The sequence below is a fragment of the Hemicordylus capensis genome, chromosome 4 (genome assembly GCF_027244095.1).
Source record: "Hemicordylus capensis ecotype Gifberg chromosome 4, rHemCap1.1.pri, whole genome shotgun sequence".
Classification (NCBI taxonomy): domain Eukaryota; kingdom Metazoa; phylum Chordata; class Lepidosauria; order Squamata; family Cordylidae; genus Hemicordylus; species Hemicordylus capensis.
In genome coordinates this window covers 187,430,475-187,501,945 of record NC_069660.1, presented here as the reverse complement: position 1 = coordinate 187,501,945, position 71,471 = coordinate 187,430,475, and the positions used below count along the sequence as shown (strand labels likewise).

Genomic DNA, 71,471 nt, shown 5'->3' with positions numbered 1-71,471 from the left:
ATCCAAAGTCTACAAAACCCAGCCATACCCAGAAAGCTACACAGTTGACGACGATTGGAGGGCTCTGGCAATCGACAAACAGTCTCTTTTCTTTCAGGCAAGAGTGCCCGTTTCCCTTCTGAGATTTCTACTCCCATATATCGAACAATAGGTTGAGCAATCTGTGCCTTTACTCAGGAAACCTTATAGCCAGCTGCAGCCAAATGATTTAACAGACTGGCTGTCAGCAACACGTTCTGGTGCTGCCCTTTTGTGGCCAAAAATATCATCAATAAATTGCAAAAGAGCATATGGAGGCTCTCTCAGCTCAATTGGGGGGTCCCAGTGCCCCAATTCCTCTTCTTCTTTGTCCCCTAGGGGCGGGTCCTTGTCCAAACTGATTTGGGCATTCTCTCTGCCAATGCCGTTCCCCCACACTTAAAGCACTGTCCTGCTCCTGGCTGGGGGATAGGGGTTCTCCTATTCCCTTGTCCCCTATTAAATCCTCTTCCTCGAAATCCTCCACGTTCATTCACATACATAACCTTCACCTTCTGCTTTACCCCTGCCGTCTCCTCTCTCTGTGTATGGGTAGTATATGCCACATTCATCAGTTGCCCCATTGGCAACTGCAACCCGCCTTCCAACTTCTGCAACTTCCGTCTAATGTCAGGGACACTCTGACTTACAAAAGCCATCTTCAGAACATATTCCCCTTCTGGAGTCTCCAAGTCCAAAATGGTGTATTGTTGGAACCCCTTCTCTAATCTATCCAAAAATTCCCCAGGGTTCTCCGTGGGTCCTTGCATGATCTGGTGTACCCGTGCCATATTGATGGCCCTTGGCACACACGTCTTCAAAGCTTCTAACACTATCTCCTAATGTTTCCTCAGAAGTTCTCGTCCACCATGTGCCCTAGTATCCCAATCAGGATTAGCCTCGGGCCAAATCTCCCGGGCCTATTCTTCTTTCCCCTTCCTTGCTTTCTTCGCTAACTCCCAGACCTTTTCTTCCAGCAAACGACGCTCTTCCGTTGTGAGCAAACTACAGCCCATCTGGCGAATATCAGACCAGGTAGGCCTATGAGTTTCAAAAACTGATTCCCACAGGCCAGACATCTTACTAGGGCCCTCTCTCAGTGAGGGAGTATTCTGTCTCCAATTTAAGAGATCAGCCGAGGTAAAGGGAACATAGACCAATGTCTTTTCTCCATTCTTCAACAAAGCTTCACGGAGGGGGGCCACAAGGGCTGGGCTCGAACCTTCCCCATTAGTTTGTTCCTCTTCCCAAAAGAGGACAGTTTCTTCCTCCTCTAAACTTGCCTTGGGAATGTCCAAGTGCTTGGGACTAGCTGCTCCTGCTGATAGTGGCAACCAAGCAGCTCCGACGCCCGCTCCCCCTGTTGGCAACTGCAACCTATCCCTTCCCCCTTCTTCTAAACGCAACCGAGTGTCAAGGATCAACTTGGATCAAGGATCAAGCTGGCCATCTAATTTGGTTTTCTTCCTAAGGGGATCACCCCCTATCAACACCTGCCAGTTTCTCAAAACACATTCCAGTGGTGTACAACCTTTGGAAGCCTTGCTTTGGCTTCCCCCCATTGTCCCTTCAACCTTGGGGACTTAAACCCCAAGCCTCACTCACACTGTCTCTGTTGCCTGGGCTTTTTCCGGCTGCACCCCTCGTGGGGTAACGGAACCGCGTACTCGGCCCTCCGCACTCACGCGTCTGTGTGGACTTCTCTTTCACACCAGGGTCACCAATCTATGGACCCACCTGTCACTCACAGGGACTTTAACCCCCAATGGACAATCAGAAATTGCTACTCACCAAGGAAACGTTTCACTTTTCCGGGACTCGAACCCGTCCTGCCGGCCGGACTGCACCCGGTGATCTGCCTCTCTGTACTCCTCACACTTGTGGTGGCCACTCGGGGGCTGCTCCACCTATGAAAAAGGACCCGGGAAACTTCCCGGCAGCCGGCTTGCCTCTTCACCCAGCGAGAGCCCCGGAGGGGTCACACCACCCAGTGGGGTCCCTGACTACACCCCAAATCCAAGTCACGGCACCACTGAAGTATTGGGGTACCCTTGATCCCAATAGGGGAGTTTTGTTGCTGGGCAGATGGAGCCCAATAATCAGCCCAGACGAGAGGACTTAAGATCACAGTTTTATTTGCCCTTAAGTAGCAAAGGTGCTGCTTGGCTCATGCTCAGCAGGACAAAGACTCAATACAGAGAGCAATACATTTATACTCTAAATTATTCTTCAGAAAACAGCTGCATAGAAGAGGCAGATAGTTGTCGTCACCCGTAGTTGGCCAAGGTTCCTGCCTTTAGGGAATAGGTTACAAGATATGTGTGCAAGCAGTCGGCCAGTCTGTTCCAGCCTTATCTAGCTTCTTCAGTACTTGCGGTTACTTTGCTAAACATGACTTTTGCTAACAAGGGAAAATTACTAGCAGGGGTGAACAGCAGTGAAAACTACTAACAGGGCTTTTCTGCAAAGCAGATCCTTAAGACTAGTTAAGCAAAATGGCATAGCTTATGTCAAGCTGTGTACTTCTATATCTAATTTGCCATACAGCAATGCTTCAGGAGAAAACAAATATTTGACCTGGGTTTTTTGGTTTAGGGTTTTGTTTGTTTTTTAAAAAACTGCCTGTTAGTGGTGTTAGAGACCTAACCATGCTAGTTTCCATTAACATGGCAGTGTTAAAAAGTAGGCTTAACCATTTGAACTATGCTGTGTTCATGGTCAAATGATTGCTTCACCATAAACACACAACTTGGCCCAGATATGACCACCTCACTTTACTGGCATGCCAATTTGGTGGTGGTAATGGGCTGTGCAGAACCATGCAGTAAGGTAAAATAAGAGAAGCTGATGTGCTGGAGATGTATTCGGATTGTGATGTTTCTTTCTGATAGGCTAGGAATCCCTAACCTTGGCATTGCTGACAAATACCAGATAATCCTTCAGAACTATGGCCATGACATTGAGATGGTCTCTAAGCTCTACTCCAAGCAAAAGAATGATCCCCCAATGGCTCGTAATCTTCCACCCATGGCTGGTAAGATCTTGTGGGCACGGCAGTTGTTCCACAGAATCCAGGAACCCATGAACCTTTTCCAGCAGCATTCTACAGTACTGAAAACAGCAGAAGCCAAGCCCATAATCCGCAACTATAACAGGGTGGCCAAAGTCCTTCTAGAGTTTGAAGTTATCTACCACAGAGGATGGCTTCAGCAGGTAATGTGGCATGCTGGCTGCTTTTCAAATAAAAACATTTTCATACTGGACTTACCATGCGGAATGTCTAACTACTAATGCTAACCAAAAGTAATAGCTCTAAATTTTATTTTTCTTATATGGCTTACAAATAAAACTGTAGATGGAGCTACTGCTATGGAAATAAGACTAAGAACTGGTCTCCAGACATTGTATTTTGTCACAAGCTCTGTTAACGAATAGTTAATGGATGGAATTGTTAATGACTGGCATAGTTTCTATGAACAAGCATGGGATATTCCAAAGACTCACAGAAAACTTAATTCTGAATAGGTCCAACTAGTTAGAAGAGCCCTGGGTTCCATCACATGTGATCAGATGGCAATGTCCCTCTTTGTTTATAAAAATAGTTTGGAAAAGGCCAATAGAGCTAATATTGTTTTTGAGACTATAATGTCTGAAACATTCTTTGTCTACAGGTTGAATTAACCAAAGCAGGACTTCAGGCATCTTTATTGGTGAAAGCTCCAGAAACTGGAGAAATATTTGTGAATTTTGACCCAGAGATCCTCATGTTAATAAGGGAAACAGAATGCATGTCGCACATGGGATTGGAAATTCCACCATTTGCCATTGCCCTTCAACAAAAACGCAGCTCCTACCAACAAAACTTCAATAAACTGCAGGTATTTTTGAACTGCTTAGATATCCTCATTAGATCTATGGGGAAACTCTGACCCTTTACAATCTAGTTCCTTCATAATTCCAAATTAAATGTGAGAGAGATTCTACCACCTTGTTTGTTGTGCTGTTACAGGTAACTGTCATGAAAGCAAAGCTGACTAAGAATCTCCTGGACCTTTAGTTTGACTGTTAGTTTAACAAGAAAGGGAATAATTATCTATGGTATATAGTATTGCCTGCTGAAATCATCCATACATTGCTAATCTTGATCAACTCCCCGCCGCCCCACTAAGTAAAACTTGGAGATCCATAAAATGCAAGCCTTGTTCACATGTTAGCTTCACTTTGCATGCCATCTGAGCACAGTGTTGTTGCTAGGGACACCTCTGGGTTATCCTTTCCCACTAGCTCCTAGGCAGGACAGATTTGATTTGCCAATAGAGATTTGGCCACGCCTCCTTGGGGCTAGGGGGATAACCCCACCCAGTTCTTTCTGTCCTCGCTCAGCTCCAGGCAGACGTTTTTCTCTTCAGCTCCGCACTTCTCCTTAACTTTTGGTGTCCTGTTGTGAGTCTTTACCACATTGTCTCTGTCCTCCGTCCACCTTCATCAATATATATATATATTAAAAAAAGAACCGTTACTGTCTTCCTCATTGGTCCCGTCCCCCCCTTCCCTTTCCGCTCCCTCTTGTATGGAGTTTGAGCGTAGGGGAAGGGTTGTTTGGGTGCCACGCGGACCCTGCCAAGAGCTGTTTGGTCCCGGCACCTCAAGGCCGTTTTGCTTGCGCCGATCTAGACGAGACCTCTCGCCAGTCTAGCAGGCTCCCCAGCCACCATCGGCAGCCCGCCTGATCTCCCCGTTGATAACCGCAGCGGCGGCAGCTTTTATTGTCCAAACAGCCGCAGTTTCCAACACGGCCACGCTGCTCGCGACGGCAACGGCTGCCTCAGAGCCGCTCACACCGCTCGCCTCTCGGCTTGCCCCCGTTCTCCCGCCTTTGGGCCGCGAGACATGAGCTTTGGCAGCCAGACGCGCCGCAAAGACCTCAGACTTGGAATCCCAAAAATACCCGCTTTTTTCGAAAGTGCCTTGCGCTAATCCACCGCCTACATCAGAGGAAATAAGGCAAATCTCTCTGTTGCAAGAGCGCGAATGTGCGGAGGAGAGGGCAAAAATGGCGTGAAAGGAGGGGACGGTGGCCATTTTAGAGTCATCCAACCAACATTCGGCAGAGTTCGAATCACCTTTCAGGGAGGTATCAGGGGACTCTCTGGACGCTGTGAACATGACTCTCGGGCAAGCTACCATGTCGGGGGTCAGTGCCCCTGTGGCCCCTAAGCCTACCATAGCCATGCCAAAGACTGTGCCACCGGAATGGCAGGCGTGGTTTAAAAATGCCATTGTAGAGACAGTATACCAGCTCAGGCCTGCTAAAAAGGAAAAGAAAAATATATATGAAAAGGAGAAGGACCATTTCGTCCTCTGAAACTTCCTCCTCCAGTGGGGAAGATAGCCCCTCGCCTAAAAAGGCAAAAGAAAAGAAAAAGCACCTTAAAAGTAAAAAGGTGTTAAAGCCTGCACCCTCTTCTCCTCACTCCTCAGAGCTCTCTGAGTACAACTCTGGGGACCCTACCCCATTGATCCCAAACCCACAAAACCAAGGGCCCCTGATGCCTCGGACTCGGATGCGGGGGATAGCCCTTCCAATCTGGGGGGTCTCCCACAGGATCCAGAACACCCAGACAAGGAGGAAGGAGAGTGGTCTGGAAGGGAGGACAATGAGGCCGTGTCGGTCTCACAGAGACTCTTTGTGGCTGAGGACTATAATCCATTAATGTCTCGGATTATTAAAACAATAGGGCTCCAACAGAGCACCCCTCCTGATACTGCCAGCTTTGACAAAGGGGAGGTAGTTTTCCCAAGGGCGAAACCTAAGGACATTTGATTACCCTTTCCTAGCTTATTCACAGAGTAGTTAAGCAGGAATGGCTACTTCCAGCGGCTAATAGGAAACCTATGTCAGTGACTAACCGCCTCTATTCCTACCAGCAGGAACCTTCCAACCTGCTCAGGACGCCCTGCGCCGACGCTCCCATCGCCCAGCTGGTCTCCAATTCCCTGGTCCCGCGGGATGGTGAGGTAACATTAAAGGACCCAGCCGATTAAAAGGCTGAGCTTGTCTTTAAAAGAGCGCATGATAACTCCTCATTGTCTACCCAAGCGGCCACCGCAGCCTCTATGGCCGCAAGAGCTTCTCTTTTATGGCTGGACAATCTCCTTAATGACACGCCCTCTGACCCAGTTAAGCTGAGACAACAACTGGTCAAGGTGCAAAAGGCTCAGGCCTTTATAGCGGATGCTACATTGGACTCCGTCAGGTTCTCCTCAAGAGTAGCTGCCACATCAGTGCTGGGGCATCGCCACCTGTGGCTAAAGAACTGGTCAGTTGACAATACAGCAAAGAGTAACCTGACCGCCGTCCCTTACGACGCAACCAAATTATTCGGGGAGGCTGCCCTTAAGGACGTCCTAGTGGAATCTTACGACAAGCGCAAAACCATGCCACTGTCCGGCCGCAAGCCCGACCGTGCTTTTAAAAGGGGATTTTCTCAGCCTCAGCCTTTTCAAGGCTCTTGGCCCTTCAGGGGCCGGGATAGGGACACTAGGCAGTAGAGTGGTTCCTGGGGACGCCAACGTTCCTCTTACAGGGGAAGGCCATACTTCAAGCCACAGGCCACTGCAACCAAGCAAAAGACAAGTGAATGACGCCCGCTCGGGATTCCTAGGGGGCCGCCTGGGGGACTTCCTCTCCGTTTGGGAGTCCTCCATTACAGACAATTGGGTCCTTCAAATCATTCGGACAGGGTACAGAATAGAATTGGACGCCCCCCCTCCCCAGAGGTTTCTTCTGACCCAAAGATCTCAATCCTGGCAAAAACATGCAGAGATGTCCCAGACGATCCATCACCTGCTGGAAATTGGAGCGATAGAACCTGTTCCATCTGCCCAGGAGCGGGGAGGCGTCTATTCTATTCTGTTTACCGTCCCCAAAAAAGACAGGTCCAGGCGGGCGGTCCTAGACCTAAAATATGTGAACAAATGGGTAAAGCGGGAGCATTTCCGCATAGAGACATTGCGGTCAATCACGGAGGCCCTACACCATCTGGGCCTCCTAGTGTCTATCGACCTCAAGGAGGCCTATTTGCATATCCCGATCCACCAGGAGAGCAGAAGGCTGTTACGCTTCAAGTACGCAGGCCTTCATTTTCAATCGCTGCTCTTCCGTTTGGCCTCTCGTCCGCTCCCAGGGTGTTCACCAAAGTCCTGGCCCCCCTGGTGGCGCGCCTTCGACTACAGGGGGTCAGGTTATTTGCGTATCTCGACAATTTGCTCGTCCAATCGCATACCCAACCAGAGGCCCGGCGGGACCTCTCACTGACACTCTCAGAGCTAGAATTCCACGGTTTCGTAGTCAACCGAGAAAAGAGTCAACTCATCCCAAGCCATCAGTTACGTCACCTGGGCGTAGTGATCGACACAAAAAGAGATCAACTTTTTCTTCTGCAAGACCGTTTCCAGTCAATCACGGAGGAAATACAGGGCATTCTGCTGTCTCCGTCCCCTCTGCTGTTGTCTCTAGCAAGGCTCCTAGGCCTGATGGTCGCCACGATAGAGGTCTTTGCATGGGCCCGTCTGCACTACCCTGCAGTGGTTCCTCCTCCCTCACCAGGTTGCACGGCGGAGGAAGTTGAAGTTGAAGCTGTCGCCCACTCTCAGGGGATCGTTTCGTTGGTGGTTATCTTCGGTGAACCTGCTCTAGGGAAAGGAGTTTCTGGACCCCCCCCCCCAGAATCATAGTGACCACGGACGCCAGCGACAGGGGCTGGGGCACCCACTGCCTCAATCTGACGGCCCAGGGACTGTGGACAGTGGCAGAAAAGAGGCACAGCATCACCTGGAGGGAGCTCCATGCCATTCGACTGGCTCTGCTAGCCTTCCATTCAGCAGTTCACAAATGTCACGTGTTAATAAAAAGAGACAACACGACTGCGAAGGCGCACGTAAACAGGCAAGGGGGGACCCGTTCAAAATCGTTGCATCTGGAGGCAGTCCAGCTACTCTCTTGGGCAGAGAAGGAGCTCAGTTTATTGACAGCCCATCATGTGAAAGGAGATCTGAATGTGTTGGCAGACTGGCTCAGCAGAGAAGACGTCCAGCCAGGGGAGTGGTCACTACATCCGACTATCTTCCAAGCAATAGTAAGGAGAATGGGAACCCCAGTGGTCGATCTCTTCACCTCTCCGTCGAACGCTCAACTGCCTCGGTTCATGTCCAGGTTCCCATGCAGGAGGGCTGTAGCCTCAGACGCCCTATCAACCGAATGGCCAAAGGGTCTGCTGTACGCCTACCCCCCCCCCGACCCCTTTGTTAGCCAGGGTCTTGAGGAGGATACGGCTACTGCGAGCCCAAGCCATACTAATAGCTCTGTTCTGGACACGACGGCCCTGGTTCTCAGAGCTCCTACATCTATCCACAGAGGCTCCCTGGGAACTCCCAGTCCTTCCCGACCTGCTGTCACAGGGTCCAGTGCTACATCCTGACCCGGGCTGGCTAAGGCTTGCCGCATGGAGACTGAGCGGCGAACCTTAAGACAATTTGGCTATGCGTCTAAAGTCGTCACCACCATGTTGGCGTCCCGTAGACTCTCTACTAATCGTATATACCAATGTATGTGGAGGGCTTTTCTTGGTTGGTCAGCCCGTCATTCAGTACCTAGGGGTAGCGCCAAATTGCAGCACCTCCTCCTTTTTCTACAGGAGGGCTTAGAAAAAGGTCTACGACCAAACACCATAAAACACCAAGCAGCTTCCCTAGTAGGCCTGATATCAGGAAACAAGCTGGATACTTGACAAACGTACCCACACCTCAAACGTTTTTTGAGGGGGGCGACGCTATTGTCCCCACCAACTGTTCACTGCTTTCCGTCATGGGACCTGCACATTGTCCTAAAGGCACTTCAAAAAACGCCATTTGAACCAATTGCAAACATTCCGCTCAAGATGCTGTCATTCAAGCTGGCCTTTCTAGTAGCAATAACATCGGCAAGGCGGGTTTCAGAGCTGAGGGCTCTGTCCGTTCACAAATCATTCTGTATCTTCTCCAAGGAAGCTATCAGGCTGATTCCAGATCCCTTTATTAGACCAAAGGTTGCTTCAGTTTTTCACCAATCCCAGGATGTTTTCCTCCCTTCGTTCTGCCCCCATCCAGTGCATGAACGGGAGAAGTTGTGGCACAACCTAGATGTCCGTCGGTGTCTAAAGAAATATATTAAGCGCACAGCCTCGCTTCGGACCACGGACAAGATGTTTTTTTCCTTTCACCCTAGGTCCTTGGGTTCCCCCGTAACGTCGCCCACAATCGCCCGCTGGATACGGGCGTGCATCGTATTAGCATACGAGATGCAGCATCTTAGACCGCCATCGAACATCTTGGCACTCTCAACAAGAGCTGCAGCCACCTCAGCTGCTTTCTCGTCTAATGCGCCAGCTCAGGACATCTGTAGGGCCGCCACTTGGTCTACGCCCTCAACGTTTACCAGGCATTATAAAATCGAGACTCATGCTACCATCCAGGCCGCGTTCGGCAGAAGGGTGCTTCAGCGGGTCCTCCCTCAGGAGTAGGCCAGAGCGCTCCCGCCCTGTTTGGCCAAGCTGTGTTATGTCCCAGAGGTGTCCCTGGCAACAACAACTGAGAACGGAGCATTGGTTTTACTTACCGTGAAGGCTTCTTCTAGTTGGTGTTGCCAGGGACACCTCGACCCACCCAGTTTGGTGCTCCTGGCCTCATCCTGATTGAGGTGGTGTATCTTCTGGCTTCCCAAGCTAAACAATAACTTTTCGGAACAGTCATCACTACCGCTACAAGGCTAAATCTGGTGGACCCTCCGAGCACCTAGTTTTCAATTTTCCTGTTTCTGGTACTTGCTGTGTCCATGGGTTTTTACCTGTTTTTTCTCTTACCTTCTTTGGTGTGTATAGATATCTCGGACAAAAGAACTGGGCGGGGTTGTCCCCCTAGCCCCAAGGAGGCGTGGCCAAATCTCTATTGGCAAATCAAATCTGTCCTGCCTAGGAGCTAGTGGGAAAGGATAACCCAGAGATGTCTCTGGCAACACCAACTAGAAGAAGCCTTCACGGTAAGTGAAACCAATGCTCTGATCTCTTATTATAAGCTGAAGGATCATTTGATGTCAAAAGGGGAAGGAAAACGTAACCTTTAATATGTTCTTGCATAAAAACTCCTGCACCTATTCATCTGAAATTTGGCAGGCTTCATGCTTTCAGAAGAGAGTGCCATTCCTTCAGTTTTCATATGATTCTGCCAAGAAATAAAAAAGTTTTAGGCTTTTTAATGATTCTCATTATAGTCCAAAACATTGTCTCCTAATAGAAGTGATGCTTGGATAAAATCAAAGCACAGTGTACAGCTGAGGTACCAAATCAAATAACACTCCCCTCTGAATTTCCAAGGCAGCTTCCAAACTGAATATTTGCCCTTTGCACAGCTCTAATGATTACCAGTAATCCTGTATCTTCCAGAGCTGAGTTTTGCTATTGGAAGGAGTTTTGAAACTATGCTCTGGTTCAGATTAATGAATGAAGTAAGGGCCAAAGGAGGTATCCAGCTCTTACATGAAACAGCAAAGATGGCATAAGAAGAAACCCATTTTTTCCAGGTGCCAGTTGCAAATGGACACCTGGAATTTCACATCCTTTACCCATACCACTATATATTAAATACACATTACACTGTTCAGAGTTTGATTGACAGTACATTGCCTTTGATGCTTTCTTGGAGTAACCCTTCCTTTATATGTATGCATAGTTGTTATGTAGAGCCCCTGGTGGCGCAGAAAGCCATGTTGTTATGTAGAGCCCCTGGTGGCGCAGAGCCCCTGGTGGTGCAGTGGTAAAACTGCCGCCCTGTAACCAGAAGGTTACAAGTTCAATCCTGACCAGGGGCTCAAGGTTGACTCAGCCTTCCATCCTTCCGAGGTCGGTAAAATGAGTACCCAGAATCTTGGGGGCAATATGCTAAATCATTGTAAACCGCTTAGAGAGCTCCGGCTATAGAGCGGTATATAAATGTAAGTGCTATTGCTATTGCTATTGCTATGTATCCCATCATGAGCATATGGTGATGATTATGCTGAACCGGTGGTAAAAGCTCTGCATAGCCAAGTCAATATTTGTATAGGTTTTATACACATTTGTCTTCGCTTTCCCAGCTCTACCTCATCCCCTTGCCCTTCCTTGCCTTGGTGAACTATTGGATTCTTAAGGTTTTAGGTGGAATAAAAAATGAGAAATTATCTTGGTTTCAAAACTAATAAAATACAAGATCAAGCCTTCTTCCAGTCAGCTCAACTAATCTGACTGCAAAACATATTTATGTGTTTTGATCCTGTTGTAATTGTGATGACACTGTATGTTAAATTGCAGAATGAATACCGGACTGGAGAAGCTGAAAGAGGCTTCTGAATCAGTGGCTGCTTTGAGCAAAGAGCTGGAAGTCAAGGAAAAAGAGCTCCAGGTTGCCAATCAAAAAGCAGATATGGTAAGGACAGTTTTTCTTTCAGGAAAGTCCTGAAAACAGAATCTAATGATTGATTATTGCTGAATTATTGATCTATGATCAACTTTGATGACTCATGAACAAAAAATTTAACCTTTTACACAGAAGATATTCTAGCAGAATGGATATACTTTTAATTTACTTTCCATTTGCCCATTGGTGTTTGATTTCCTTTAATAGGTGTTAAAATAAGTCACAGTAAAAGCACAGGCTGCTGAAAAGGTGAAGGCAGAAGTACAGAAAGTGAAGGACAAAGCCCAGGTTATTGTAGACAGTATCTCGGCCGACAAAGCTATTGCTGAAGAAAAACTGGAGTCTGCCAGACCCGCCTTAGAAGAGGCGGAGGCTGCTCTGCAGGTTAGCACTAGGCATGTGGGGAGTGTAATCTTCGTCTCTACTCAGATACTTCACCTAGTCCCCAGGAATGTCATATTTAATGCTAGATTGTCCTGCTTGTACGAGGAGTTAGCGAGCTGATAGTTGAGGTACTAATTCTGTTCTCCCCACCCCACTTCAATAACCTAGACTATCAAGCCTGCAGATATTGCCACTGTCCGGACTCTGGGTCGCCCACCTCATCTTATCATGCGTATCATGGACTGTGTGCTGCTGCTGTTCGAGAGGAGGGTCAATGTGGTCAAAATGGATGTACTGTAGAGAAAAATTGCACCATTCCATCATGGCTGGAGTCCTTGAAACTGATGACAGCAGGGAACTTCTTACAGAACCTGCAGGTGTGTCAAAAACTGAGGATGTAGACCTGATGGGTAGGAATAAAATGGAATCGATAACACTCAGTAAACTTGTTGGAAATAAAATACTATATACAGTAGAAATAGGCAGCTAGAGGCAACATTCTGTCTCCCACAAAGGCTTTTCCATCTGGCCCCAACAAAGCTCCTGATTCCAAAGACATCCTCCTCATACACACATGCACCTCAGGCACTTTCTCCCAAGTTGAGATACAAGCACAGGGCTCTTCAGTGCTTTCCCCTTCAGAGTGAATAGCAAGAGAAACTTGGGCGGAGCCTTAAATTATGTAACTTGGGTTCCTGTGCACAAACCAGAGATACAGAAGTTGAAGTGAGCAGCTTAAGTGCCTAAAGGAAGGTCTGTGCCAAAGCCTTGTGGCAGTTTGCACTGAAGAAGAGAGGATTAAAGATCTCTTAGCTCATATGTGTACTTGTATGTGACTGAATCAGTGGGATAGAACCTATTTTGCTGGCCTTTCAGGTTTTTCTCAGTTTAAAAAATGGGTCCCTGTTAAAAATGGGTTGCTGGGGTATATATGTATGAGTTTAGTTCTAAAGTGCCTGCATGGGAGGTGGTACTGAGTTCACAAATAAAAATGCTGGAGCCCTGGACACAGGACCATTTAATGTGAGGTACTGTGATAAATGATTATCTTGGGATTTATTCAGAGGCAATTGCAAGGGGAAGCTCTCTTCCTTTTTCCTCTTTCCCCACCTTTTAATATATGTAATCCTATATTCTTGAACAGTAAATGACTGAGGATTTTGTTCCTGAATAAACTTTTTGCAGTAGTACTCATAAACCAGGTCTAATTAAAATGCATAAGGATAAATTGTACCCCAGTTTGAGGCTTGGTCACAGGTTATTAAATTGGAAGATCAATGCAGACAGTGGCAGTAGAAATTAAATGACTAAGCTCTTATCAGCACAAAAAATAATAGTACAGAATTTGTGGTTTTGTTTTGATGTAAAAGAAGATGTAAAATCTGCATCACAAAGCAGGGTGTAAAATTTGAGAAGCGGTACAGCAATAGAAAGTGTAATGCAGGTACAATAAATGAGAACAACACTTAGGATGATTCCGGAAGCCAATTAGACATTTGGCTGAAATGTGAAATAGAGTAGTTGCAACAAAAGTTAGACTAGCTAAAAGAGAGGAGCAGATAAGGAACCAAGTCAGGTTCAGGTAAGGGATTTATATTGGGCAAGAGAAACCAGGACCTTGGATGAACAAGGGACATCTAACACTCCTGGGTTTAGAGTATTTATATGAATAGCCAAATTACTACCTATTTTTGTAATAAATGTAATCAAAGCTAACTTTGAATTATTCCAAACAGTATGCCATACCCAATGTGGAGTCACTTAAGATTTGAATACCCATTGCTGTTCTCTTTTGTGTGCTTGACATCACGTAATAGTTAATAGGAAGGCAACACATTTATTTAATGTTGGGTTGTCAATGGAACTAAGCTGGCTTCTTCATGGTATTTCTAGCAATTTCCAAAAGATACAATTAATGAAGAAGTAGTGGAGTAGTTGAGCCCTTACTTTGAAAAGGGAGACTACAACACTGAGACAGCTAAAAGAGTTTGTGGAAATGTGGCTGGCCTTTGCTTGTGGACTAAAGCAATGGCTTCCTTCTTTGCTATCAACAAGGAAGTTCTACCTTTAAAGGTAAGCCCAAATGAAAATGGCGTGACTGAAACCAGAGTTAAATCAGATCAGCTAGTATGTATAGTAGTATTCCACCCAATGGAAGAAGAATAGGCTGGATCTACACATGCAACAAAACAAGGTGTAGATTTCTTGTGGTGGTGGAATGGACTGTAACACTTCAGGCTGGGGAGGGGGTACATTTTTGAATATTCCTCTGGGCAAAAAACAACCACCCCTACATGAAGCAGAAAACTAGCATAGCAAAGCAGAGAGATAGCTGAGCTAGAATCTTTCTCCTTGATGTCTTTATTCCCTTACTTGCAGGGAGGGCTTTAAAACAAAATACAGATGAGCATTAACAATTTGCTCCTTGCCGTCTACTATGTGTGCATAGATCTGGCATTAGCATTTCTATGGAAAACCATTTCTAGCCGAATCAGCTTTATTATTATCTTATTAATAATTCATTTGTCAATATTTCTTTTTAATCATGTGCTGTCAATTAGTTCCATTGTTTTGGCAGAGGGTTAGCCTTTTGCCCAAATACAGTTTTCTTCAAAAGGCAGCTTTGTCAGTGATGCAATTCTGCTTAGCATTTTGTTAACCTATTCTGTGTGAACTGGTTGTTTATAGGCTAATTTGGCAGTCCAGGAGAACCGTCTGACGACTGCCAATTTGGATCTAAAGAAAGCTCAAGCCGAACTGGATGCCAAGCAAGCTAGATATTGTACAGGCCGAGTACGAGAAGGCCATGAGGGAGAAACAGGTACATAGAGTATTCTGCCAGAGAGAGATTCCATAAGGCGAGGGAAGTAGATCTGAGGGTAGAGCACCTACCTTCCATGCAGAAGGTCCCACGGTCAGTCCTCACCATCTCTAGATACAGGGATCTCAGCAGCTGCTGACTTGGAGAGCTTGGAGAAGTGCTGCCAATTAGAGGAGGTGTCAGAAAGGCTGAATCATGGGCAGTGGGACCTGGTGCAGAGAGCCATGGCTGGGAGTGCCAGGAGCTGTGAGTTGGAGAGGCCGATGACCTGGGGCTGTAGGACAAGGCAGTGGTCCAGAATCACGCACATGCAAGGAGGTCAAGCCAGGGAGTCCACCAGGAGGCAGAATCAGGATACAAGGTCCAGGAATGAGCAGGAGGGTCAAGTCAGAAGGTCGGTCAAATCAGGGGATCAAGAGGGGAGTAAAAGTCAGGAGCCACACCGGAGGCCAGATCAGGAACAGGGAGTTAGAGAGTTGGACAAGGAAGAGTCCTAACAGGCCAGGCGTCATGCCGAGTAGTCAGGAGAGTCAAGAAGGAGATGCATACCAGAGCAAGTGAACCTTGGTACTGAGGCAAGGCTACTCCAGCCGGGAAGTCCCTTCATACTTCTTGTGCCAGAGTACTGGCCAATGGGGTGGGGCCTGCTCCAAGTTGTAAAACGCGGGGAGCCTGAGGATACCCTTGTCCTTCCCGTTGCACAATTCTTTGCCCCAGCTGAGGGGTTTGTCCGCAGGCTCGATTTCCCCCAGCCTGCTGCCGGCAATCGCGGCAGAGGCAGAGGCACTAGGGCTGTGGCGGGTCCCTCCTCGGCGGCACCAGTTGCTGCTGGGGCACCACCAGTGGTGGTGGAGGAGACTGTTGGTGTGGGAGAGCAGGCAGAGGGCGGTGAGGATCTTACGGCTGGCAGCGATGCAGCCAGGTTCTTCCTCCCTCTTGGGGCCCTTCCCCCTATCCTTTCGCCGCTCAGTGGGTCCCCCCCTCATGAAGCCCACCACTCCGAGGAATGGTCTGCCGAGGTGATGGAGGAGAGGCCTGCCTCTCCTCTGCCAGTGGAGCCGGGCCCTTCCTCTCGCATGGAGGGCGGAAGGGGCGGGTTGGGTGGCAACAGTGGGCAGACAGCGGCGGCCGCCCCCCCCGGACTGCAGCCACCCAGCCAAAAGAGGCCTAAGAGAGTGCCCAGGGCGCAGGAGGCCAAGGGTAGCGGTGTCTGGGAGCATTTTGAGGTCCCTGAAAATGCCCCAAACCATGCCCGCTGTGTCCACTGCAGGGTGCAGGTCAGCCGTGGCAAGGATGCAAGGCACCTGGGTACAACACCCATGTGGAGGCACATGGCGCGTCACCACCCAGGTCTCCTTGGCCAGGCTGGCAGTGCTGTGGATAGATAGATAGATATCTATCTTAGAGCTTGCTGGCTTTACCTTTCACCCACTGACACACATTCTATTCTTTCCAATTCAATTAGATATTATTTAATGCCTTAGAAAATCTTAATTAAAAAAAAAAAACATCACTCCTATCAATCCGGGGATGCTTGGGAGGGACTGAGGTCATTTTTTCCATGGCCCCAGACCCACTTTGGGGGTGCTGCCATCCCACAGAGGCGGGTCCGGGGCTGCCCCAAATCCCCATTCTATCCAATGGGAATCCCCCCCCCAAATTCACCAATAATACTAGGAGCAACCAATTGCCTTGGGATTTTTGGGGTGGAGGACACCCATGGATGCCTACCACCCAGCCCAGCTTTTTGCCCCTAACTGCTCCACATAGAGAGTTATGGGCAAAACTTGAAAATAATTTAAAAATTTGTAAAAAATTATAGGGAGGTCCAATCGATTTGAGGTTTGAGTGGTAGGTGACACCCAAGGTTGCCTTGCATCCTACCTACTTTTTGAGGTTCGAACCAGTTCGAACTGATTCAGTGCGAATTCGAACTGAACAAGGGGGTGGTTCAGACAAAACCAAAACTGAACCACCCCCTCCTGGTTTGAACCCGGTTCGAATTCAAACTGAACCGGGTGAACCGGTTTTGTGCACATCCCTAGTGTACTACATACTTGAGTTTCTCTTTCACAACAACCCTGTGAAGTAGGTTAGGCTGAGAGAGAAGTGACTGGCCCAGAGTCACCCAGCAAGTATCATGGCTGAATGGAGATTTGAACTCGGGTCTCCCCAGTCCTAGTCCAGCACTCTAACCACTACACCACGCTGTATCTTAGGAACGAGATATCCAATTTAATCAGCTTTCCCCATACTTTCATTCATTCCTTTTATCTGTATATTATTTGTCCTATTGCAATCTTGGACGTCAGCCAAGTCAGTCTTGATTTCAGCAATATCTTTAAAAACTTTGCTTATGTCAGATGGATTTGGCATAGCCATATCATAAGCCTTGCTAGCAGTTTGAGCAATGTCTGAAATTTGTTGAGACAATTCCTTAAATTGATTGTTAATTTGTTCAGACATACCTGCCAAGTCATTCCTTATCATTGCAATGGGTTTGTCCCATTCAGTTTTCAATTCCTGTTTGAGTTGTTTTATCAAACCTTCAGTTAAATCAGCCTCCACATCTCATCCAGGATTTGAGGAGGTTTTAAAACAATACTCCTGTACTTCTTCCGCATCCTCCATATCTTCCTCCTCATTACTGGGCTGAAGCATCGCTCCAACTGTCTTTGCTTCATCCAAATAAGCTCTAATTCCCTTTCCTTTTCGCTGTACACCTTTCCCAGACATTCTAATACTATAAATTCTTGGCTTCAAACACAGCTCCGGTTCCCCAAGAGCTCCTATGGCTCTCTCAGCCCTGTCTTGGAGATGACAGGGAGGGAACATGGAGCCTTCTACTCTTCCCAGAGTGGCTCCATCCCCCTAGAGGGAACATCTTACAGTGCTCACACATCAAGTTAGCTAAGTGGACAAGTCATGCTTGCTACCACAAGACTAGCTCTCCTCTCTTCCCTATAGCATAGTGGTTAGAGTGTTTATCTAGGACCGGGAAGACCCGAGTTCAAATCCCCATTCAGCCACAAAACTCACTGGGTGACTCTGGGCCAGTCATGTATCTCTCAGCCTAACCTACCTCACAGGGTTGTTGTGTGGATAAACATAACCATATACACCGCTCTGAGCTCCTCGGAGGAAAAAGCGGGCTATAAATGTTAAATAAATAAATAATAAATAAGGCTCCCTTTGAACCTCTCAGATTGCTTTCTCTAAAGTTTCTTTTGTTGAAGGTTGTTTCTTGTTGCCATTAGCTCCGCGTGTTGGATTTCAGAGCTGAGCGTGCTGTTTACACATATGAAACCGTGTCTGATTTTCCCTGATTACATTCTCCTATGGACAGATCCTACCTTTGTGCCTAAAGTTAACTAATTGTTTCACAGATCACAGAAGCTCATGCTGCCATCTTTTTGCCCTAACCCCAATTAACCTAAGAAGAAGGAGTGGCATACTCTGGACGTGCACAGGGTAATTAAGATTTGCCTACGTTGTACGAAGAGTTTTAGGACCAGATTTTTACTCTTGTCGCATTCCAGGACAGCTCCCTGGGGCACAAGGTCTAAGTCCACTCCGTCCGTCCTCCCTTTTAAAAATGCTTTTATTAGTATTAGAAACAGAAAAGCTTACATCTCTGAGAGTCCAACAAAACCATACAAACAGATCTTATCCATCATCAACAACAAAAAAGATCCCCATACATAAGAAGGAAACAATAGTAGTAATTGTATGTGTATATATAGGAAAGTCTAAACCTGAATCTAACCTTCAGTAAAGGATCTTAAACCTCTCAAGGAAAACTCTCCGTGAACCGATTAATCGTCCAACAATTATGTAATTTAAAGAGGCGAGAACCCATTCTACCATGACAAAAAAGATATAGATAATATAAGTAATTCAAGCACAGTGTTCTACAATAGGTATTCCCATCTCCACCACTTGCTGGTCCACGTAAAAACAGATCACTAAAATCAATAAATGTAAATTTCCGCACTCCAACTTCATCTGATTTGAAACCTATATAATTGAAAAATTTTAAAAAATGTTAAAAATTATTTAGAAGCTTTCAAAATCTCGAGTCTAACCTAACAAAAAATGAATTTGGAATGTTCTATAGTGCTGAATAGTAATTTTTTTTTAAGGTTATAAAAAGTCAGAAATATTCTAATCTTAGCCATTCCAGGTTCCTCAGTAACAAATAAATTCCATGCAGAATACTAAATGATATAAGTAATGAGTACAAATTCCATTAATAATGCTGTTTATTAAGCTGATGGATGAATAAAATCCAAGCCAGACAAGAAAAATCCAAAAATCTAGAAAAATGCCAGGAATATTCAGGTCTTTAAGATCCTTATTCTAATAAGGGGATTTGGAGCTGGGTGTTACCAGTACGCTGATGACACCCAGCTCTACATCTTCATGTGAGCTTATTCAGGAGCTGGCATATCCTCCCTAAATGCCTGCCTGGAAGAAGTAATGGGCTGGACGAGGGAGAATAAACTGAAGCTGAATCCAGATAAGACGGAGGGAGGTACTTACTGTGTGGGGTCAGAACTCTAGAGACGATTTTGATCTACCTGTTCTAGATAGGGTCACACTTCCCCAAAAGGAACAGGTTTGCAGTCTGGGAGTACTTCTGGATTCACACCTCTCCCTGGTTTCTCAGGTTGAGGTGGTGGCTGGGGGTGCTTTCTATCAGCTCCTGCTGATATGCCAGCGGTGCCCGTTTCTCGAGATCAATGACCTCAAAACAGTGGTACATCTGATAGTAATCTGCAGACTTGACTTCTGTAATGCTCTCTACGTGGGGCTGCCTTTGTACGTAGTCCGGAAACTTCAGCTGGTTCAGAATGCGGCAGCCAGGTTGGTCTCTGGGTCATCTCAGAGAGACCACATTACTCCTTTATTGATGGAGTTACACTGGCTGCCAATAGGTTACCGGACAAAATACAAAATGCTAGTTATAAATGGCTTAGGCCCTGGGTATTTAAGAGAGCCTCTTTTTCACTACGAGCCCCACCGCCCATTGAGGTCATCTGAGGAGGTCCGTCTCCAGTTACCACCAACTCGTTTGGTGGCTACACAGAGATGGACCTTCTCGGTCGTTACTCCAAGATTGTGGAATGTGCTCCCTGCTGAGATACGATCCTCCCCATCTCTGGCAATTTTCAAAAAACACTTGAAAACCCATCTCTTCGCCCAAGCTTTCTCAGCTTTCTAAATTTTTAGGTTTTAATTTCTGGTTTATTTTTAAATTGTTAAACTGTTTTTAGTTTTTGTATATGTTTTAACTTGTTTTATGCTATTGTTAACTGCCCAGAGATGAAAGTTCGGGGCAGTGTACAAATTTGATAAATAAATAAATAGATATGATGGATTATAATAACTATATATTAAACTATATGTTAAATGAGTTAATGCGAAACTGTTACTGGGAAAAGTACAAAAATTTTGAAAGTCCAAATATATCTCCTTTATTTTCAATCAATCCTTTAATATTGAAAACAGAGAATCAATTTGGGTCTGCAGTAATAATCAGATATGAACATATCTTTCAGAACAAAAAATGCTTAACTTTTAATTGATTGTCTCAAAGCTTGAATGGGGAAACAGTGGACTGGTTCCATTATACCAGATTAAGATGGTGTGTATGTATACTATAAAATCAACAACAGACACCTGAGAACTGAATACAGAATTTTTGAAAGTTTGTTTGAAACAGCTACATCAACTTAAGGAATGTTGACTAAGCCTTTTCATTTGTTGCTAGACCATGAACTACAACATAGTGGCTCCTTCAAAACTAGATGGGTGAGCTTATTAGGGATAGATACATCGCTTTAAAAATTTTTATTGGTTTTTACAATATCTTAACAATCCCATTTCATCTAATAAAGTAAATATTGACTTCCCACTCACCAATCTGTGCGATTCATTAACTATACAAATCAACCATTGCTATAATAATTCAAAGCATATATCCTACACATTACAAACTCGATTTTACTCTACCCGACCTGCTATTAGATCGATATATAGGGATAGATATATCAGAACAAGAATGGAATGGAATTTTCAGTGGCCAAGTTTTATATTGATGTTGCATGATACCTAAAAGACTTAAGAAGATATACAAGAGCACTGTGAGGTATTGGAAGTTTGGAGGTCTATATGCAGACATTTACCATCTGTTATGGAGTTGCCCTTTGGTTCAGAATTTTTGGAAGAAGGAGATACTAGATAATTTAGAAATAATAATTAAAAAAATTGAAACATGGCCTAACGTAGTTCTGTTGGAATGTTTGTAAATCCCCCCAACATTGGGCCTTTTGACTGCTGCTAAAATAACTGCAAGACATTGGAAGGGCTCTGATTCTCTTCATTACTGAATGGTAAGAAAAGGTTGGGGAAGTGGTTAAAATGATTAAAGTAACAGAATTTATAAGACTGAAATAAGGGAGGCAAATAAAATAATCTTTCTGTACTGTGGGATCCACTTTTGGATTTTTGAAATATAAAATTTGATATAGATTGTAATATTTATACTAAGTGGGTATTATAAATGTGGTAAGATTTTTACGGCGATGCAGACATGATTTGGGGGGGATTTCGTATCATGTTTCTACATTTTGTACTGAACATTTTAAATTGAAATTTTTTGAAACAGCCATTTAAATACATAATAATAATAATCTCTATATATAATTTTCCTGCAGCGGATCTATGATATAGAAATGCAAACTGATTGATCTTTAATCTCTAAAGAAGTTTTCCTAGGTCTACAAATGTATAACACTAAACCTGCGAATTACCTGGGTAAGATTACCATTACTAAGTATCGCAGGATGTTTACACTAGCCAGATTTAATGTGCTACCTTCAGCTGAACTAGAAGGTAAATTTAGAGGGATCCCAAAAGAACAGAGACTATGCCCTTGTGGCTCTGGAGAACAGGAGGCTATCTTTCACATTTTACTCCGCTGTCTCTTCTATAGGGACTTACGAACTTGTTATATTTCCTCATTACTGACTGATTTCCCAGGTCATACAGATGCATTTTACGTCAACTATCTGCTCTCAGATCAGAAGGAGGAAGTAACATTTAAAGTTGCTAAGTTCTGTGAGGCAGCTAAGAAGGCTAGACAACAGATGGTAGACCAGATTATGTAAACGGGAAACTGCTGATTAGGATGAGTCCATGCTCCTGATTTTATTATGTATATATTACTATTATATTATGTGTATTATTATGTATGTAAATTTTGGTCTATGACCGTAAATAAACATGATTGATTGATTGATAATTTTCCTGGGTGCACGTTTAGAATGTGTGTCCCGGAGCCCAGCTGATTGGCTGGGCGGTGGAGGCGCCTGATAGGCTGGAGGCCGGGCAGTGCCAAATGGCAGCACAGCCGCAGGCAGCAGTGAGGCAGCGGAGAGGCCGGGCCACAGCAAACAGGAGGAGAGGCCAGGTCTGGCCCGCAGTGAGCCAGAATTGGTGGACCTGGGCTGGGTCAAGGCAGAGCCACTGGACCAGGCTGCGCCAAGGCAGCGGACAGGCCGGGCCGTGGCAAAAAGAAGGAAAGGCTGGGCCGGGAGCGGGGTGAGGAAGAGCTGCTGGACGCAGCTGCAGCGAGGCCAGGCCGCGGCAAAAAGGAGAGACACTGGGGCAGAAGATGGGGGGAGGGCTGAAGAGAGACTGGGGCAGGAGAGGTGGGGGGAGGGCAGGGGAGAGACTAGGCCAGTAGGTGGGGGGAGGGCAGGAGAGACACTGGGGCAGAAGGTGGGGGGATGGCAGGAGAGACACTGGGGCAGAAAGTGGGGTGTTGGGAACCAGGCCTGATTTGTATACTAAATATGCTCATTAGCTAGCATACAAAATTAATGTGGCTGTGTAAGCTGGGAGTTGTAGTTCAGCAACACCTGGAGGGTCACAGGTTGGGGAAGCCTGACCTAGTGGAGAGACTAGCCCTGGAGAGAGCTTAAGGCCTGAGTGAAGCCAGCCAAGGTCTCTGCAGCTGCTGGACAGATTCTGTGATTGGTAAAAGATACGAGGCTGCCTTATACAAAGTCAGACCATTGTTTCCTCTCACTCAGTCTTGTCTGCACTGGCTGCCAGCAACTTACCAAGGCTTCAGACAGGGATCCTTTCCAGACCTGCCTGGAGGTGCCAAGATTGAACATGGGGTTTTCTGCATGCAAAGCAAGTGTATCTTGCCATTGAGCTGCAGCCCTGAATGCCATTGGCAGTGAGGCACTGAATTGTCCCTACCCAGAGGTTGTAGTGTCTAAGCTTCTTTATCCAGAGCAAGATCAGAGTCGTGCTAACATTCACACATGTGTGGGCTTTTATCCCTTCCACCCCCAGTTCTTTGGGTTCTCAGCAGTTTTGTGTTCTGCGGCATGTGTGTGTGTGTGCACGCACACACACACGTGCTTTGATTTTCGACTACAATTGACCACTAAGTTGAATAATACGAGTTCTTTTACCCAGATGTGGATATATTTTATGGTATGGCATTAATCAAACTTTAAAAAACAACACCCCAAACTATCTCAGCCCACTACACACTTCCGCATCCCCACTGCCTTCTTTAATTTTGCAGAGGAAATCTGGTCTCCCTCTCTCTTTCTAGATTTTCATGATAAACCTGAAATGTTGAAAAGACAGGCGGGATTGAATGTTGCGAACCTTGCACGAGCAGGAAATTGCTGTCAAGCTGGTAGTAGCAGTGGATGGAAAGTGATTCTTGATCTGCCTCCTATGACTGTGGAAGGCTTAAACATCGTCTGGCACAATGCCTGAACCTCAACAACAGAACTATTTTTGATATTGTGAATTTGATGGATGACAGAGGATGAAGGATATATTTGAGGCAGTCTCTGTCACACTATCTGCCTGGAAATGCTAGTGGACTATGCAAAACTAGGCATGTGCAAAACTGGTCTGGTGGTCCGCGGTCCGGCAGTTTGGTCCGGAGGTTCGAGGGTTCGGGATCGAACCGAAACCACCCCTGGTTCCGTCCAGATCGGAACCGAACTGTTGGACAGGTCCACAAATTTGGTCCATGATATTTTTTAAAAAAAATTAAATTAAGGATAAACACCTGTAGCCCCTTCGGGGGGCTTGCTGTAGGCCATGGGGGGGGGGTGTCGGTCCGCGAGGGTTCACCCTCCCTCTGCTGGCCTCCCTCATCACTGCCGCGGTCGGGTAAATGTATTTTTGGCCCTTTGGGGCCTCCGTAAAGGTGAGCGGTGGCAATTTTGACCACCACCATGCATGTGCAAATGCCCTCTGTGAGGCCATAGGCCATGCCAGGCCTCGCAGAGGGCATTTGCGAATTTGCACCGGTGACCAAAATGGCCACTGCTCACTTTTCCGGAGGCCCGAAAGGGCAAAAATACTACATTTACCCGGCCGCGGTGGTGATGAGGGAGGCCGGCAGGGGGAGGATGAACCCTCGTGGACACCCCCCCCCCGGCGGCCTACAGCAAGCCCCCCAAAGGGGCTACAGGTTTGTTGTTGTTTTTTAAAAAAAATTAGCGGACCCCGACCGGACTGGGGGTGGGTTAGATGGGGGCCGGACCAAACTGGCCCGGTTCTGTTGGAGGTCGGTCCGGTCTCAAACCCAACCGGGCCCGACGGTTCCGTGCACACCTATGCAAAACACTGCAAGGCCTTTTTGAGCCTGACACACCAATCCACAGAGGAAGCTTCCTGCTACCTTTCTGCTTAATTCTTCAGCTCTGGTCTTGCTGCCTTCCATTCTACCTCCACTGAGGACAGGTATTCAGCCACTTCGCTGCATTGGGCATGACTGGATTGTTGTTCAGTTGTTCTAAATGCAGCAGAATTAACTGTCCTTATACGAGGATTCCTGATTCTGGTCAACATGACAGCCTGCTTTGGATTTCCCTCCTTCCAGTCAGTGGAAACACCAGATCAGTGACTAATACAGATACCCAGAGCTGCTGAGGACATCTGAATGCATGAAGCCGCTTTCTTCTGAACATTAGAAAGCTACCTTATACAAGCCAGACCATTGGTCCATCCATATCTATCTGTATATATAATTCTCTAAGGCGTACCCATGGCTAATCCCATTTGTGGCAGCTCTCGCGAGAGTTCACAAGCAGAAGCCTATGAGAGCAGAAGCACCATGGTGATTGGGCAGTGGGGATTCTATATGCAGATAGAGTGCAGGAGCCTGTGATGGTTAAGGTCAGTTGGAAAATATAGACAGATAGATAGATAGATAGATAGATAGATAGATAGATAGATAGATGGCAGGGGTCTGCAAAGATTGGGGTCATGAGGGAGGAAAGAGCCCCTTCAGGAGATGGAGGCTGCCACTGTGTGAATTAGATGAGGAAACAAGATGAACAAGATCTGTTAACTCAAGGAGGGAGAGGGAGGAAGAGAAGAAAGACAGAAGAGTGAGTGGAGGAGAGAGAGAGAGAAAAAGAGAGGAGGGGAAGAGAGAAAGAAGGAAGGGCGAGCAATGGGCCTGAGCCTGTCAGCGGCCTGTGGGGAACGAGCAGCCATGGTGGTGGTGACAGCAAGGAAGGGCCCAGTCAACCACTGCTGCTGTTTGGGGCTACCGAGGCAATTGGCGGAGGAGGCAGGCAGGCAAGGGACGGGCCCGGGCCTGTCAGCAGCCTGAGGGGAATGAGCGGTCATGGCAGTGGCAGCAGTGAGGAAGGGCCCAGTCAACCACTTCTGCTGCTGCTCCTGTTTGGAGGAGCAGTAGCGGGCCTTGGATGCAAGTGAGAAGGTCTCTGGGAATAGGGGGCTGCAGCTTGCCAATAGGCGCCACAATGCTTCAGCCATGACCAAGAAGGTTGAGGGGGATGAAGTAAAGGGACGGAGGAGTGACCAAGAGAGGTGAGGGGGATGGAAGCAATGGGATGCAGGAGGAGGAGCAGGAGTGCGACTCAGGAGAGGGTGGAGAGATACCAGGGATTGAACCAGAGGCCTTCTGCATGCAAAACATGTACTCTGCTACGTCTTAGTTTTACATAATCTAAACTTGTGTGTGTAAGAGCAGAATGTGCCTTCAACTTATTTGGGGATAAGGCATGTCTCAGAACTTTGGGAAATATTAATTTAAGGTGAAACTGGTTGGTGCAAAATGAGTCATGTTGACTTTCTCAGATGGTTCACATCTTGCTCTAGAGAAGAACTTGTGTACTCGAACAGATCAGAACCTCGTTATGTTCTTATGAGTTGTAGTCAACAACATCTGGAAACCCCTGTTAGCGGGAACACTGCTTATAGGTATAATTCACTAGAAGAGTGGAGCACTGTTATGCTTTTGTGCAGCCCTTTAAAATGGGATTTGCATTAAAGAGCTTTATTGGTGTATTCAGTGTCTGGTCAGCTTCCCTTAACAGATATGCTGCAGTTTCAATATATATGCCATGGAAAATATTCTGAAGATAGTTAAATGTTTCTAAAGCTTTCTATGGCTGCACAAGCGATCATTGTATTCAAGAGGATACTGATGGCAGGTCTCTGTGCTGCTGTCTCAGAGGGAAGTAGCAACTACCTTCTGATGTGCTCTTGGGTGGCCTCAAGGCTTCTGTTGAAAACTGAGCTTCTCAGGGTTCTGTGTAGGGGGTGTGTGAGTAAATCCAAGGCTACGTGGGGCAAATTTGTCTTGTTCGATTTCAATGGCTGAAGAGGAAGGAATGACTTGCAGCAAAATGGTGGGTCACACAGATCACTAAGGGAAATTTCATGAAGAGCCCTGGCATGAGGGAAGCAAACCTAGAGTAGTGATCTGGATAAGATTTGGCAATATGCAGACACTGGCATTCTCTTACAAGTATTCTGCAAATGCTGTTGAATTTTGCTTCAGTGGGCAGATTCTGTGAGTTTCAGATAGCCCTCTATCCCTTGTGTTACAAGGCAAAGTGCAATGAACTTGTGTCACCTCCTACTATTTCTGGGTCCATACATATGCTGGAATGAACTGGTAGAATGGACTGTACCTCTTTCGTCTGTGAGTGGAAGTATTTCTTTTGAGTGTCTCCCCATGTTTCCAGGGGGGTGGGTTGCTGGGGAAGCATGCTGCAAGCAGAAAGCTAGAACATTAAGGCAAAAGGCCCTAATTTGTCAGCTGCGCTAGTTTTCTATTCTAGAGAGTTCTTGACATTGGGCAGCAATTCATCACCTCATTTCCCTCCATGTATAAACTAGGCCAAGATACTGAGATGTGCATCTGTCACTGAAGTATGCATCTGTCACTGGTTTTTTGTTTGTTTGTTTGTTTGTTTCCAGGGCACTAAATACGAGCCAGCTGAAAGCCCTCAACACTGACATGCTTCCTGGCTACCAGGATCCTTACTCCTCAAGGGTTTTGACCAGAGGGGAGATTGGATGCTTTCTTAGCCACTACTATATCTGGAAGGAGGTGAGGTTTGTCACTGACCTATTGTACAAGGGGGTTCTTTAGTTTCCCTTTTCTTTCTTCTGCAAGGCCTTGAAAGAGACCTTGAAAGAGTAGCATTTCTAGTAGCGGCCGAAAAGTTGAGCATTGTGCTTTGTGAATCACTTCCCCGGAAGATGAGTTCCACTCGAAATGTGTTGGGACCTCTCTTTTAATAAACTGCCAGTGTGCCGTTCCTGTTTTCTTCCTTTTAGCCTTTAAACCAGACAAGGAGGGAGCTAGTCAGATATCAGTGGGGAAGGTAGTTCGAAGTTGTTGCGCTGTCACCAAGAAGATCTCCCAAACTACTCCTGAATGTCTTGCAGCAACTGGTAGGTGTCATTAGTAAAGTCTATTCCAGTGACTTATCTTACTGTTTCTTTAAGGTGGTAGACAGAGAGATGGAGAAGACCCTCGTCATTGAAGATGACGTGTGCTTTGAGCATCCGTTCAAGAGGAAGCTCACAAAGTTGATGGAAGATATTGAGAGAGCCCAGCTTGACTGGGACCTCATGTAATTAGCAGTCCACCTCATGTTGCCTGCTGAAGGTCTCCCTTCTGTGGAGCTTAGGAGTGGTCTACAGGCATGCTTGCAAGAGCTGGCACTGGCAGCCCAAATACTGAGGTAGGAGAAAGAGTAACTGGAAGGCCTAGGAATTGCCCAGCATGGCATTACAGTGGAGAAATTGAGTAGGCCTTTGGGGGTCTCATTGAGATGCACTCTGAATGGATTGTGCTTGACTTAATGTGATTTGCAAAGGAGCAATGCATCTTGGGAACACTGGCCAACTTGGTTTGCATACCTGTGCAGAAGATCACAATTAAATGTGGTAATTGGATTCTACTGCCTGGATTGAAAAAGGGATGAGATCAGTGCCTGATGCAAGCAAGAATCTATAATTACCAGTGCGCGCTCTCTCTCTGTGTCTTGCATCTGCAAAAGTTGTTGGGATTTCTCTCTGGTAAGAGAATCCCTTTTTCATTATAGCAGAGTGCACAGAGGCACAACACAGTGGGATTTAGTTAAGGCATGCGTGTATGCTGAGAGTAAAGTAACTTGGAGCCAGTTCATAGTTTCAAATCAATATATATGGCATTTATTAAAGAACTCCATTCTAGATAGGAAAGTGAGGAGTTAGGATCTCTAATCTAGCTAGCTACCGTAGCTGGATGCAGATGGATTCTGCATCTCTGCACACATGGTGCAGGGAGAGGAGCTTGCAAGGTAGAAGGAACAGGAAGAGAAAGGGGAGAGAGGAAGGAAGTGGCTGGAAGGAACTCCCTAAGATTAGCAATCTACATTCCAAAGGGATAGTGTCAGAGCAGTAGAGAGGGGGTGACCAATGTCTTGACTCTCTAGCCCTCTGACTCACTAGTCTGTCCTCCTATGTCACTGAGACAAGAGACTGTGCAAAGACCTTCACTTCCAACAAAAGTTTACCTTTAGAGTCTCTAAGAATTACTTCTCCGTAGAGGAACTCTCTCTCTCTCTCTCTCTCTCTCTCTCTCTCTCTCTCTCTCTCTCTCACACACACACACACACACACTCTCTCTCTCTCTCTCTCTTCTGCATAAGTTATTAATCTGGATGTGTCTCCCAATTGCTAGAAAGCAAGGCAAGAATAGTTAAATCATATAGAGATGCAGCCTCTTCTGTAGGTAGGTATTCATGTTTCATTTCATTTTTTCTTGTAACATACCCTTTCTAGAGATGCAAAAGTCCTGGACACTTTTGAAGGCAGGTTTTCTTTGCGGTTTGAGTTTTCTTGCTTCATTATTTCAAATTTTTAAAGCAGAATGTGAATTTCTCTTTCTTTCTCTCTCTCACTCACACACACACACCCCATCTTTGTGCATTAGTGTTAACTGTGCATGCCAGTTTGTTATATATCTCACTTTTCATCTTGGAAAGCTGAGAGTAGCTTGGTTGAAGCTCCCAGAGCTCTTCTATTCGGGCATGACTGAGGTCTTCTCTTGGTTAGATTCAACACATGCTTACAGCTTCAGGTGCTTGCAGACCATTCCCTGTGATACATATGTGACTAGAATGTCATGGACATGGCAGCATTTTGCTTCTTTTCTTTCTAGTTACATTGGTCAGAAACGGATGCAGATGTAGCACCCTGAGAAGGCTGTTCCCAACGTCATGAATCTTGTGGAAGCTGATTACTCTTACTGGACACTGGGTTATGCCATCGCCTTGCAGGGGGCTCAGAAACTGATTGGGGCTCTAGGCTCCAAGTTCCCTCCCTGGCAACTCTAAGATAGGGCTGAGAGAGATTCCTGCCTGCAACCTTGGAGAGCCAGTCTGTGTAGACAATACTGAGCGAGATGGACCTATAGTCTGACTCAGTATATGGCAGCTTCCTATGTTCCTAGATTCCTATATATGTGTATAGAGTATAAAGCTCTACACAGACGTTATCCCAGTAACCCTTATAACAACTTTGGACAGTAGGTTGGTATAATTATCCCCCTGTAACTGGGGTAGATGGGGGTTCAGAGAAAAAAGCTTGCTTAAGGGTGTTTAATGAGTAGAGGTTCACAGTAGAGGTAAGATTTGGGGGAGGACCATGTGGTCCTTTAGCCACTACGCTGCCCAAGCTCCCCATCAAATGCATACAATTTCACAATGTGCTGTTAAAGTACCCCCTTTCCAAACTGTAGCTATGTTCATGTTGGTTTCCTCCTCTCTTTAGTGCCAAGTACATGAAATATTATGAAACCAGGGACCTGAAAGCCTTCTCGCCGGAGCCTCTGCTGGTCTATCCAACCCACTACACTGGGCAGCCAGGTTACCTCAGTGACACAGAGACCTCCACAATCTGGGACAATGAGACTGTGTCCACTGACTGGGACAGAACGCTGTCTCGAAAAACGCAGCAGCAGGGCCAGATCCACACAGATGCCCAGAACAAAGATGCCTTGCCACCTCAGCCCTCTCTCAACCCATCCTCTGCGAGAGACGAACTATGACTGCTCACTTGGCCATGGTGCCCTGACAATATCGGCAGCAAGAGCTGAACATGCCTTGTGCTCCATCTTTTGGTCTAGGAACCTTCAGAGATATCAGTGTGCTGTGTGAACTGGGAAACAAGTCAATGGGGTCTGACTGCCTGCAAGTAAAAGAATAGTATGGGGAATTCATCAGCCTGAGTGGATCAGGCTGGGAGACTTTGGAGAAATGTATTGACGGCAAGCCACATTTTTGGCTCAAGATATTTTGGTGCTGCACGGTATCTCTGATGACTTCCTGGAAGACTTTACAGAGCAGCATGTTTCTGCTGAGAAAGGTTCCTTGAATGATGACTTTCTACAGATCAATGTGTAGAATTACTGTATTTATAAAGATTAATATATGCAGGGATTAGGAGAGGTGCACAGGATTTTTCAAGTTTTGATTGCTGCTGCTGAACATGAATTGTTGCTAGTTTTGTGCTGTCAACCATATTCTTTGAGAGGAGTAAAAGGAAGGGGACCTTGTTTTCTTTTTCAAAGGGACAATCAAAAATTATCTCCCCTCTCTCCCTATCAGAGACCCTAGTCGATCTCTGTGATGTCAGTTCTGTGAGTCACTAAAGGCTTGGCTCCTTCCTGGAGTCAAATCAAAACTACAAGGACTGGTGGTCGTTTCTAAGAATATTACAACTTGCAGTTTACAGAGCGCTTTACAGTTCACAGTCTTTCTTACCGTCAGCATAACCCTTTGGGGATAGGTCACTGTTGTTCCCATTTTATAGATGGTGAAGTGATGTTGAGAGGCTTAGAGCTGGGTCACACATGTTCTTATTAAGTATCAAGTGGTGATTTGCATGTGTGACAGATTAACTCCCACAGGCAGAACTTTCCCATCTCCTCCAACACGTTGGTTCACACATTCAACTGCAAGTCATCAAGTGATGTATCCATATGTGTGGAGAGGCCCCTTGGACTCAGCAGCAATTTTAACCCGGCTCTTCCAGATCAGTTATCCCCTAGACTGTCCTAGCCCTGGCTGAGGTCCTGTGATAATCCCATCTTCCCTTGAAAGCATTTGTGTCTGGCTCCCAGACTTTGCAATCCCCAGGCTTGGGCACAGATGCCGCCTTAAAAACTAACCGTTGTGTCTGATTATCTCTCAATGTGTCAACCAGTTCCCCACGACACAGTTGTCACTCTAACAGATCTGTTTCTCTCTCCATTTATCCTGTTTTGTTTTCCCCCCAAATTCAATTTTTATTGATTTTAACAATAGTAATATTGTCATTCATTACAAATACACAAAAGTGGACTTCCCGCACACATCTCTTTGTGAATCATCAGTTATAAAGTTTACCCTCGCTATAATAATAATTCAAAACATAAATTTAAAGCCTTACAAACACAGTTAATCTACCCAACCTGCGGTTTTTTACTACATTTCAAACCCTGCTGTAAAGTCCATAGTAGGAAAATAGTTCTTTAGATAAAACAAGAATGGTTTCCAATCTTCTTTAAAACATTCCAAATTTTGATCTCTTATCAGTGTTGTAAGTTTTGCCATCTCCGCATATCCATTTATCCTGTTTTTGATTGAGACAAAACAGGGACTGTAAACTGGCCTGCCCATGCTGCTTCTTCAGTGTCTTGTGTTTTTTAGTACAGATGTCTCTCACCTCATTAACAGATTCATCCAAAAAAGGTGCATCCAAAAAAACGCACTTTCTTTGCTTAACTTTTAAAGAGAAAGCATAAAAATGCTGATAAGAGCAGACAGCCCTCCTTTCAAAGTTATACCAAGAAAAAACCCCCAATGCCGAGCTTGCTGGTTATTATTTTGACAGTTTGGGGTTTGAACTGAACTCAGGGCCAGTCCTTGGATCAACAGTGAACCTGGGTGAGGAGTGGTTAGTTGATCAGTGTGGCCTAGCTGTGTGACTAGAGCAAGGCCAGCCTGGTGACCGCCTGGCTTGGCCACCCTTAAGGCCAGCCTGGACTGGACTGAAGGCACTGTGTGTTCTCCCCCTCCCCTCTTATGTGACAACCAGGCTTCTCTGTTTGGGGATGAACTGTGATATGCTCTCTACTGGGTAATATCTCAATACTCTAAGCCCCGTGTAAAAAGAGAATGCACTGTTAGGCTGCCAGTGGCGGTGGGCTCACCACCGAAGGGGCGACACCAAACAGGGTCGCCCCTTTGGGGAGCAACAAGGGCGAGGGCCATCCCCCCTGGTTCAGTATCTTTGTGCTGGGGGGAAATGAGTCTGGCCTGGTTAGGATTGTTTTCATCATTTTGAGTCTGTCTAGAGATGGGGATATGCAGGGGCACGTCCACTGATCTCAGGGCGACTATTCCAGTGGTGATGGGGAATAGAAGAAGTTACATTGGCAGGTCAGCCGGCCGTTACAGGGGAAGGGAAACCAGAAACTTAATAGCTGTTTCCCCTTCCGGCTGCCCTGTCAGCTCTTTGACCTTGGGGAGCAGTGTCAACTACCTGCAGAGCCTTGACTTGCTCCTCTTTAACGCCAGGTCAGTCCAAAATAAATCAGAAGTAATCCGTGATTTGATCATGGATGAAGGGGCTGACCTGGTGTGTATTACAGAGACTTGGTTGGGGGAGACTGGTGGCCCAGTTTGGGCCCAGCTTCTCCCTCCAGGATACTCTGTTGAGGAGCAGGTTAGGGAATGTGGGTGGGGTGGTGGAGTGGCTGTGGTCTTTAAGGATAATACCTCCCTTACCAGAATCCCTGTTGGAACGTCTGATCATATCGAGTGTGTGTACTTGTGCTTGGGGACCAGAGATAGATTGGGACTCCTGTTGGTGTACTGATCACCCCACTGCCCAACAGAGTCCCTAACTGAGCTTGCGGACCTAGTCTCGGATTTGGTGTTGGAGTGCCCCAGGCTTGTGGTGCTGGGAGACTTCAACGTCCACTTCGGGACCGGACTGTCTGGAGCAGCTCAGGAATTCATAGTGGCTATGACAACTATGGGCCTATCCCAAGTGGTCTCCGGGCCGACACATACTGCTGGTCACACGCTTGATCTGGTCTTTCACTCTGATCAGGGTGGTGTTCCGTGGGTGGGTACTCCTATGATTTCCCCCCCCATTGTCATGGACGGACCACCATCTGCTTAAGGTTGGACTTACAGTTATGTCCCACCTCTGCAAGGGTGAGGGGCCTATTACAATGGCCCGTCCAAGAAGGTTATTGGATCCAATACGATTCCAAGAAGCCTTGGTTGGATTTAATGTTTATTTATTTATTTATTATTTTATTATTTATTTAGCACATTTTTATGCTGCCCTAACCCAAGGTCTCAGGGCGGTTAACAACAAACAAATACTAAAAACAATTTAAAACAAATAATAAACAATCAAAAGTTTAAAAAATTAAAAGTTAAAAAGCTAAAAAGCTTGGGTAAAAAGATAAGTCTTTAGACCCCTTTTAAAAGCCACTAGAGATGGGGAGAGTCTTATTCCCACAGGAAGTGCGTTCCAAAGTCTTGGAGTGACAACAGAGAAGGCCCGTCTCTGGGTGGTCACCAAACGACATGAAGGTAGCCACAGACGGGCCTCCCCTGATGAACGTAGTGGGTGATTGGGATCATGCAGAAGAAGATGCTCTCTTAAGTACTGTGGGCCTAAGCTGTTTAGGGCTTTATAGGTTATAACCAGCTCTTTGTATTTTGCCCGGAAACCTATCGGCAGCCAGTGCAACTCCTGTAATATAGGAGTAATAAGGTCTCTTCGAGATGACCCGGAGACCAACATGGCTGCCGCGTTCTGTACTAATTGTAGTTTCTGGACTACGTACAAAGGCAGCCCCACATAGAGCGCATTAAAGTAATCAAGTCTGGAGGTTACCAGCAAGTGTACTACTGTTTTGAGATCATGAACTTCAAGAAACGGACGCAGCTGGCGTATCAACTGAAGCTGATAGAAGGCGCTTCTGGCCACTGCCTCAACCTGGGAAACCAGGGAGAGGCGTGGATCCAGAAGCACTCCCAGACTGCGTACCTGTTCCTTCTGAGGAAGTGTGACCCCATCTAGAACAGGTAGATCAATATCGCTTCCTGAGTGACGACCGCGCACAATAAGTACCTCCGTCTTGTCTGGATTCAATCTCAGTTTGTTATCCCTCATCCATCCCATTACTGCTTCCAAGCAGGCATTTAGGGAGGATATGCCTTCTCCTGATGATGTTGACATGGAGAAATAGATTTGGGTGTCATCAGCATACTGATAACACCCAGCACCAAATCTCCGGATGCTCTCTCCCAATGGTTTCATGTAGATACTAAAAAGCATTGGAGACAGTATGGAGTCCTGAGGGACCCCATATAAAAGCTCAGATTTTGAAGAGCAGCAGTCTCCAAGCGACACCATCTGGAATCTGCCAGAAAGGTAGGAGCTGAACCACTGCAAAGCAGTGCCACCCACCCCCAACACTCTCAGACGTTCCAGAAGGATACTATGGTCGATAGTATCGAAAGCCGCCGAGAGATCCAAAAGGACCAACAGAGTCACACTTCCTCTGTCCCTTCCCAATTGGAGATCATCCATCAGGCCGACCAAGGCAGTTTCCACCCCATAGCCCGCCCGAAAACCAGTTTGAAATGGGTCTAGATAATCAGTTTCCTCCAAGACCGCCTGGAGCTGGGAGGCCACCACCCTCTAAATCACCTTGCCCAACCATGGGAGGTTGGAGATAGGCCTGTAGCTATTAAACTCTGAGGGGTCCAAGGCAGGCTTCTTAAGAATAGGTCTAATAATTGCCTCCTTTAAACAAGGAGGCATCCTGCCCTCCCTCAGAGAGGTATTTATAATTGCCACCAGGCTCTCCACAACAACCTGTTGGCTCAGCCGATGATCCGATTGAGCGATGTTGGCTCAGCTGAAGATCCGATTGATGCCCTGGTGGAAAATTGGAGTAGTCAACTTACCAGGGCAGTAGACGTGATCACTCCTAAGCGTCCTCTCTGACTTGCTTCAAAAATGGCTCCTTGGTATACGGAAGATCTGTGGGAGCTGAAGCAGCAAGGTAGACGAATGGAACGCAAGTGGAGGAAGACTCGACTCAAATCCAACAGATTACAACATAGAGTGCACTTAAAGATCTATGCTCTGGCTATACGTGCAGCAAAGAAGCGATTCTTTTCTGCCTGCATTGCTTCTGCAAACTCACATCCAGCAGAGCTTCTTAGGGTTGTGAGGGGGCTAGTAGGACCCCCTGCTCCCTTGAATCAAAATTTGGATCTATCAGTTGCCCACTGTGATGCTTTTAATGAGTTTTCATGGACAAAATCTCTCATATTCTGGCCGATTTAGACCTCGACTCCACAGTTAGTGCAGTATCAGATGCAGAGGTATCCAGCAACTCCTCTTGTATGGTTAAACTGGATCAGTTTCAGTTTGTGACTCCTGAGGACCTGGACAAGCTGCTTGGAGTGGTGCGTCCTACCACCTGTCTACTTGATCCTTGCCTGACGTGGCTTACACTATCTGGCAGGGAGGTTGTTGTGGAGGGTTTGGCGGCAATTATTAATGCCTCTCTGAGGGAGGGCAGGATGTCCCCTTGTTTAAAGGAGGTAATTATTAGACCTATTCTTAAGAAGCCTGTCTTGGATTCCTCAGAGTTTAATAACTACAGGCTTGTCTCCAACCTCCCATTGTTGGGTAAGGTGATTGAGAAGGTGGTGGCCTCCGAGCTCCTGGCGGTCTTGGAAGAAACTGACTATCTAGACCCATTTCAAACTGGTTTTCGGGTGGGCTATGGGGTGGAGACTGCCTTGGTCAACCTGATGGATGATCTCCAATTAGGACTTGACAGAGGAAGTGTGCCTCTGTTGGTCCTTTTGGATCTCTCGGCAGCTTTCGATATTATCAACCATAGTATCCTTCTGGAAAGTCTAAGGGAGTTAGGTATAGGAGGCACTGCTTTGCGGTGGTTTCACTCCTATCTCTCAGGCAGATTCCAGATGGAGACTGTTGCTCTTCAAAACTTGAGCTTTTCTATGGGGTCCCTCAGGGCTCTATATTGTCTCCAATGCTTTTTAGCATCTACATGAAACCGCTGAGAGAGATCATCAGGGGATTTGGAGCTGGATGCTATCAGTTTGCTGATGAAACCCAAATCTATTTCTCCATGTCAACTTCATCAGAAGAAGGCATATCCTCCCTGAATGCCTGCCTGGAGGCGATAATGGGCTGGATGAGGGATAACAAACTGAGACTGAATCCAGACAAGACAGAAGTACTTTTTGTGTGGGGTCGTTACTAGGGAAACGATATTGACCTCCCTGTTCTAGATGGGGTCACCCTTCCTCAGAAGGAACAGGTATGCAGTTTGGGAGTGCTTCTGGATTCACGCCTCTCCCTGGTTTCTCAGGTTGAGGCAGTGGCCAGAAGTGCTTTTTATCAGCTTCAGTTGATACGCCAGCTGCGTCCGTTTCTTGAGATTCATGATCTCAGAACAGTAGTACATTTTCTGGTAAATCCAGTCTTGATTACTGCAATGCGCTCTATGTGGGTCTGCCTTTGTACATAGTCCAGAAACTACAATTAGTACAGAACACGGCAGCCAGGTTGGTCTCCGGGTCATCTAGAAGAGACCATATTACTCCTTTATTACAGGAGTTACACTGGCTGCCGATAGGTTTCCGGGCAAAATACAAAGTGCTGGTTATAACCTATAAAGCCCTAAACAGCTTAGGCCCATGGTATTTAAGAGAGTGTCTTGTTCTGCACGATCCCCATTGTCCACTGCGTTCATCAGGGGAGGCCTGTCTGTGGCTACCTTCAAGTCGTTTGGTGGCCACTCAGGGACGGGCCTTCTCAATTGTCACTCCAAGACTTTGAAATACACTTCCTGCTGATATAAGACTCTCCCCATCTCTAGCGGTTTTTAAAAGATCCTTGAAGACTCATTTTTTTAACCAGGCCTTTTAGCTTTTGCAATTTTAAATTTTGTAAATTGTTCTTGTTTTAGGCAGTTTTGGGAGTTTGGGGAGTTTTAATTGATTTTAATGTTTTATTTAGTTGTATTGTTTTATTATTGTGAACCGCCCCGATACTTTGGTTTGGGGCGGTATAAAAATCCATTAAATAAATAATAAATAAATAAATAAGTCAAGTGATCACTTACTTCTAAGATTAGGTTTAGCTCACATAGACTTCACAGTTGGATGAGAAGATAATTTTTGCAGCAATTTAGAAAACAACGACGACGACACAAAGTAAGAATCTGTGTGCCTTTTTAAAAATCTGCTGTAGATGCTGTACATAGGAATTGTTGTTCTTAGATGGAATAATTGCAGGATCATATTATGCTCTTTCCCCAAAAGGGATGTGTTGCTGCTTATCAGCTGGACTGATAATATATAGCAGTGGGTGCAAATCAACTCAGCCGCATCTTAGTGCCGTGGGGTGGTATGATGGGTGGGGGGAGGCTGAAAACGAGCACCCCATGGGACCACATTCTTCCTTCAGGGAGGTTCAGTTCTCCCCTCACCCAGCAAATACTTGACTCTCAGAGTACCATCTGCTTGTCTCATTCTTCTGCTGCTTCGGACTCTTCAGCATGCCCCACACATGAATGAGAGAACAAACCCGGGTTTAACAGCTGCTGGAACTGCTTTGGCACCCTCCTTGCGAAAGCCAGGCCTGCTGAAGCAGGCACGCTCCCTTCTACGAGGAATAAAGTCACACATTCTCCTCCATCCCTCGTATCCTGTCTTTCTGTCCTCATGAAATCCAAGGTGGCACTCACACAGAGCTCCCAGGTGTCCCGAGCAGGCTGGAAGAAGCAATTTTGGAGTCTACTGCAAAATAAGATTTTGAGGCCCCTCTGTCAACAAAATGTTGTTGCCACACCACAACCCCCCTGCTTCAGGGTCAGTAGGCAGTCCCCACAGCCACTCTCACCCTGATAGCTATGCCCCATATAGCCACACCCCACTTAAATACAGGTGGACTTTCTTATTTGCGGATTTGTTATCCGTGGTTTTGCATATCTACAGTTGGGGAAAATGACACCTGACCTTGGCATATGCAGAAAATAATAATAAAGCATGCTGACCTCATGTATCCGTGGGTTGGGGTTGGCCAGAAATGACCATGAAGATCATTTCCAGCCACCATTTTCGGAATCGGAGCCACAAAATGGCTCTCAAACAAAATAAAAGAACATGCAATTTTTGGCCTCTTTTCAGCCATTGGGGGGCACAGCATGACTCGGGGGAGGGGCAGCAGAGCAAGGTAAGAAGCCCCATGAAAATGGCCAATTTTCAGCCATTTGGGGCCAGTTTGGAGGCACAGCACAACTTGCGGAGCAAGTTAAGGAGCTCTCCCCCTGCGAAAATCTGCTGAAAAGGGCCAAACCAGGAACCTAACCTCCACAATCCCATAGGGATAAATGATTCGATATTTGTGGTTTCCATATCCGCAGTACAGCCGTGGAACAGAACCCCACAAATACTGAGTTCCACCTGTAGATGCAATAATTCTGGGGCTTCTGTTACAGGAAGTCAAGGATAGTTTCCCAATCCTACAAAACTTGGACCTCATGAAGTTATTCACCACATACTGACCTGAGGAACACAGGAAGCTGCCTTATTCTAGGCCAGACCATTGGTCCATCTTTCTCAGTAGTGTCTACTCAGACTAGCAGCAACTCTCCAGGGTTTTTCAAACAGAAGATGTTCCCTCCCCTCCCCTCCCTGGAGTGGAGCTGCCAGGGAGTGGACTTGGGACCTTTTGCTTGTTTGTAGCAGAAGTCTGTTCACAAGTGGTTCTGTGAATGCTTGAAATTGGGATCCTGCATATAGGGGCCAGTATCTGGTTATCTATTGCAGATGTACCAGATTCTTGCAATTTGTTTGAAAGCAAGTTTCTAGCCCTTATGACAGCAAGGCTGCACTCCAGAGTGCACAGGAAGCACCTGCTGAAGTCTCAGATGCCAGATATCCCTGGCTTGGAGGTGGAACTCCAACAGTCAGCATAGCTCCTGTTACGCTCGTATTCCGGATACGAGCGGAAGTTGCTGACTTCTGGTCATGTCCAGAAGACGAGGGCAACGGGGCGGCAAGGAAGTATGCTGCAGCCCCGACAGGCTGTTAAAAAACCCAACGCCGGCAGGGTGGGGGGAGCGGCGGGAGTACACTCTCCCCCCACTCTTAAAGGGAGACCCCCGCCGCCTTCAAAACGGTGAAACTGCCGGTTCCGTGCACATCCCTACTGGAGAGCTGCTGTGCTGGGGTTGGATAGGGACAATTGCTGTCCCCCTGCATATAAGAGAATCACCACTTTAAAAGGTGCCTCCAAAGTAAAGGAATCCTGCAAAGCCATCCTTATGTTAGTTAGGACAGAGGAAGCAAAACAATATAGAAATGGATGTTCCATCTCCAGAGCCAGACAGCAGACGGCACTGTTGTATCTCCAATGACTAGAAATGCTACCAGATTAAAGAAAAGTATGACTCCATATTGAATACACATGTGTGAAAACACTCCAGACTAGTAGTTCAAGGGCATCTTTTAAAAACTGCTCTATACAGGCTGGCCAGAGCGGGGAGGTATTGGTTTAATTGGAGATTGATTTTCTACTGTGCATCTATTCCTGGAGAGAAAACAATGCACTCAAACCCTAATCCATTTTGTTTTCTGCTTCCTTTCCAGTTTTTCCACCTATGCTGAGAAATTCTCCTGTTCAGGCACCATTTAAATTATCATTTTGCTGGGTCTCTTGTAATATAACTTTCCAGCACTATGCTTACCTTCCCTTTTAATGCTTACAATCCTTTTGGTTCTGTGGTCAGTCTAACCCAGTACTGTTATCCCTTGTTTGACAGCAAGAGCCATAGTCAGGGGCGTAACTAGGTTGGAGTGGGCCCTGAGACAAGATTCTTAAATGGGCCCCCCCGCCGAGAAATTTTTTAATAATAATAATAATTCGATTTCTATACCGCCCTTCCAAAAATGGCTCCGGGTGGTTTACAAAGAGAAAAAGGTGCCTCTTTGCCCAGTTAGCAGGGGACTTTTATTCTCACATTTCTGTCCTCATTCAAAACATACAAAAAACAGATGTACAAAACTGAGCAAATGAGAAGACACTAGAAACACTAATTATTAAAATGGGCCCCTTGCTGCAGATTAGCAAAGGAGACTTTCAACCATGCAGGGTGAGCCTATGTTTGTTTTCTCAGAATTCTGAACCAATGCAGTAAAGTTTGATTCTAGGAGGTTTTTCACAAGAGGCTTTTAAAGCCCTTTAACACACATCTCCTCTGGAATGGAGGTGCTGCATTCACATGTTGGCCAGATTTACCCTAAGGGGAAAAAATATAAAAGCACAACACATGCGTCTCAGTTCTCACTCAGACCTGGGTTGCAAAACAACTTGAACATAAATGTATTTATGAATGAATGAATGAATTAATTAATTAATACATAAATAAATTTGTTCCAGAAGTTTTTGTAATTTCCTGCCATGAAACAAGCCACTTATAGGACATTTTAGAGGGGTTTTTTTAAGCCAGCAAATTTTCCAATCAGTTTTAAATTAAATATTCAGAGACTTCTCAGTCTCCCCCCCCCATCAAAGCCCTATGGCAAGCAGATCCCTATATAGGGGGTGGGGGGAGTGTAACCACAAAAAGGAATTCATATTCTACCTGGCAAAGGCTGAGCTGTCTGGCCTGGGAAGAGGGTCTGCTGCAGAGAGCTATAGTGGCCACTCTGACTGCCAGCCTTCTTCCTGGGGCTTGCCAGCCTACTCGAATTCAGGCTTTACTGAGGCCTACACGGAGGCCTCCCTGGAAGCCCCGCCCACCCGCCGATCAGCTGAGAGGCGGGGAGAAAAGCAGCTTGCCTGCTGCTTTGATTTCCGACCAGGACGACAAGCAGGAGAGAGGGCAAACAGGGCAAGTGGCTGAAGGGTCTTGGGGCTGGGCAGGGGGCAATGGGGAGTCATGTGAGGTGTCTCTGGGGGGCCCCTCAAGGCAGTGGGGCCCCGAGACAACTGCCTCCCCCTGCCTAATGGTAGTTACGCCCCTGGCCATAGTGCTCCTGAATCTCGGCTAAGAGGCCTTTTTTAGTCCTCCTGTCCAAGATTCTTCTGTCTGAGGAAGTTGGAACATAGTCTGCAGGATGCAGCAAGCAGAAGCTAGATTGGAACCTACTGCTTTCTGGTTGATTTTGCAGTAGACCAGCATAGCTTTCTGGCTCCCAGTTTAACAATAGCAACAATAAAAATACTTCCGTTTTCTCTCAGTACATTTAAGCCTGGTCCGTCCAATAGTTCAACTCTAGTTTTAATGACATTAGCATGATTGTGTGAACCCACACAAAGGTGGTTTATGGCCCAAGAAATCTGGGTGGTTTATGGCCCAGACCAAACCAAGAAAGTTGGTTTATGGCCCAGAAATCTGAGATTCCTGCCTTGGTGTTGTTACAGTCCAGGCCTGATTTATATACTAAATATGCTTATTAGCTAGCATACAAAATCAGGTCTGGCTCATAGTGTCACCAAAGTGACCAAGTTCTTTTATATGGTGACCATGTAGGGTCTGGGCACAAGGAAGAAAGGAGATCAAACCACTCCTGAAAGAGTTCAATGGGCTTTATTGAGTATAAAAGACTAACAACATAATCTAGCAAAGCAGAAAGCAGAACACTCTATCAATATCAGCAACAGTATTTCCTAGCCAGCACCAATATTCCACCCAGTGTTCCTAACTACATATGTGTGTGCATTAAATCTTCCTAAAGCCTAATACAATTCAGATACAGGCAGAAAAAGGTGGGGGGGAGGCTGAGGGCTGGTATGGTTTGGGGATCAGAAATTAGTAGGGGGAGAGGTGAAGGGAGCAGGAGAAGGGGAAGGGATGAGGGGATTCCAGGCTTGTTGGAGCAGCATATTTACCAGGATCAGAGACTTGAGAGTGGAGATCTTTTCAGTTGAAGGAGCCAGGCCTTTGGCAGGAGACAGGAGCCTTTTTGCAGTCTGCTCAGATTACGGCTGAGAGCCAGAGCACCATGGCTGGAGAAGTCTTGACTTCTCACTGCGCAGTAGAAGTCACCGACAGCTCCTGTCCATGAACAGAGTTCCTGCTTTGCCCCGTGGCTTAGCAGCAAACTCTGGCATTGCTGTGAGCAAATCTTGCTGTAGGCACAAGAACTGCTGAGCTCTCTGTCCAGTGGCCTCACTCTTTATAGTGTATTTTCCTTTGATCTTTGAATAGAATCTGTTCAAATCTCATCTTTTCCTGGGTCCTCAAAAAGGTGACAACTTGCTGCTACCTTCTGGACAATGTCAGGATATTGCCAGTCCAGAGAGAGATCTGAATCTCATCTTCTGTAAACTGTGCGCTCAGAAGGGAGGGGGGACATTGCCGACAGCAAATCTGCATCTCAGAGCTGCAAATTACATCTTGCCAGTCTGACCCCAAAAAGGTGTTAAAAGTCAAGAGTTAGTGAGAAAATTAGTTGTGAGACAGCAATTACATTATTTCTTGTGTACCTCTATCGAGTGTGTAATTATAACAAGAGAATATTTAAAGTAACATGAAAAGGTGTGTGAGACGTTCAATATATTTGTAGCATCAGTGAGGTAAGAATTAAAGTCTACAGGCATTTTCTTCGTATCCATTTAGCTATGTTGAATCTCTATAGAGAGCAAATGAGTTAATCCTTGGCAAGGATTAGCATGGATCTCTTGTAACAGGAGAGGAACTCAGCCTCTGGCCTCTCCACAGATATTATGAGCCACATTTTAGCATGTGAGTAGCTCAGGCCAAGCCTTTGTGCTTAAGCATTTTACAAAACAATGCTGGATTGCCTCCTGCTCCACAGAGCAGTTGATCTAGTATGCCAGTTCACCTCTTGAGTTCAGGTATTATTTCATTCCTTAATATAAAATGAAATCGGACAAAGGCCTATTTTTCACATACTTCTGAGTTGGTACCTCTGGTTCTGATAAGTTATGGACCGTTCATAATAGTGTGGGTTCACACAATGATGCTGTCAGTAATCCACATTAAATCTAGATTGGAATGATTTGTGAACTAGGCCATTCTTTTCTGATCTGTGGGCAAATTGTGCATCTCTGAGCCTCAATCTTCCCTAGCTATTAAATGCACCTGTATTCTTGAATAGTGACATAACTTGACATTCCACGAAGTTGCAAGCAAACACTATTCTGTGCTGTGGGCAGCTAGCTACAGTGAGGGAAATAAGTATTTGATCCCCTGCTGATTTTGTCCGTTTGCCCTCTGACACAGAAATGACCAGGCTATAATTGGAATGGTAGGTTTATTGTAGCTGTGAGAGACAGAATAACAACAAACAAACCCTCAAAAGCCCAGTGCCCAAAAGTCAGCGATGGATTTGCATTGTAGTGAGGGAAATAAGTATTCGATCCCCTATCAACCAGCAAGATTTCAGGCTCCCAGGTGTCTTTTCACTATATGCAGGTAACGAGCTGAGATGAGGAACACCCTTTGTAAGGGAGTGCTCCTAATCCCATCTTGTTACAGTACCTGTATAAAAGACACCTGTCCATAGAAGCAAGCAATCACTCAGCTTCCAAACTCACCACCATGCCCAAGACCAAAGAGCTGTCGAAGGATGTCAGGGACAAGGTTGTAGACCTGCACAAGGCTGGACTGGGCTACAAGACTATCGCCAAGCAGCTTGGTGAGAAGGTGACTACAGTTGGCACGATAACTCGCAAATGGAAGAAACACAAAATAACTGTCAATCTCCCTCGGTCTGGGGCTCCATGCAAGATCTCACCTCGTGGAGTTGCAATGATCATGAGAACGGTGACAAAGCAGCCCAGAACTACACGGGGGGAACTTGTCAGTGATCTCAGGGCAGCTGGAACCATAGTCACCAAGAAAACAATTGGTAACACACTACGCCGTGAAGGACTGAAATCTTGCAGAGCCCGCAAGGTCCCCCTGCTCAAGGCAGCACATGTACAGGCCCGTCTGCAGTTTGCCAACGCACATCTGAATGATCCAGAGGAGAACTGGGCGAAAGTGTTGTGGTCAGATGAGAACAAAATCGAGCTCTTTGGCATCAACTCAACTCGCCCTGTGTGGAGGAGGAGGAATGCTGCCTATGAGCCAAAGAACCATCCCCACCGTCAAACATGGAGGTGGACACATTATGCTTTGGGGGTGTTTTTCTGCTAAGGGGACAGGACACCTTCACCGCATCGAAGGGACGATGGACAGGACCATGTACCGTCAGATCTTGGGTGAGCACCTCCTTCACTCAGCCAGGGCATTGAGAATGGGTCGTGGATGGGTATTCCAGCATGACAATGACCCAAAACACACAGCCAAGGCAACAAAGGAGTGGCTCAAGAAGAAGCACATGAAGGTCCTGGAGTGGCCCAGCCAGTCTCCAGACCTTAATCCCATAGAAAATCTGTGGAGGGAGCTGAAGGTTCGGGTTGCCAAACATCAGCCTCGAAACCTTTCTGACTTGGAGAGGATCTGCAAAGAGGAGTGGGACAACATCCCTCCTGGGTTGTGTGCAAACCTGGTGGCCAACTACAAGAAACGTCTGACCTCTGTGATTGCCAACAAGGGTTTTGCCACCAAGTACTAAGACATCTTTTGTGAAGGGATCGAATACTTATTTCCCTCACTACAATGCAAATCCATCGCTAACTTTTGGGCACTGGGCTTTTGAGGGTTTGTTTGTTGTTATTCTGTCTCTCACAGCTACAATAAACCTACCATTCCAATTATAGCCTGGTCATTTCTGTGTCAGAGGGCAAACGGACAAAATCAGCAGGGGATCAAATACTTATTTCCCTCACTGTATGTGCTAATCACTTACCGCAGTTTTCCTTACCTTCAAAATATAACTGGTTGCCTTTGACCATGTCTTCCTGCAATTTAGTTTTGTGCTGGAATCCCTGAGCTGTAGTAACTCATGTAAATTTGTGTATGCAGTTTATCCCAGTGCACGCAGGTGCAGTAGGCCTGCCCCCTATGCCATCATTTTGTATCTGGTCCCACCCGCCACCCCTGCTCTGAACTGTTATTTTGCACTGGCTCTGGTTGGACATTTTGGTTCTAGAGGAGAAAAAATAGATCCCCTATTCCTGAAGTCTGCCTACCATGGTGTAAAGCACATCTGCACTAGTGCTTTTGAGTGGAGTAGTCACCTGAAGGGAGGGCTATTTCCCCAAGCCATGGGCAAACCAAACTGCTGGTGCTATTATCTGTGCCAGAAGTGCAGATGTACCATCTGTATTTTAACAGATGTACCCTGTTAAAATAATAAATAAATTGTGCCCAGTCAACCCAAATTCTGTGCCAATTCACACTAAGCATAATTGTTCTTGTTTTGCATAATTCTGCCATTTTTACCATGTGCATAATCCTGCTTTTTGCTAGTCATGGGGAGGGACCAAGGAGCCATGCTGACTGTTGGAGTTCCACCCCCAAGCCTGGGAAATCTGGCATCTGAGACTTCAGCACAGAGGTGTATCTAGGGAAAATAGCAGCTAGAGCAAGCACTGAAATTGCGCCCTTGTCCAAACAGGAATGATGGGACTTGTAGTCAACAATATCTGGAAATCCCTGTTAAAAGGAACACTGTACCATCTAGGCATGGTTGTTGATCAAAACCTGAAAACACGAGCCATCTCTGTAAAAGACTTAGAACAACAGTCAGGAGAGATGTGAGGATTCCAAGTATCATTTTCTCTGTCTCATCTCATTCTTTTTTTAAAAAACACACACATGACTTTGTCCTAGAGGGTCACCTGCCCAAATAGCCACTAGCAAAATAGGGGAAGAAGAAGGTGGGGGGTGGGGGGGCGGATCTATAAACCAGTGAATGATTCCTGCCAGCCTTTGTCTTGTGATGACTGTTGGCTCATGATGGGGTATATGTGCATTCACCACACTAGAGCTTACTTTGACACCAGGAGGGAGGAGGATACATTAGTTTGCCACACTAGACAGAGGCATTTGCAACAGGAGCAGACAGCCAAGTTCTGCCAGGGCCAAAACCAGCCCCTGCCAGACTAAGAAATCATTGTAATTTGCCCCTTCCTGTCACAAGCAGTGTGCTTTTCTTTTATTATTGACTCTAACTCTCAAATATCCCAGTCATGGATGGAAAATTCAGGGTCAGTTTACAAAATACACACTTTCTACATGGAAGTTTCTTCTGTGCAGGTGTTGTGCAGAAACCCATGTGTCGTGACTGCCAGGGGCATAGCAAGGTTGGAATGGGCCAAGATGAGATTTTAAAATGGGCCCCCAGCCCCTCAATGTCCAGGGCCTCCACGCACCCCAGGCCCCCAAGGATTTAAGTCTCATATTTCAAAATAAGTAAGCTGCCTGGAAATACATTTCACTGAATACACACACGGACACTTCACAATATATAGTGATATACATTGAGTACTATATATTTGTGCTACTTTTAATGCCTAGAACACACTAGAGACCCTAATTATTAAAATGGCCCCCTCGCTGCAGATTAGCAAAGGAAACTTTCAACCATGCAGGGTGAGCCTATGTTTGTTTTCTCAGAATTCTTGAACAAATTCAGTAAAGTTTGATTCCAGGAGGTTTTTCACACGAGGCTTTTAAAGCCCTTTAACACACATCTCCTCTGGAATGGAGGTGCTGCATTCACATGTTGGCCAGATTTACCCTGAAGTCCCTGCAAGTTATTGGAGAGCAGTTCACACACAAATAAAATAAAATAAAACAAGATAAAAGCACAACACATGCTTCACAGTTCTCACTCAGACCTTCTGGAGTGCAAAACAACTTGAACATAAGTGCATTTATACATGAATGAATGAATGAATGTAATATTGTTTGTTCCAGAAGTTTTTGTAATTTTCTGCCATGAAACAAGCAACAGGCCTTTTTAGATAGTAAAAAGCCAGAAATTTAAAGCCAGAAATTTTTCAATCTGTTTTAAATTAAATATTCAGAGACTTCTCAGTCTCCCCCCCCCCCATCAAAGCCCTATGGCAAGCAGATCCCTATATACCTGGGTTGTGGGGGGGATAACCACAAAAAGGAATTCACAGTCTACCTTGCAAAAGCTGTGTTGGATGGTCTGGGCAGAGAGTCTGCTGCAGAGAACTCTTCCTGACTCCTTCCTGGCTTGCGGGGGAATGCCAAGTTCAGGCTTCAGGGAGGCCTACACGGAGGCCTCTCTGGAAGCCCCGCCCACCTGCCAATCAGCTGAGAGGTGGGGAGAGAAGAAGAGCTCTCTGCAGTTTGCAGGCCGCTTGGATCCTAGGCCAGAGCCGGAGGGCAAGGCAAGCAGGATGGCAAGTGGCTGAGGGGCCCTGGTGCCGGGCCGGTGGGCAATGCGGTGGGGGAGGCAGGAACTGGTGTGGCGCCCTCCCCTCAGGGGCGCCTAGGGTACATGCCCTGTCTGCCCCGCCAAGTTCCACCCTTGAATGCAGGTGGTGTGCCTTCCTCTTGACAAGATGCCTCCTTTCTTGCCTCGTTGCAGGCACTGTCATGGTTAGGTGTGCAGTGGCTTGTGATAGCCATGTTGAGATCTGATTTGGCAATTTTGCTGAGCCAAGGCAAAGGGATGTGTATTAGTTGCTAGGCAACAGCAAGGGACTTTCAGCTGCTGTTTTGTTGGCTCCCCGACTCCTGGGCCAAATATCCCATTTACTTTTGGAGTTGGCCCTGGGCTAGCATATATTGATACAGATATGAACTATTCTCTATCAGAAGAAAAGAGAGAGAGAGAGAAACTATTTGCTAAATGTGCTTTCAAAATTCAGCCATCTGGTCTTGGCAAAATAAGGAAATTCTATAAAAGTAGTTCCATTTTTATTAAGGGGCATCCAAAACAGTCATATCTCCTGGAGCTGTTTATTTCTCTTAAGTTAAAACAATTAGTAGACTAAATGTTGGTCACTCTGGCCAGGAAATTGAATCCTTTTAAGAAAATCAATGTATGACCATCCAGTTAGCATAATGTTAATAAAATGTAATAATAGTGTCAGGATTACAGAAACTCTCTCTTCACTTTTAAAAGGAAACTGACCTTGAAGATTGGATGATATTCCTGAATCATTGCCAGAGTATCAAGCTTGTTGCCTAGAGCTGCCTGAATCAGGCGCACCATTTGTCTGAAACATCACCTCTTTGCATTACTGCATTCATGGGCACAGCACTCCCATGGTGAGGTGTTGTTCTAGGTGCAAACGCTCAGACCAATGTATCCCATTAAGAAGGCATCTTCTGTTGATTCTAATGATTCTTCTCAGTGCATGCACAATGAGCCTCAAGAGCAAATGTATTCTTGTCCTTACACTTGACCATCTTTAAGGGCTCTTAGAGATGGTCAAGGACAGGCATTCGACCACTGAGTTGTGTAGCTAATGCAATGGTCCCTGCGTTGCTCTCTTATTTCATTGTCATATCAAATCTAACATCTGCAGTGACAAGTGCTCTCTTTCAGGCTTTCCTTCTTCTCTCTTCTCCGGCAGAAAACAGCCTGGAGGCTAAAGGTCTAATCTCATTGCTGATCCTGCATTTGGGAGGAGGCCTGCTATGTAGGGGGCATCTTCATTCTCTTTCCCTGAAGTATCAGCAGGGATGGATTGCCCTGGGTGGAGGTCTGATACAGAGCTCTCATGATATAAAGGTGGTCTCCTTGGGTTCTTCTGCCAGAGTAAAAGAAAGGCTGGAAGGTCCTGTGAGGTGGCCTGATATGAAGGCTGCCTTTTTTGGTTCTTTCCTGTATTGCTCTACAGAGAGCCACCCCCATGGCTTTTGTTCCTGCAAAGGAAATGGAGGTGCCACCTCCTAGCTGTTACCCCAGGGCCAAATAGGTCACTCAGTTTGACTCCGCCTGGATCTAAGCCTCCAGCTGCTGCTTTGGCTCTTAGTGGAAAATAAGAGGGCTGGAGAATAACGTTTGGCCTCGAACCTGGGCCTTCCAGCTGTTGTTTGATTACAGCTCCCATAGTCCCCAGTAGTCGCAGTAGCCAATAGTCAGGGTTGATGGGAACTGTAGCCAAACAGCAGCTGGAGGGCTGGAGTTGTGCAGCCCTGCCCTAAATCAAGCTTCCTCTTTCGCATCACCATTCCATCCTCTTCCACACAGGGCAGATCCCTCTTCAGGGCCAAAATCCAGCCTCCTAGCCATACATGTTGGGGCAGACAAGCTCTGTATGAGCCTCCTGGCAAGGAACTGTCTATCTTGAGCTACATCTTGAACCTCTCAAACATCTCTTGGCCCTGAGTGGACTGGCCAAGAGAGTCTTTTCTGTAGCTGAGTTTGACCCAAAGACCTTTTTACCCAACTCTACCCAAAGAATATTCAAAGCAAGACAAATGTATTTTCTTTAAAATAAAACATTTTAATTTTTTAAACAATAAATATGCAAGTTTTATTGCTGTTCTATCTCTACATCCTATTAAAACAAATATTTAATTTTTTAAAAATATATACACAGCATTTTATTGCTACTTATGTAAATAGTAGCACAGTTGTCTCTTTTCATTTGCCTTCCCCTTCTTCCTCAGCAACGTCCAGCTCTCTTGGAGGAACCACGATCCCCATAGTGGCTTCCACCCTGGCCAGTCTGCTCCTTAGCCGACTCAATTGTCCCCTCAGTGCCTTGAAGCTTTGTAAGCATTCCTGGCAGCTCCGGATGTCTCTTTGGCCTTGAAGGAGAGAAAACAAACAGGGTGAAGGGGCTTGTCCTCCACCATGTCAGTCCCTGCACGGACTTCTAGTCTCCTTCCATTAGGGATGTGCGAACCGGTTCTGAGGTGTGAATTCTCATTCTATCATAGCAAATGAGATATTTTTCAATTAAACAACTCTCATGACCCCACTTTCACTTTTTCACACTTACTATGAATATGAGGAAGTAATCAATTTAGCACACTTCACCTTATGAAGACAAACCTCATACAAATAAATTCACCATAATTCACCCCTCTGCCCAATCACTCTTAAATTGGGGATGGGTGGTAGCCTCCAGCCATTAGGCACTATCTACCAGCCCACCCCACTCCTTTGGGGCAGATCCACTTTCTGCCCCCAATCTGCCCCAAAGACACCCAAACTTCAAAAATTCTCAAAAAATCAGCCCTCTGCCCAATCCCCCTGAAATGGGGGTGGTAGCCTCCACCCATGAGGCACTACCACCCCACCCCACTATTTTGGGGCAGATCCACTTTCTGCCCCCAAACTGCCCCAAAGTCACTAAAACTTCAAAAATTCTCAAAAAATCAGCCCTTTGTCCAAACCCCCTGAAATTGGGGTGGTAGCCTCCACCCATTAGGCACTACCACCCCACACCACTATTCTGCCCCAGGCCCCACTTTCTGCCCCAATATGCCCCAATCTGCCCCAAAGACATGAAATTTTCAGAAATTTACCAAAAATCAGCCCTTGGCCCAATCCCCCTGAAATTGGGGTGGTAGCCTGCACCCATTAGGCACTACCACCCCACCCCACTCCTTTTGCCCAGATCCCATGCTATGCCCCCGAACTGCCCCAAAGTCACTAAAACTTTAAAAATTCACCAAAAATCAACCGTGAACCGAATCACCCGAATTTTTCGTGCCCGAAATTCGGGTGATTCGGCTCGTGCCCAAAAAATATCGGGGGACATCGGGGGTGATTCGGTTCGGCCCCAAATCACCTGAAATTGTTCGTTTCGGGCACAGATCGTTCTGTGCCCGAAATTTTTTGCACATCCCTAGTATTGAGTGTGGATTCTATGATAGCAAATGAGATTTTCAATGAGACACCATCAATCCACTCTAATATGCTATCATAGAATCCACACTTCGCCTCCTGCTTCTTCTCTGTGTGTGTGCTTAGTGTGCTGCTCCACTGCTGGCAGGCAGCAGCAGCAGTGGCCTTTTTGTTAGATCAGAGAGTTGGTGTGTTGTCTCTCTGAGTGTCATCTTGCTTGGGTAGGTGGTAGGTACTAGGTGTTAAGTGTTAGGGCGCCCAGAGAGAGGGGCAAAAAGGCTGGGGTGGCAATTGATGGGTGCCCCTAGCATTGTTGGTGGATTTCTTGAAAAGAAGAGAAAAAATCCCATTGGCTAGATTGGGGTTTTTTGGGGGGCAGCCCCGGAACCGCCTCTGTGGGGTGGCAGCACCCCCAAAGTGGGTCTGGGGCCATGGCAAAAATGGCCTCAGTCCCTCCCGGCAATCCCCGGAGAGATAGGAGTGATGGTTTTTTTATTAGGATTTCCTAAGGCATTAAATGAATAACTGTCTCTCTATGTGGCTTTTTATCACCTTTCACCCAGTGACACACATTCTATTCTTTCCAATTAGATATTATTTAATGCCTTAGAAAATCTTAATAAAAAAAAACCATCACTCCTATCTCTCCGGGGATTGCTGGAAAGGACTGAGGCCATTTTTGCCATGGCCCCGGACCCACTTTGGTGGTGATGCTGCCCCACAGAGCCGGGTCTGGGGCAGCCCCAAACCCCCATTCTAGTCAATGGGAATTTTTTTTTCCAAAAATTCACCAATAATACTAGGAGCAACCAATTGCCTTGGGATTGTTGGAGTGGAGGACACCCATTGGTGGCTACCACCCACCCCAACTTTTTGCCCCTAAGTGCTCCACATAGGGAGTTATGGGCAAAAATTGAATTTTTTTAAAAAAATTGTAAAAAATCAGAGGAAGGTCCAATCGACTTGAAATTTTGGTGGCAGGTAGAACACAAGGTCCCCTTTCAAACCAGCTATTTTTTGAGATCCGAACCGGTTTGGTTCGGATCCGAACCGAACCGGGGGGGTGGTTCGGCAAAACCAAAACCGAACCACCCTGGTCTGGTTCGGACCCGGTTCGGATCCGAACCGAACCGGGAGAACCGGTTTTATGCACATCCCTACCTTCCATGCCCAGCACAGACTCCTCCTCTCTGTCTTGAAAACCCTCCATGGCTATGTACCCCCCGGTAAACTTGTACCTCATCAGGATGATTTTTGCTCTTCCAGCTTCTCTGTCTTCAGGAGCCACCTGAAGGTCTCTTGCTCTCTAAAACAACTCTTTCTCTTCCCTCTCGCTGACCCTTGGGTCTGGAACAGCCACTCAGATGTGGCCCCTCGTCTCTCTCCTATCCCTCCAATGATACCTGAAAACCCACCTCCACTGCGCAACCTTTGGCATAATGCCTCAGTAGAGGCAGCTCCATCGGCTTGAATTGAATGCCCCTTATGCTTTCCTCTCCCATTCCTCCTCTTCCTCACTTCTCTCTCCAAAGCCAAACTTTAATCTGTATGCTCCTGGTGGCAGGGAACTTTTGCCCATGTACATTGATGACACTATAAGGAGGATTTGCAATATGCACAATTGTATATAATCCTCCTTGGTTTCCTGTTTCATCTCAGCTTAAACTCAAAAGGGCTGATATTTGTTTTCCTTTTAGCATTCATATTCTGCTCTTCCTCAAGCAGCTCAGGGAGGTTTATACATGGTTGTTTTTTCCTCACAATAACCCTAAGAGGTAAGTTAGGCTGTGGGACAAGTGACTGGCCCAAAGTCACCCAGAGAGTTTCATGACTGGATGAGAATTCAAACCTGGGTCTCCCTGGTCCTAAGGAGGTGCAGCTGAAATACATACACATCTTTCCCCCACTTGCCCCCACCTCAGCTTCCCTCTACTTCTTCTATTGTATCCCTGCCTCTGTTTTTAGACTATAAGTTTTTTAGATTGTAAAATCACAATGAGGATGGAAAAGGTAGAGGTTATGGAGTGCTGCCTCTGTGAGACTTACGGTCACGCAGCTAATGGACCTGCATCTCTACCAAACTCTGCAGAGTTTCTTTCACATTGCTGAGGTCCAGCTCCAGAGGAGGTGGGGAAGGAGGAGGAGGTGGAGAGGGATGCAGGAGGGGGGAAGAGGTGGAGGTGGAGGGTGGGATGGAGGCAACCTCCAGGGAGGCTGAGGACAATGATGAATCAGACCCAGAGGGCTGGAGAAGTGCAGCAGGGCCTGCAGGAACATCTGCAAGAGCGAAGAAGAAGCAGGAGCTCAGCTGCAAAGGCTGACATCCTACCACACCCACCATCATTTGCCCTCACTGCTCACTCTGAGAAGCTGCTTGGATTACCGGCACTGGAGCTTGGACACCCGAAAGACAAAAAACGAAGGAACACTTCAGCAAGCACTGACAACCCACTCACAGGCCTCCCCTCTGAAACCTTAGATGCAGACTCAAATCAAGCATTTCAACATGAAAGAAACAGAGCAGAAGAGCCATTCTTAGCCCAGCAGCAATTTCAGGGGCATGCTGTGAACATACTTTCCCTTTCCCACCGCTGCAGCCGAACTTCACTGCGGATGAGCCTTGTCCGCATGTGTCCAATTTGCAGGTTGATGGACCAGAGAGAATGAGGGAACTGTTGGGAAATGGGGCGAACCCTCAGTTCTGCAACAAAGAGAGCAAAAAGGAACAAATGTTGTATTTGCTGACCAGGCTGAGTACTGGTGACTTGCAAAAAGGGCAGGGTTAAGGCTTAGTCCATCATCTGGGCTGGGTATCAAAACTGCAGCTGATCTTTTGTGCTCGGTGTATATGCAAAAGGTTTCTTAGGTGTCGCAATATTTACGCTGCTGGACATAGTCATGCTGTAACCCTTTGAGGAGTTCTACTTCTTGCTGAAGATAATTATCAGCAATGGAAGGCTCTAGTAAGGGCTCTGACACAGAAGCTGCTTCCTTTGGAGTGTCTGTAAGGATGGAAGGAATTGGCACTGAGGTAGCCTCAATGAGCACTTTCCCCAGAAGGTCATTGGTGATGCAAGGTGTTGGAAGGGGCCCTGGCATCGAGGATTCCACAATGAGCACTTCGCCCAGGATGTTGTTGGTGATGTGAGGTGCTGGAAGGGGTTCTGGCATGGAGGGTTCCACAGCGAGCTCTTCCCCCAGGATGTCATTGGTGATGTGAGTTGCTGGAAGAGGTTCTGGCATAGAGGGTTCCAAAGCGAGCTCTTCCCCCAGGATGTCATTGGTGATGTGAGTTGCTGGAAGAGGTTCTGGCATGGAGGGTTCCTCAGTGAGCTCTTCCCCCAGGATGTCATTGGTGATGTGAGTTGCTGGAAGAGGTTCTGGCATGGAGGGTTCTTCAGTGAGCTCTTCCCCCAGGATGTCATTGGTCAGGCGAGGTGCTGGAAGAGGTACTGGCATGGAGGGTCCTCGGTGAGCTCTTCCCCCAGGATGTCATTGGTGATGTGAGTTGCTGGAAGTGGTTCTGGCATGGAGGGTTCCTCAGTGAGCTCTTCCCCCAGGATGTCATTGGTCATGCGAGATGCTGGAAGAGGTTGTGGCATGGAGGGTTCCTTAGTGAGCTCTTCCCCCCAGGATGTCATTGGTGATGTGAGTTATTGGAAGAGGTTCTGGCATGGAGGGTTCCACAGTGAGATATTCACCCAGGATGTTATTGGTGATGTGAGTTGCTGGAAGGAGTTCCGTCACGGAGCAATCCTAGGTGAGCTTTCCCCCCAGGATGTTGTAGGTGATGCGAGTTGCTGGAAGAGGTTCTGGCATGGTTGGTTCCTCAGCAAGATCTTCCCCCAGGATGTCATTGGTGATGTGAGTTGCTGGAAACGGTTCTGGCATGGAGAGTTCCTCAGTGAGCTCTCCCCACAGGATGTCATTGGTGATGCGAGTTATTGGAAGAGGTTCTGGCATGGAGGGTTCCTCAGTGAGATCTTCACCCAGGATGTTATTGGTGATGCGAGGTGCTGGAAGAAGGTCTGTCACGGAGCGTTCCTCAGTGAGCTCTTCGACTAGGATGTTGTTGCCGATGCGAGTTGCTGGAAGTGGTTCTGGCATGGAGAGCTCCTCAGTGAGCTCTCCCCCCAGGATGTCATTGGTGATGTGAGTTGCTGGAAGTGGTTCTGGCATGGAGGGTTCCTCAGTGAGCTCTTCCTCCAGGATGTCATTGGTGATGTGAGTTGCTGGAAGAGGGTCTGGCATGGAGGGTTCCTCAGTGAGCTCTTCCCCCAGGATGTCATTGGTGATGTGAGTTGCTGGAAGAGGTTCTGGCATGGAGGGTTCTTCAGTGAGCTCTTCCCCCAGGATGTCATTGGTCATGCGAGGTGCTGGAAGAGGTACTGGCATGAAGGGTCCTCGGTGAGCTCTTCCCCCAGGATGTCATTGGTGATGTGAGTTGCTGGAAGTGGTTCTGGCATGGAGGGTTCCTCGGTGAGCTCTTCCCCCAGGATGTCATTCGTCATGCGAGATGCTGGAAGAGGTTGTGGCATGGAGGGTTCCTTAGTGAGCTCTTCCCCCAGGATGTCATTGGTGATGTGAGTTATTGGAAGAGGTTCTGGCATGGAGGGTTCCTCAGTGAGCTCTTCCTCCAGGATGTCATTGGTGATGTGAGTTGCTGGAAACGGTTCTGGCATGGAGGGTTCCTCAGTGATCTCTTCCCCCAGGATGTCATTGGTGATGCGAGGTGCTGGAAGGAGTTCCGTCACGGAGCAATCCTAAGTGAGCTTTTTCCCCAGGATGTTGTAGGTGATGCGAGGTGCTGGAAGAGGTTCTGGCATGGAGGGTTCCTCAGCAAGATCTTCCCCCAGGATGTCATTGGTGATGTGAGTTGCTGGAAACGGTTCTGGCATGGAGGGTTCCTCAGTGAGCTCTTTCCTCCGGATGTCATTGGTCATGCGAGGTGCTGGAAGAAGTAGTGGCATGGAGCATCCTTGGTGAGCTCTTCCCCCAGGATTTCATTGATCATTTGAGTTGCTGGAAGTGGTTCTGGCATGGGGGGTTCCTCAGTGAGCTCTTTCCCCAGGATGTCATTGGTGATGTGATTTGCTGGAAGAGGTTCAGGCATGGAGGGTTCCTCAGTGAGCTCTTCCCCCAGGATGTCATTGGTCATACGAGGTGCTGGAAGAAGTAGTGGCATGGAGCGTCCTTGGTGAGCTCTTCCCCCAAGATTTCATTGATCATTTGAGTTGCTGGAAGTGGTTCTGGCATGGAGGGTTCCTCAGTGAGCTCTTCCCCCAGGATGTCATTCGTCATGCGAGGTGCTGGAAGAGGTTCTGGCATGGAGGGTTCCTCAATGAGCTCTTCTCCCAGGATGTCATTGGTGATGTGAGTTGCTGGAAGGGGTTCTGGCATGGAGGGTTCCTCAGTGAGCTCTTCCCCCAGGATGTTATTGGTGATGTGAGTTATTGGAAGAGGTTCTGGCATGGAGGGTTCCTCAGTGAAATCTTCACCCAGGATGTTATTGGTGATGCGAGGTGCTGGATGGAATTCTGTCACGGAGCTTTCCTAAGTGAGCCTTTCCCCCAGGATGTTGTAGGTGATGCGAGGTGCTGGAAGTGGTTCTGGCATGGAGAGTTCCTCAGTGAGCTCTCCCCCCAGGATGTCATTGGTGATGCGAGTTATTGGAAGAGGTTCTGGCATGGAGGGTTCCTCAGTGAGATCTTCACCCAGGATGTTATTGGTGATGCGAGGTGCTGGAAGAAGGTCTGTCACGGAGCGTTCCTCAGTGAGCTCTTCGACTAGGATGTTGTTGCTGATGCGAGTTGCTGGAAGTGGTTCTGGCATGGAGAGCTCCTCAGTGAGCTCTCCCCCCAGGATGTCATTGGTGATGTGAGTTGCTGGAAGAGCTTCTGGCATGGAGGGTTCCTCAGTGAGCTCTTCCTCCAGGATGTCATTGGTGATGTGAGTTGCTGGAAGAGGTTCTGGCATGGAGGGTTCTTCAGTGAGCTCTTCCCCCAGGATGTCATTGGTCATGCGAGGTGCTGGAAGAGGTACTGGCATGAAGGGTCCTCGGTGAGCTCTTCCCCCAGGATGTCATTCGTCATGCGAGATGCTGGAAGAGGTTGTGGCATGGAGGGTTCCTTAGTGAGCTCTTCCCCCAGGATGTCATTGGTGATGTGAGTTATTGGAAGAGGTTCTGGCATGGAGGGTTCCTCAGTGATCTCTTCCCCCAGGATGTCATTGGTGATGCGAGGTGCTGGAAGGAGTTCCGTCACGGAGCAATCCTAAGTGAGCTTTCCCCCCAGGATGTTGTAGGTGATGCGAGGTGCTGGAAGAGGTTCTGGCATGGAGGGTTCCTCAGCAAGATCTCCCCCCAGGATGTCATTGGTGATGTGAGTTGCTGGAAACGGTTCTGGCATGGAGGGTTCCTCAGTGAGCTCTTTCCCCCGGATGTCATTGGTGATGTGAGTTGCTGGAAGAGGTTCAGGCATGGAGGGTTCCTCAGTTAGCTCTTCCCCCAGGATGTCATTGGTCATGAGAGGTGCTGGAAGAAGTAGTGGCACGGAGCGTCCTTGGTGAGCTCTTCCCCCAGGATTTCATTGGTCATTTGAGTTGCTGGAAGTGGTTCTGGCATGGGGGGTTCCTCAGTGAGCTCTTCCCCCAGGATTTCATTGGTGATGTGATTTGCTGGAAGAGGTTCAGGCATGGAGGGTTCCTCAGTGAGCTCTTCTCCCAGGATGTCATTGGTCATGCGAGGTGCTGGAAGAAGTAGTGGCATGGAGCGTCCTTGGTGAGCTCTTCCCCCAGGATTTCATTGATCATTTGAGTTGCTGGAAGTGGTTCTGGCATGGAGGGTTCCTCAGTGAGCTCTTTCCCCAGGATGTCATTGATGATGTGATTTGCTGGAAGAGGTTCAGGCATGGAGGGTTCCTCAGTGAGCTCTTCCCCCAGGATGTCATTGGTCATGCGAGGTGCTGGAAGAAGTAGTGGCATGGAGCGTCCTTGGTGAGCTCTTCCCCCAGGATTTCATTGATCATTTGAGTTGCTGGAAGTGATTCTGGCATGGAGGGTTCCTCAGTGAGCTCTTTCCCCAGGATGTCATTGATGATGTGATTTGCTGGAAGAGGTTCAGGCATGGAGGGTTCCTCAGTGAGCTCTTCTCCCAGGATGTCATTGGTCATGCGAGGTGCTGGAAGAAGTAGTGGCATGGAGCGTCCTTGGTGAGCTCTTCCCCCAGGATTTCATTGATCATTTGAGTTGCTGGAAGTGGTTCTGGCATGGAGGGTTCCTCAGTGAGCTCTTTCCCCAGGATGTCATTGATGATGTGATTTGCTGGAAGAGGTTCAGGCATGGAGGGTTCCTCAGTGTGCTCTTCCCCCAGGATTTCATTGGTGATGTGAGTTGCTGGAAGGGGTTCTTGCATGGAGGGTTCCTTAGTGAGCTCTTCCTCCAGGATGTCATTCGTCATGCGAGGTGCTGGAAGAGGTTGTGGCATGGCGGGTTCCTCAATGAGCTGTTCTCCCAGGATGTCATTGGTGATGTGAGTTGCTGGAAGGGGTTCTGGCATGGAGGGTTCCTCAGTGAGCTCTTCCCCCAGGATGTTATTGGTGATGTGAGTTATTGGAAGAGGTTCTGGCATGGAGGGTTCCTCAGTGAAATCTTCACCCAGGATGTTATTGGTGATGCGAGGTGCTGGATGGAATTCTGTCACGGAGCTTTCTTAAGTGAGCCTTTCCCCCAGGATGTTGTAGGTGATGCGAGGTGCTGGAAGAGGTTCTGGCATGGAGGGTTCCTCAGTGAGCTCTTCCCCCAGGATGTTGTTGCTGATGCGAGTTGCTGGAAGTGGTTCTGGCATGGAGAGTTCCTCAGTGAGCTCTCCCCCCAGGATGTCATTGGTGATGTGAGTTATTGGAAGAGGTTCTGGCATGGAGGGTTCCTCAGTGAGATCTTCACCCAGGATGTTATTGGTGATGCGAGGTGTTGGAAGGATGTCTGTCATGGAGCGTTCCTCAGTGAGCTCTTCGACTAGGATGTTGTTGCTGATGCGAGTTGCTGGAAGTGGTTCTGGCATGGAGAGCTCCTCAGTGAGCTCTCCCCCCAGGATGTCATTGGTGATGTGAGTTGCTGGAAGTGGTTCTGGCATGGAGGGTTCCTCAGTGAGCTCTTCCCCCAGGATTTCATTGGTGATGTGAATTGCTGGAAGAGGTTATGGCATGGAGGGTTCTTCAGTGAGCTCTTCCTGCAGAGTGTCATTGGTTATGCAAGGTGCTGGAAGGGGCTCTTGCATGGAGGGTTCATTAGTGAGCTCTTCCCCCAGGATGTCATTCGTCATGCGAGGTGCAGGAAGTGGTTCTGTCATGGAGGGTTCCTCAGTGAGCTCTTTCCCCAGGATGTCATTGGTGATGTGAGTTCCTGGAAGGAGTTCAGGCATGGAGGGTTACTTCAGTGAGTTTTCCCCCCAGGATGTCATTGTTGATGTGAGTTTCTGGAAGAGGTTCTGGCATGGAGGGTTCCTCAGTGAGCTCTTCCCCCAGGATGTCATTGGTGATGGGAGTTGTTGGAAGTGGTTCTGACATGGAGGGTTCCTCATTGAGCTCTTCCCTCGTTCATGCGAGGTGCTGGAAGCGGTTCTGGCATGGAGGGTTCCTCAATGAGCACTTCTCCCAGGATGTCATTGGTGATGCGAGGTGCTGAAAGAGGTTTTGTCATGGAGGGTTCCTCAGTGAACTCTTCCCCCAGGATGTTGTTGGTGATGCGAGGTCCTGGAAGAGGTTCTGGCATGGAGGGTTCCTCAGTGAGCTCTTTTCCCAGAGTGTTCCCCAAAACATTGGCGAGTCCCCCAGAAAATGGTGCAACATGGGTTGGGTTTCTGGGATGACCTGAAAGAAAGGAAATAAAGCAGGAATCAGGAAATGATCGTTGTCTGTAGGCCTGATAGAAATTGCTTCCCTTTTATGCCTAGGTTAGCCAGCTGGGAAGTAGCCTGGGATTGTGGGTGAGGTGGGCCACCCAAGGAAACAAGCAAGGAATGAAGAGGAGTACATTTCATAGCACTGACTGGCAAGACAGCCCTCACTAAGTACACTTCAGAAGGGAGTCCTATGGCCAGGCTCTGCCTGCTGTACATACAAGTGCAGCTGCCTCCTACCAAGTCATGCTCTTGGCTCTCTTTGCCCTACTCTGGCTGGCAGCCATTCTTGGGCAGTGTCCTTTTCCTAGCTAGCTAAGATCCTTTAACAGAAAATGATGAAGTCTCAACATGAAACCTTGTACCAGCAAAGCAATTGTTCCACTACTGGGCTATGGGCTCTCCCTTCTGTGTGAGGAAAGAAGCTTCTCCTTTGAGCAGAATGGGAGCTGATGGTTGACATGGACTATCTCTGGTTCACGAACCAACCCCCAGTTACAGCCTCTTGGCCTAGTGGGGTGGGGGGTCTTGAAAATCTGCCTGGATGTGCCATAAGCAGGAAGCATAGCTGTGATCTCAGGAATGCGGGCCTGGCTCCTAGAGGTAGAAAACTGTGGTCGGAGAAAGAAAGAGTCTCTTTGGTCCGAGCTCAGAGCACATTGGCCAGGAAATGTTGCCCTTGTTTTCAGGTGATCCTCCAATTCCATCTTGACCCATGTAATTGTCAAAAAATGAGATACTTTGGAAACAATTAGCTTCCTCTTCTTGAAGGCAGGGAGAAAAAGACCCAGAGGATGTCTTGGGGCTGGGTGTTGGCAAAGGGTTCTTGCAGGACTTTTTCAAAAGTGCACAACCTCTAAAGGAGAATGACCAAACCTACCTGCCTGCTGCTACAGCCCTTTCCCCATCTCCTCTTCGAATGGAGGATAGCTAGATGTGAATCACAGAGCACCCCCCCCCAGTCTCCTCTAACACTTTCGGCTGCATCAACAGAAAAGGATAGAGGTGGCTGAACCTGCCCTCCTGCTATCCATCCATCGGATGGATGTCTGCCCATCTCTCTCCATTGTCTAAGATAAACAGTTCTCCAAGGAGGCTTTCCCTGGGGGGCTGGGGAGCCCTGAGGAGAAGCAGGCACTTTCATCATCCACTTACCTGTCAGTGCCCCCTTCATTTTCATCCCTGCAGAGATAAGGAGAAATATTCTTAGTAGCAAATCACAGGAAAGAGAGGGTCTCCTCCCCCAGTAATACTAGGGGTATTACTAGTATTACTAGGGGTATTACTAGTATGTGTCCTCCCTCTAATTTTAATTCACATGCAGCCAAGTATGTCCTCTCCCATGATCCTTATAGGTGGCCCTGCTAATTTTGGATGATTCCATAGTTGGGAGCAGTGAATGTAATTGCTGTTGAATGTCACTCACTGCATTTTGCTCAGAGTATTTTTCATTGAGGATTGACTGGTTGTGGCGGGGCGGGGGTGGGCCTGCTCTTGTAGTTCACAGTCATGAGGCCAGCTTTTCCACCCCTCTCCAGTGTAGTTTCCCCACTTTTTAAAAAGCCCCCCCCCCAAGGGACACATACATGCTGTTTTGTGTTTTAAATAGGAAGAAGGCAGCCTGCCAAAGGTATCAAGGGGACAGTTGACGAAATTGGCATTTGATTCAGCCAATTACTGGTATTCTGAACATGGAAAGGAGATGGGCTCACCTTGATGAGGCAATATATGCCACACCTGGGTTTGGGCTATGTCTGAACACCTCCCCCTCATAACTCCCCCCCCCATCCCTTCAGCTGGCCACACCAGAGCCAAAAGCATTAAGAGGAGTCAAGGGTAGAGAAGAGAGCAACTCACTTTGGTTCTGCCTCTGGGTGAGACCTATGGGAACATGAAAGAAGAAAAGGTTAGGCATGTTCTTGGAAATAGCTTGAGGGTGCTGGGGGGCAGCTTTTGAAGTCAGCTTCAACTGGTGGGCAGGATTTCCCCACAACCCCCCAAGTGGGCCCACAGGAGCCAGCCCGTAGCTCCTGAGTGATACAGCTTCACCGGTCTAGGACCTCCAAGCTTAAGAAACACAGTGGAAATCAGCTAAGCAGGTGACCTTCGAGGGCCGCCTGCATTCCAAGGAGAAGCTGTGTGGTGTGAATAGTGGTGGTGAACTTGTGACCACTGAAGTTCCCACAGGGAGCCCAAACACGTGTGAACACAGCAGGCTGGGCTTCAGTTCTCTGCCCAGACAGGCTAAAACAACGGAAGGGCATCTTTAAAAACCAAATCCACACCGCCATTAGATTTTGCTTCACCCACCATGCCAGAGACATACCTGCAGGCCACACATGACCAACAGGCACCCATCTTGACAACTAAGCTGATAAGCTGCTAATCAACTGACAGCCGAAGACAGCCAATTTATCGAAGATACTTCAGCTAATCTAAAATGCTGCCAAGTGAGCCTGCTGCAGAATCTTCGCAGGTTTCCAAGGGGAACCATGATGGCAGAATTCTGTGGCTGACTGTGAAGTCACAAGTTACTGTTACTGGTCATGCTGGCTCTGGTTTGAATCCAAACACTGTCTTGGGGGTGCAGCTCAAAGTGTCAGAGCACCAGGGGCGAGTCATCCCAGTCCTGCCCTCCCTGCTCCCCACATGTCACTTTCTATTCATTTGACTTTCCCCTTCTGTTAACAAATTCTGAAGGAAGGGGATGCTTGTGGATAGGGGTGGGCTGCAGCTGCTGCTTGTACAGTTGGACACAAAGTTTATAAAAAGCCTTGCATGAGTCCTCTGTAACATGTAAGAGGGCAAAGGCAACAGCCACATCCATTGCATTTCCCCAGCTAATTTCCCACCTAATCACTTAGATTAGATTTCCACCTAATCACTTGCTGAAGTCCTTTAGCTAGGAACTTCCTCTAAATCACATTCAGCACTGAGGCCTGTCTCTGTTCAGAATACACAAAAAGAAAGCCAATTAACTTGTGGAACTCACCATCTCTAGATGCGGTGATGACCATTGGCTTAGATGGGCTTGAAAGGGGGTTAGAAACATTCACAGGGGAGGAGAGATCCCTCTGTGGCTATTAGTCATGATGGCTATAGAGAACCTCCGGGTGCACAGGCAGAATCCCAGATGCTGGGGACATGCAGTGGGTGCGGCTGTTGCCTTTGCATTCTTACATGTTACAGAGGAAGCATGCAGGTTTATTATAAACGTTGTGTCCAACTGCACAAGCAGCGGCTGCAGCCCACCCCTACCCACAAGCATCCCCTTCCTTCAGAATTTGCTTACAGAAGGAAAAAGGCGAATGAATCGAAAGTGACCGAGAGGGAGGGAGGGGAAATAAGAAGGACAAAGAAAGAGGGGAAGCACAAAAAATGAAGATGGCCCACAAAGAATGAGAGGGCGCAACAGAAGGCTGTAATGTACTTTTTGTATAAGGTTATGACAATGGAAAGCAAACAATTATCCCCGCCCCCTCTGTTTCTTCTTAGGAAACAACCCACATCTTTATTAAACTTAATAGGCCCAACTGTACAAAATCTTAGTTTCTGCTGCACATTGTTTGATGCACTGCACATTAAAATGAATACTGGACAAAGGGACCTCCTCTCTGTCCTTGCAAAAGACCCACCATGGTAGCTCATGGCCCCACAAGGGATGGATGAATCCCGCTAAAGATGCTACTCTTACATTTTTAGGCATTCTAGTGATTGCCTCCTTACAGCTATTATTTCTGCCACTATATTTAAACCATATGTTGTTGTTGGAAGTGCTTTTGCTGAATGTTTTGTTGACATTCTGTCAGCTGGTAAGTATCCCTCACTTCCTGCCCCTCTGGCTGCTGCCACCACCAACAGCACTGCAATTACTCTCCAGTATAGTATTTTATCAGGAAGCAAAAAGGCGTCACATAGAAATACGGAAGCACTCAGTTGCTGTTGAAAGTCACTTTGCTCAGAGTGTTTTTTGCTCAGAATGTTTTTCCTTGAGGATTGACTGGTTGGTAGGGCGGGGGGGGGGGGCAGAGGCGCTCTAACCCCCAACATTTGGGCCCTGGTCCATGGCCTCCAGGGACAGACTCCAAATGGTCGGGGGGGCCCCTCCTGCAACCACCTGTGCCCGCCTTGCCACACCGTACCTCCGGTGTTTTTGTTTTGTATAATTTAAGCGAGGAGTGGCAGCTGGGGAGTGAGCTTAGCAAGACTTGCCTACCTGCTCCCCCGGTGTTGTCCGAAGTGACCGCTGGGCTTGTCTATTCAGCCCAGTGGCTCTTGATAACTGCGACGCACTCCAGCACGTGGCATCATGGGCTTGTGGCAATCTATTTTAACTGCACCGGTGCGCTGTAGCACCTCGCAGTAAACAAGAGCCTCTGGGCCGAATGGACAGGCCTAGTGGTCACCACCACCGGGGGGTGGGAGGCAAGTCCTGCTCAGCTCACCCCCGGCCCACCCCTCAGCTAGACACATGCCATGGTGGCTTGAATTATGCAAAAACAAAAAACAGAGGCATGGCGTGGCGGGCGCAGGGTGGCTGCTGGAGGCACCCCAATTGCCTAGGTGCATCCCTGGCACGGGGAAGGGCGGACCTGCTCTCATGGTTTACAGTCATGAGGCCAACTTTCCCACCCCTCTCCACAGGAGTTTTTCAATTTTTTAAAGAGTCCCCCCCACAATAAATAAATAAAAATAAAGGACATGTTTCAGGTGAAAGAATGGCAACAAAAAGAAGAAGGACCTAGGTGAGTCCAATAGAAATTCTATATTGCACCACAAGAACCCACCCACAGAAAAGCTTTGCTGTATGCAATATTAAATAAATCTGTAAAAAGACATTAAGGGGACACATTCAACTGCAACCTAATATTGTAAGGATTTTTCTCAGAACATACCATGAGAAGGCTACCTTTCTTCCCCCTACCCCCAATTTCCAGCCCATAGCCCTGAAAACTGCCCCTGGAGCCAAGACAGACAGAAATACTTTCGCACAATGAGTAAATGACATTTGTTTTCTTTCAGATTTTTCATACCATTGATTGGACTAGCAGTGTGAGTGTCGCTCAAAATCATTTTGCTTGATACTTTTGACACCTGTGCTATGGGGTACCCACCCCTAATCCAGACACTGGTTTGACCCCTCAGTGAGAACTAGGCCCTTATTTCTGACATGTGTGGGCCTTCTGACTATTTGGGAGAAAGGGCAGAGTAGGAGAGATGTTTAAAGTTCAAATGTGTTTATGTTGTCAACAGTTCTGATGACAACAAATGCCTTCGTTCAGTGATTGAACATGATTCCCAACAGCAAAGTTTCAGTCTGTCCTTCAGTTTCCCTCCAACAGTACTGATTGGTTAAGAAATTCTTGTGCTATTCATCTTCTTGCTATGATTTCCAGAAACAAACCCTCTCAGGGTAGTGTCATGTGGTCACATTTTTCTTGCTTTCATGGGATCATTTGAAACATCCCCCACATGGTTTACTCTCTCCTTGGCAGATGTGGCCCAAGCTCCACGGGCACCCAAGGTGGCTTGGTGAGCTCCTGCTCCCATCTCCAGTCTTATGGTGTGTGGAGTGCGCTAGAACTCCCCTCCCACACAGCCTGGCCTGCTCCCTCCTGACACAGAGCTCCTTCTCTGTGGTACACAGAGCATGCCACAATATTTTTCCTCCCTCTGCCCTTCACAGACTCCCCTCTTCCTCCCAAAACAAACCGTCCATTTCCTGTGGTGTGCAGAGCACAACATGAAAACCTTCCCCTCTCCCAACCCTGGGCAGACCCTTCTTGTCCTCCCTGCCAGGCACAGAAGCCCTTCTCTCTCCTCCATTCCCCCCAGCCTTTCTCTCTACCTTGCTCCTATGCACCTTTCCCTTCACCCCCATGCCCTCTTCCTCTGCATACTTGGTGGTGGTCGTGGCACCTGCTGCTTCATCCACCGCCCCCCGCCCCACAATCACTGTCTCCCTGGCTTTTGAAAAGGCAGGGGGCAGGGAACGAAGCAGAGAGAAGTGTAGACTTCCCCTTCTGCCATTTTTCAAAATGAAGCCCAGTGGGGTGGTTGGAGTAATGCCACTGCCTCATCCAATCTGCCGCCTGAGGCCACTACATCAGTGGGGCGGCCCTGATCCAAGGTGAACTGGTCTTCGTCCTCAACCATAAAGAAATATTAGCATTCCTTTGATGAATTATTCCTTATTGTGGGTTATTCCCACCAAATGGGGTGAGAATTGCACCCTGTTGGTCAGGTGACCAGACACTGCCTTCGGACAAAACCATAGGAACAGACCCATTCACAATAATCCGCTCCTGTCAATCGACTGTGCTTCAGTTACTAGGGGTATAAAGGTAGTTACGACAGCAACCCGAAACATGCTTTTAGAGCAGGGTTGCACTCCCATCATCCCTAGTCACTGTGGCCAGTTAGCTGGGAATGACAGAAGTTGTTGTCCAGCACCTGCAGGAGAGCCAGTGGAGCCCTGTTCTAGAGAGTTGGTTCTGACTCCACTGAACTGTGAGGAGCTTGCTTTTGCTTAGGATTGTACTGCATGGCTGCAACCTTATGCCCCTTTGCTTCTTCATATCCCACCATTAATATATGTAAAAAAGCTGAAATAAAAATAAGAAAATGTCACAAGGCACTGTATCTATTGAAGTGGGAATGACCGCCTCCCCACTCCCCTCGGCTCCAGCTTGTCCCGAGCATGGGTTTATCTAGCTTAGGACTGTCTGCTCTATCTGGCAACAGCTCTCCAGAGAGGAGTCTTGGGATCTCTGGCATCTCCAGGTAGGGACAGGAGCTGAACCTGGAATGTCCCGCATGCAGATCAGGTGCTCCACCACTGAACGATGGCCCCATCCCTCCTTGGAATTCGTGGCGCTTCTTTCTGAGCACACATTGATAGGAGAACCTTGAGTGCATACCTTTAGATCACTAGCTTTGAGGGCATGCAGTGTTAATTCTGGGCAGCCTGCTTTCCTCACTGGCAAATTGGGCTTATACTAAAGTGGACAGATTTTGTGGAGAATGGGCTGGAAACAAAGCAGCAGCAAACAGGCAGCGAGAGACTGAGAGAGAGAGAGAGAGAGAGAGAGACTGCAGAAGAGGCTGGAGTAAACCCAAAGGGCCCTTGGCAAGCAAAATGTCATATGGGACATGCTCATGAAACAAATGGGGAATGCCAACATAGCTGCACGGAGGCTTGTGGGTGTTATAGTCATAGTCCTTTGTATGTGTGAGAAGCTGTGGGCTGCAACATTCTGTGCATTTAAGTGCAGGAAAGCTGTGGTTTGATAAAGTTACAGAGAAGGCAAATGGAAAGCAAAAAAGCAGGGCCAAAACATGTGGGATGCTTCTGGGCGTAGATGTGTGTGGAAAATTCCCAAAGCCATGAGGCCAAGGCCAAGGATGGTGCAGAGAGGGAATTGTTGCCTGCTCTTTGCTGGTCAGAGAGGCTTCTGTGCTTTTAGCAGCTGCATGTCTGGGAGAGGTTTGGCTGGTACCCTTTTTCCAGCCACTGCAACTCCATGATGAGGAAGGCTGTACTGTTAGGGAAGAGAGGAAAGGACCTGGCAACCCCAAGTGAGAAGAGGACATAATGATGTGCATTCTGATCTAGAAGTTGGAGAAAGCAGCAAGGCGGCCAAATCTGCAGATGACACTAAACTATTTAGGGTAGTGCAATCTACTACAGATTGTAAGGAGCTCCAAAAGCCTCTCTCAAAATTGGGGGAGTGGGCAACCAAATGGCAAACACAGTTCAATGTTAGCAAGTGCAAAGTGATTCATATTGGGGCAAAAAACTCCAACTTCACATTTACACTGATGGTATCTGAGCTGTCAGTGACAATCCAGATCTTGGGGTCGTGGTGGACAGTTCATTGAAAGTGTTGACTCAGTGTATGTCTTGATTCCGACAGGGCCACCCTATCTGGGGTTTCTCCTCCACTGTACTTCAATAGTTCCATACCCCTCATCCCAGGCTTGACCCCGAGTCCAAGTTCTTTATTATCCCACACCAGTTCATCAGTATTTGGGGTCTTGTCCGGTTCTTCCATGTTTCGCCTCATCTGGGTGACTTCTGTAACAACTTGTTGAAGTGTAATAGTATTTAATGCGAGAACAGCTGTGTTTGACAGCAGGATTTGTTTTATTTCAAACAAGGTTTCCATGGTGACAGACACTCCAATTTCCCCCAGAGCTGTATCCGAAATCAGAAAGTTCTTAACTTGTATATATATCCAACTTTGCTAGAAGTTGTCGTTGCTTTTCATAATGGCATGCAGGGGTTAAAGAAAGGAATTACTTGCACAGCCAGTTTTAACCTTGATCTCAAAATCGAAAGTACCAGCCTGTGTTTATTTTACAAATATAAACAGTTCTGTGGCGTCTGCACCTAATCTCTGGTAGCCGAAATTTTCTCACAGTAATGTGAAACATCTGTTGCTTCCATTTCTCTCATTGGTTAGAGGCAGTGATAGGCAGAATAAGCAACAAATAAAAAATAGCAGGAAGTCTCTTTTTAAGCTTTGAAACTTCATAAATCTCTTCTTAGAATCCTCTTTAAAATTCAAAAATAACTATCCCTACTAGTCAACTTCTTCCCTATATTGAATTCAGTAATTCAAAATTCTTTAGTGTTTAGTGAACAAAGAAGATAGTATTCGTTTCTTTAATTATGATCCATAAAAGAACTTACAGGGTTATCTGTGGCGTCTTTCAGAGCACAGGAGGAGTTTCTCTCTTATGTCGTCTTGCTTCACTGAAAGAGGCGAACTTCTTGAACTTAAATCATTAATTATATCCAAATCGTAGAGATTGTCTGCCAGAGCAGCTTGAATCGTGAAGATTTTCCTGAGGAGGAGGTTAGCAAAGATGGAGCCCCGTTCTCTGTCAGTCTGCCTAAGACAGATTTATTGAGCTCATCAGCTCAACTTCTGTAATGGCAAGCCGCATACGAGAAGTTGTGGGTTATCTTGAGCCTTTGTCCTTTAATCCGGGATGGCGTGGGGGGGTTTTGAAGCCTCAAAACCTTCTTTTTCCTTCCTCCTCAGTCTCCCCTTAGAAGAGGAGCAGGCGCTGCGGTGGCAGTCCCAACCGGAAGTCCTCATTGGCTAAATTGTTATGTGTCCAGCTGAAGGCATAGGAAATGGGCCCGCAACACTGACAATCCTGTCACCTATATCCTTTTCTACTTTCTACACACTGAACAATTCCAAAATACTGAAATGCAGAGTTCATAATGGCACAGCGGGGAAATGACTTGACTAGCAAGCCAAAGGTTCCTGGTTCAAAACCCCGCTGGTATGTTTCCCAGACTACGGGAAACATCTATATCAGGCAGCAGCGATACAGGAAGATGCTGAAAGGCATCATCTCAAACTGTGTGGGAGATGGCAATGGTAAATGCCTCCTACCAAAGAAAACCACATGGCTCTGTGGTCACCAGGAGTCAACACCAACTCAACGGCACACTTTACCTTTAATAAAGAATGCAGATTGCAAATGTTTATGTAGAATAAGAACATTTGCATCAGGTATATTGCTTTACAGTTGTAGAACTGCATTTAATTAATTCCTTTGAGCAGAATTCATTATGTGTCACTGCCTGCCCTGCATTCCTGCCATAAATTATGAATAGCCACCTTGCTCATAAAAAAGCTTCCCCCCCCTTTAGATCCAGGGTTATGTTTGGGTCCCTTTAACAGCCCTAAGAAACCTGGAGGACTCCATAGGGAATGACTCACTGAGGTCATTCACACAATCAAAAACTGTGTTCTACCTAGGCTTGGGAGCTGTGTGTGCTCCCAGTTTTCAGTTGTGTGGAAGAAAGGTAAGAGGAAAACCTGGGTGGAAGTGATTGTGTGGAAGCAAGGTAGGAGGAAAACCTGGGTAGCTTACCTGGGTAAAACACAGTTTTTGATTGTGTGAATGACCTCACTCTGGTTTCACACAGCAGAGCTAAACCCTGCTTCAAAAACTGATCATTACCAGTTAGTAGAGATGAAAGGTGTTAACATCTGCAGTTCAAAAGAGGGGTTCCAAGCAGTGTCCCCTGTAAGAGGGGTTCCCTGGTGTGGTTGACTACAACTCCCATAATCCCCAGCCAAAGGCCATTGCAGCTGGGAATGCTGGGAGTTGTAGTCAACAACATCTGGTAATCCATTTTACAGGGAACTCTGGTTCCAAGGCAGTTTGATTTAAATCTAGGTTTTGTATCAATGACTAAGGCTTTTGGTGCCATGCACTGAGTAGCCTCTGGCTTGCCAGCATTTTTGTATCCATCTCTGTGAAGTGTAGCATCTGCTAGCAAGCAGTTTGGGGGTCGCTGCCAACCTGCTAGCATCTCTCTGGCCTGTGGGGCTATGCAAACATTCTGCACCCACCAGTATCATAACGAACATCCAGATTCTGAGCAGCAACTAACTCCTTGTTCCCTAACAAGGAGTAACAGCTAACAGAAGGGATGGATGTACTCTGGCTGACTTGGTTTTGCTCAGAAGGACCATGAGGCCCTCCACATGAGCAGTGTGGAGAGCCGAGGTGGGTTTGGAGGGCAGAGCAGACTTGGCCCGCTCTCCCCACACACAAGCACTCCGCCCTCCCTGGCCGCCCACACGATCCGGCCTGGCCCCCATAAGTCCCAGGGTGCCCCACACAAGTGTGCAGGGCATTCTGGGAAGACCCCCGACGCCAGGAGGCTTGTTGTTGTCTCCTGGTTGGGGGTTTCCTTGTGAGTTCCCACGGAGCCACAGAGCCGCGCTGCAAGGACTCACGGTGAGGAAAATGGGGCTAGTGGAGGGCTCACTCTGCTAACCTTGTTTTAGAGGAGGGGGAATTAAGCAGGCTAGCCACTGGGCTTGTCCCCGAGTCCGGTGGTTCTCACGACTGCTGGAAAACGAGCTGGGTTCCTTTAGCACACTTTGCAGTGGTCGTGAGAATGGCCTCCATGCATCTATAAAGGCATTTGATGATGTATGTAGATTATAGAGTATCAGAATTGTACTTTGGAATATTGCCAGCGAGAAAGACAAAAGGATGCAGTTTGTGGGGAGATCAAAGGTTTCAGAACTACTGAGTTTTGTACTCAGTTTTCTTCAATTACTGGAATCAGGATGAAGTGTCCAAAGACTTGGAGAAAGAAATAATTGTTATGGTTATAACACAATAGAAATTCTTATTCTTGCCCTTTGCATATGCTGTATTATGCTGTATATTAGTCTATATTATATTTTCAATTGTTATATTGTTTGATTTTATTTATTTTTTGTAATTATATTAGGTTAACCCACCTTGAGTGGTTATTGGAGTGGAAAGGTGGGAAAGAAAATCCTAAATTATTGTGAATCATGCCATGTTATTTGTATGCTGATGTACTGTGGAAGTTGCTTTTGTCCATGGCTGATGTAGAGAGTATCTACCTCCAGATAATGGAGATATATTGCTGTGTTTTCAGAGATCTGGAGGTGATATGAGAAAGGCATCCTACTGCCTCTATCATACCATTTCCAACTCTTTTATCATCTGTCTGTCACAGAGCGCCACCTACACGGCTCCATCAGATACTAAAGAAAGAGAGAGAAAACCCTCAATGGAAGAGCTGTGGAAGCATATACCCCGCAGGCTTAAAAAGAGGTACCCTGAGCAGACCTCACCAAATGTGCAGCACCTAGTTATCCTAGATGAGCCAACCCATCTCATACAGAACTCTGAAACAGAAACAAACAAACAAAAACATCCAGGT

General features: G+C 47.0%; 1 protein-coding gene across 2 annotated transcripts; it reads left to right on the top strand.

Annotated features, from left to right (window-relative positions):
- Positions 1 to 24,871: 24,871 nt before the first annotated feature.
- Positions 24,872 to 30,993, top strand: LOC128322055 (procollagen galactosyltransferase 2-like). 2 transcript variants are annotated; one of them, XR_008305498.1, is made up of 3 exons: positions 24,872 to 27,128; positions 27,530 to 27,768; positions 29,843 to 30,993. XR_008305498.1 is itself a non-coding variant. In XM_053242748.1 (2 exons), exons 1-2 carry the CDS (start codon positions 27,677 to 27,679, stop codon positions 30,117 to 30,119), a joined length of 369 nt encoding a protein of 122 aa, XP_053098723.1. In that variant the 5' UTR covers positions 27,407 to 27,676; the 3' UTR covers positions 30,120 to 30,993. The 2 variants fall into 2 exon arrangements, 1 of the variants encoding a protein (XP_053098723.1); XM_053242748.1 differs by lacking the exon at positions 24,872 to 27,128 and having other exon boundaries at positions 27,407 to 27,768.
- Positions 30,994 to 71,471: the final 40,478 nt, after the last annotated feature.

What these genes read in the sequence shown, in the direction of transcription:
- LOC128322055 (XM_053242748.1), top strand. Translation starts at nt 27,677, where the DNA reads ATGTTGCCTGCTGAAGGTCTCCCTTCTGTGGAGCTTAGGAGTGGTCTA. An exon ending in CTGGCAGCCCAAATACTGAG is followed by an intron (nt 27,769 to 29,842) that starts GTAGGAGAAAGA and finishes TCCTCTCTTTAG; the next exon opens with TGCCAAGTACATGAAATATT.